Source organism: Vipera berus (assembly GCF_964194415.1).
Source record: "Vipera berus genome assembly, chromosome: 1".
NCBI lineage: Eukaryota > Metazoa > Chordata > Lepidosauria > Squamata > Viperidae > Vipera > Vipera berus.
Genome location: NC_138202.1, coordinates 119,907,927 through 119,965,912, shown reverse-complemented (window position 1 = coordinate 119,965,912; position 57,986 = coordinate 119,907,927). Strand labels below are relative to the sequence as shown.

Here is a 57,986-nt window from a genome sequence, read left to right as displayed (position 1 = left end):
TCCTTTTCAATGAAATTTAAGAGCACTTCATCTGGGTGTATTCCTGGCAAAAGGACAAAAACCTCTCTTTAACCTGTTTCAATATACTGAGTTCTGCTTCACCATCATCCACTCAATTTTCAAATAATTTCCGGTGCACATTAATGCCATTGTGGGTTTTGATTATTTCTTTCTCATTATGTGTATTTTAAAACATTTAGGGCTTCTGTCGAGGGCTGGCCAAGAACCAGCTTTTCATGCAGAATTACTGTTCCCTAGCACTGTTTTGCAGCTTGTATCCTATGATTGTCAGACATGTATGTTAAGTACTTTAGAGATGCAGTTTAATCCTTGTTTAGTAGGACTTTCTGTTTCCTTTTAAAGGAAAGCTGTATTCCAAAATAGCAAGGTAAGACTTGATTACACTACAGTAGACTACCATGGACCTTGGGTAAATTGGAAAATCTTTCCATATATTTATATAATTTTCATTTGAAAATGGTGCTTGAATGATGTAGATAATTTACAAAATGGATCAAATCAACACAATTCTAAATACTAAATTTTAGTTCCGATGCTAACCAATTATGAATGAATGAATATCATAAATGGTCTTGGCCTGGTTATTAGTTTTTGATCTGAATTGGTCAGGATTCTTTAGGTTTCCTGCACTTTATACAATAATCCTTTGATCTCGGTTGTATTTTGGCAATATCAGGAAAATACACTTACATTTTGTTCTTTAATGGGTCATTGTAAAATATATGAATATGAGAAATATGTGAATATGAGAAAGTTTTGAATATTTGTTAGTTTAGAGAAAATGGATGATGAATGGGCTTGAATTATGGGATATTTGTGCAAACATGGAGCTGAAAGCTAGTTGCAGAAGGTGGTTAAAAAAAATATGGAAGCACAGCATGTGGGAGAATAAAGGGAATATTTAATGAAGTATTCAGCATTTAGCCAGGAGAAAGATAAGGATAGGTAGTGTCCTTTTGGTTACTTCATGTATTAATGGATACTTACATAAGAACTGCATGAGGTGGTAGGAGCGAAAATTTTAAGATGTGCAAATTCTGTAGAAAGATAGTGGATTGCACATGCTGAAAAATGAATGTCAAATGAAAATGTTCATGTAGAAGAGTTTGCATTTGTCCATGTAAGAGCTCAACATAGCAGGATTAACATAACAGTTGAATGTAGCAGGAATAGGATACACAAGGAGTGTATGTGGTTAAAATAGTAAATATAATCAAGAATGGGGGAGTTAATGAGTGAAGCCCTTTGGCTGCAGAAATAGCTAACTAATACAGAAGTACATGGAGGTAATTCTGCCATACAGAGGGAAATAATGAAAAGTGAATTGAAATGCAAATATATAATGAAAGAACGAATAGGTTGAGAGTAGAGTGGTGAAAATACGTTGTGACTGAATGAAGTTGGCAAGGTTCTCCAAAAGACGTTTAAAAGGCAAAAGACAACTTGCAAGTAGTGTATGGACATAGTGGAAACAGAAAAATATGGAGCAAATACAATGGATGTGTTGGTATTAAATAAATTAAGCGGCATTTTTCTTGTTCAAAAAATTTCTTTAAATTTCTTTTGAGTTTGCTTAATATTTCCTAATGTTTCTTGCACTTTGCAAAGCATTTCTTGCCCTCAAAAGGAATTGTCTGAATGATACATATTTATATAAAGGTTTAAAATACCCAAAGAAATATTCTCTGCTGTTGTCCACTAGGGAGCTCTTCAACAACGGATCGACACAAGGTCCTTAGCCTTTTAAAGCAATATAATAAGGCATTGTTGGGTTTCCTACAACTCCATTTCTGGCTGTTTCCCTAGTCTGTCTTTTGATTTGTCATGGGTTTAACTTAGCCTGGATTTCCCCCCCCCCCCGTTTGTATGCTGCTTTGAGAAACTACAGGTTTTAAGACTCTCCCAGGAACTGAAAACATTTTGCTTTCTTCAGCTGTAGTAGCAGCCCGCTCTTCTTGGTTCTTGTCCCTTCAGCCACACGCTACATGCATCTTCCTATTCCTGCTTTAGCCAGTTTACTGGATCTCACTCTCTCTCATTTGTAGTAGAATTGGGAAGTCAGTGGAGGACGCCTCATGACAAATTCAATAGAACAATGGAGAGAGCCTGCTTATTAGGGGAGTGGTTTTGTTACATAACTTTACTAAAAGTTTTCAGAAACTAATACAAGCTAATATAGAGTAAGAAAGAAAAAAGAAGAGAGCTAAAAGTACAAGAAACAATAAAAAAAGAAAACAAGATACAAAGAAGCAGCTTCCAACCATCTTGACAGCTGTTATAAGAACATTGATAAATTTACCTCTTTATCTAAAGTTACGTCTGCTTTCTATAATCTATTGTATCAAATCAACAAAACAATAAATCATTAGTTCATCTTTTTCTGTTTTACACAGAAAGTTTGTAAGTCCATTGAGTAATAAACAGACATTCTCCTCTAATCAAACTAGTCAATATGGCCATCTCAGAAAGTTCTATCAACTTCATTGTAGTTATTGCCAAATCTTTCCAGCTTTGTACATACAGCTGTGGTTATTGTATTAAAAAACAGTTCTATGACTTTTCCACTGCTACAAAACTCAATCTCTTGTCTTCCTCCTGACAAAGTATGCTAGGATATCCCATGGAACATTTCAATATCTGCCTCTATGTCTTCATCCCATTTGAAAAAAAATAATAAGGCTTTAATAATACTTTCTATAATATGTTCACAAGAACCCTCTGGAATTTCCCTGGATAAAATTTAAATTCCAGTAATGCCAGTTTATCTAATTCACTTTTTAGGTCTCTTTTTTTATATATCTTCAGTTTTACTCTCCAGAATTTCCACTTGGTCATTAATTTGTTTTATATCTCCAGTGATTTGCTGTAGAGCAATTTCCATCTTCTCAACTTTTTCTTTCATTTCTTTTTTCATTTTTACAAGTCTTTTATGCATTTTTTTCCAAAAGATGTCCATTTAATATTAAGTGATTCAGATTATTCACTGCCTGATTTTGCAAACATTTTCTGAAGCAAGTCTGGTGTAATTTGTCTCTGCATGTTGCTTTAGCAATCCCATCTTCCCCTCTCTCTTTTTTTTTGGGGGGGTCACTTTTCTGGTGGGTCCTATTGTAATATTATAATGTAAAAGTATTTCAAATATAAGGGAAAGAGTAAAAGGCAGGCTTCCCTCTGTTTTTCCTGTTTTGTCTTTCTGTTCTCTTAATACTTTGTCTAAAATGGCACTCCGCAGTCGGTCACCATCACGGTGTGGCTCATATTATCTTTATCCTTTGTTTTATCAAATCCATTAATTGTCTGCACTGCTTAATAGTTAACAAATAATATCCTAGCATGGGTCCATTCTGTTTTCTTTTAAATTCCAATGCATTCCAAAGCACTTTTGCCAAAAATCAACATTTCAAAAATACTGTTGCCTTTATCACCTTTAAACTTTGCTGTACTCAATCCTTGTTAAGCCTTTTGCTAAAAGTTTAAATCCTTTGAAGCTTCCTTCCCCCCCCCCACTTTCCCCCGTTTTCTAGTCCAGAAAGAATGTTGATTTCACCAAGTGGATTTCTATTATCCTACTGCTGAGAAAATCTCTCTCTAGCTGTAAATAAATTGCATCTAAAACTGGTTGAGAAAGTACAGCTTTTGTGAACTTTGTGTCCATATAGGTGGCATTATGGCTGTGAGCTTGACTGAATTTTCTCAACCTTCAGCCACTGGGCTCATGAGCTAACTGCAAAAACCTCAGTTCCTATGGTCTCCTTGTCCAGAGCAGTTGTCCTGGTTGCAAGTGGACAATCTCATATTCTCTCTTTTTTTCTGGAGCGACTATGCTGGCCAGAATTTATCATCTAGCTACTGATCTCTGTTGCAATACCACCTCCATTCCTTCAGGGACATCTAGTCCAACATAGATCCTCTCCCAGAAGCAGAGACAGCAAAGAAGTACGTTGTTGTTGTTGTTGTTGTTGTTAGCTGTGAAGTCATGTCTGCCCCATCGCGACCCTATGGACAACATTCCTCCAGGCCTTCCTGTCCTCTACCATCTTCTGGAGTCCATTTAGGCTCATTCCTACTGCTTCAGTAACTCCATCCAGCCACCTCATTCTCTGTCGTCCCTCAACCTTTCCCAGCATTAGGCTCTTCTCCAGTGAGTCCTTCCTTCTCATTAGGTGGCCAAAGTATTTGAGTTTCAACTTCAGGATCTGGCCTTCTAAAGAGCAGTCAGGGTTGATCTCCTCTAGGACTGACCGGTTTGATCGCCTTGCAGTCCAAGGGACTCGCAGGAGTCTTCTCCAGCACCATAGTTCAAAGGCCTCAATTCTTTGGCGCTCAGCCTTTCTTATGGTCCAACTTTCACAGCCATACATTGCAAGAATTAAAAGTTACTGTTTTGCAAATCTTGTGCTTGCCAGTAGAGCTTTCCTAAGTAATGTCAGTATAAATTCTGACTGTTGTAAAAGTGATGTTCTGGCCTGCAACGTAAGTTGTGAAACACTTTGCAGATAAAATCACTTGGACTTGTTTTAAATTGGAGCCCAGTTTGATGTGCAACCCTTGGTGTATCTTTTAAAGGATGGCTACTAATCCTGGCTTGATTACATAGAGGTGGATTGTTTAAAGGACTGGCAGAAGCTTATAAATGCCTCATAGAAAACAGTCTTCAGGTCGCAATATCATGTTCAATTTATTGATATGCATCAAATATTGATATGTATCAAATAAAAACAAACAATTTGTTTTTTAGTCAAGAACTTCATGTGATCCTAATGGAACATGTTGCATAAACAAAGTTTGAGGTTCAACATGAATAGTCAGAAAGTAGAAAATATGTGTAGAATAAAAACTTCATTTTTCTTGACATCCCAACCACCTATTCCCTCCTCTAGTCACTACACTACTCCACTAGGTTCAATTTTAACAGAGGGAGGAGCTATACAAATAATTGTATGTGGCTGTACTGGATCATACATTGTGCCCCCATTATTTAATGAAATGGGTGGTGGCACATCAGGCTTTGAGAGGTACTGACATTAAAGCAGTAACTCCCAAAAAAATGGCTTGAAAGACTCTACCCCCTACCCCCAAAAATGGCAAGCTTACCTATCCCATCTTATTGTCCTGAACAAGGTTAAGTATGCAGCCCTACTCACCAAAATAAGACCATATATTTTTTATAAGATGATAGTTTAAAATGTCTATTTTAGGTTCTTTTGCCAGAAAACTATCAGATTATTTTTGATTTCCATAAGCAATACTCAGTGATGTTGCTAGATGTACAGTAGTATGTACTAGGCATATAAGAAAGACTTATTAGAATCCCTGTATATCATACATGTGTTGTGTGTCTCCTTTATTTTGTTTAACATCTACTTGAAACAGCCATCTGAGAGTAGCTATCTGACAATGTGATGACACCACTACATGACTGATGTCGGTCCTTAAAAGGCAGTGTGGCTCCAGAGAGACAGCAGAAGAGTTGATGATTCAACATCATAGTTAATGAGTGAGTAGACATGTGCTAGCAAGCAGTTTTGATCAGGAAGTTGAACAAGAACTGGTGACATGGACAATTGTGCTGTACAATACTCCTCACACTGATGATTTGAATTCACAGCCTGAGAGGTACAGTTGAACCATTGCTAGTTTTAGATGACCCATTGGTAGTTGCGGCTGATGGATCTTCAGACATCTGTGATCTTTCTGGAAAAATGAATCTGGTCCCCTTAGGCACTGTGAAAGAGAGAGTGTTGCACACAAATGCTTTCTTGGCATATGTGTTCTTCACATTAAAAGGAAAAGGCAGCTGGAGTAATATAGACCGTCAGAGACTGAGAGCAGGGTGTGGGTAGCAATCTTGCTTTGCTTTCTGGTAAATCAGTGCTTTGTGCCAAGCTGCGTAGTCCACAACAACCATTTTATAAATAGTACGGATCTGCAAAATAGCATGGCCTGCTTCCAGAATTTCTGTTTTCTTCCTGGAATGTGCTGACCTGAGCGTTCCAAGAGCAGCTCGTCCATTTCAAAAAGTAAATTTTGCAGAACAAGAAATGTTTATGGTGGTCCGCAGAAGGTCCACTTCTGAAATGGGCTTACTTTGTATTCCTGATTCACTTTAGGTCAAGCTGCCCTCAGAACCAGCTGCTTAGCATAAGAGAGCTCTAGCTGACAAAACATCCACCATCCAGCCACCATAAGAAAACAATTGTGTTTAAGACATCATTTACTGTATTTTAGGAGGTGATAAATTACTAAAATTGTTTATGCTTGTGATAATGGTGGAAATTATACATACATACATACATATATTTATTTTTATTTTTTCCTCATCTTTTTTCTGCGCTTTCTAATTTTTCTTTTTAATTTTTAAGCTTTCTATTATTTTGTTTCTTTTGAAATGTAACATCTAAAATTATTGTAAAAAAACAAAGTAGAACAACCTTCCAAAAAATAGAAGACTAATGGTGAAAACTGAAAAGAAAGCTCAAAGTGGGTCAATTTCCTGCACATTATTCCAGACTACAATAATAGAATCTCACTTCAAATATATACTGGCAAAGAACACCAGCATGGCTCCTATGTAGAGTCAAAACTTCTACTGAAGTCAAGAAGGAATTATTTGAAAAATGTAATTCATCAACAAATAAAAATAATATAAACACAAAAATAATAAAACTAAATGCAGCAATCAATGAAATATATTTCTCCTTAAAAGACTCAAGAATGCATGGCAAAATACATTAAAATAACAAAATCTTCAAATAGGGAACTTGGGCCATGGGCAATGGACGTCATTAAAGGTGTGATCCAAGAGGACTCATCCTCTGATCTTCATCTTACAAATGCACCAATAATCCTATTCTAGGAAAAAAAACTGGAACATTCCAGAAATAAACTGCATTATTTTTTATAAAACAGATAAATGGGCAGCCCTTTGTATGGCAATGTTTTGTGTGAATGGGGACAACATGTATCCAAAATTCCAAATGTATCAAAATGATGTTTAGAAAGTTATAAGAAATGATGTAAAAGGATCATGTCATAGCCACTCCTCATGATAAACCCCCTTCTAATGAAGGAACTTCTCTACCAGTCTGGTGAAAGCGCAGAGAGAATTTGTTGGTCATCTGTGACATTCAACGCCCAACAACATCCTGCTGTGGTTTGCAGACAAAAAGCATAGCACCCACTTTAATGCATCTGCATGCTGCAAGCATCATTAGAGCATTATTTTTTAAAGACATCCTCACGGGTGGGTGGCAGGTGCATTGCTCTTCCTGTCCTAGCTCAAGCTATTATGGGGGCAGCAGGAAGCTTGTGGCTGATGCTACTGAGCAGAGGCACCGAGGCTGCCTGAACCTGCGGAAATAGCAGAGTAGAGCAAATGCAAACAGGCGTGCAGTCTCCTTGCTCATGTCCTGTAGATTTTCACCAATTTATACACACACACACACACACACACACACACATTGCTGAAAGCATGGAATTTGGCTTTAAAATCTGGTGACATGCTGGCACTTAGAACAGCCAGAGCAAATCTGACAAGTGCTATAAAAGGTGCAAAGCAAGCCCATTGCCACAAAATTCAGAACTTTTTTTAGGACCCAACAAACACCAGGCGAATGTGGAAAGGAATCCAGACCATTACGGATGGCAAGGTGACTCCATCGAGATGCAAGGATGACACAGACTTCCTAAACAAACTGAATACTATTTTTTTGTAGATTTGAGGCATCAAATAGCACTCCTGCTAGGAAAGCTGTGCCCCATCCTGATGAGCAAGTGCTAAGCTTTGATGTCACCTCTGTCTGGAAAACACTGCAGAAAGTTAACATTTGGAAAGCAGCAGGCCCAGATAACATCCCTGGACGTGTCCTTGGAGATTGTGCAGATGAGCTGGCTTGTGTTCTCACAGATATTTTCAATCTCTCATTGCAGCAGGCAGTGGTCCCATCGTGTTTTAAGATGGCCATCATCTTGCCAGTGCCAAAAAAGTCCACAATTACAGGCCTCAATGATTACTGTCCGGTTGCACTGACATCCACCATTATGAAATGCTTTGAATAGCTGATAAAGGTCATTATTGTATCTAGCCTCCCGCCAGCATTAGGCCTGCTTCAGTTTGCCTACCAACTAAATTGCTCTATGAAGGATGCTATTTCTTCTGTTCTCCATCTGAGCTTCAAGCACTTAGAGGAAAGAAATACTCATGTCTGTTGTTTGTTGACTTCAGTTCGGCGTTTAACACAATCATTCCCCAGCATCTAGTAGACAAACGGCCTTTTAGGCTTAAACACCCCTTTCTGCAACTGGATTCTTGATTTTCTTACCAACAGGCTCCAATATGTGCAAGTTGGAACAAATACCTCTAATACCACTTTCTTGAGCACAGGTGCTCCTCAGGGCTGCGTCCTAAGTCTGCTGCTGTTCACCCTGTTGATCCACGACTGTTGTGCTAGCTTTGCCACCAACCATATTGTGAAGTTTGCAGATGCTACAACAGTAGTGGGGCTTATTTATGATGACAGTGTGGAAGCTTACCGTAAGAAAGTTGAGGGGTTGGTGAACTGGGAAACTAGGAAAACAGCCTAGTTTTAAATACTGGAAAAACCAAAGAGATCATTGTCAATTTCAGAAAAGGCAGGCACAGCCACACTTCTCTGTGAATTAATGATTCACCTGTGAAGATGGTTACCAGCATCAAATTCCTGGGTGTGCAGCTAACGAGTAGGCTGACTTGGTCGCTCAACAGTGAGACACTGTGAAGTGGGCATAGCAGCACCTGCATTTTCTGCGTCACATGAGAAAAGCACATCTTCGTTCCCCTGTTCTGACTGCTTTCTACAGGGGGACAGTCGAGAGCATCCTGTCATACAGTATCACAGTCTGGTTTGGAAGCATCACTGCTTCAGACAGGAAGCTGGTGCATAGAGTGGTGACGATGGCCGAAAAGATCATTGGCAGTTCCCTCCCTCCCATCCAGGACATGGCACAGAAGCATTGCTTAAGCAGGGTCCGTAAGATTGCCTGGGACACTACACATCCTCTTCACAACCTGTTTTCCTTGTTACCTTCTGGGAGGGGGCTTCGTGGTATCCACAGCAGAACATCCAGATTCAGCCATAGTTTCATTCCATACAGCATTAACCTTGTGAACTCTCAAGCTTCCTCCTTCTGTTATATATTCAAGATGGACAGTATTTAATCTTTATTTGTTATGTATATGTAGGGGTGTGGGTCTATATATACTGTATGTTGTATATAGTATGTTTAGGTGTGTGTCATGTATGTGTTTCACTTTGAGAGCGGGCAACTAAATTTCATTTTTTTATGTGTGCCGTTGTGCCCACAGTAAAAAAAATGACAATAAAGGTGATCTATCTTATCTGCTGTAAACCAAAGTCTCTCCCAATCCTGTATCCATCCATTTGATAATTTTCCATTCAGCACCTCATCGTCTGACATTTTGAGCTGCATTTCTTCTATTCCACCTTCTAGGTCATTTTTAATGTGTCTAGCAGCATGGACTGTGGATGTTCTGCGGCTCCCCCAATCATTGTGGAAAGTTTACCCAAGATAGGCAAGCTAGGCAGATCAGTCTAGCTTGCCTATCTTGGGTAAACTTTCCACAATGATTGCTTAGCAAATGTGTGCAGCAAAGCCCCATCTCAGGGTGAGGAACACAGGCAGGAAGCCCTCCCTAACCCTGTGCTTTGAAGAGTTTCATTTTTTCTCTCTTCAAGACTCCAGGCAGCTCAGCAGAAAGAGAACTGCATCGCTCTGGATGATGGTAAGGGAACCAATGGTCCAACGGGATAGAAAAAGGGAACGAATATGAAAGTGGTGCTTAGCTTAGTCGAGCAGAGGGATGTGTTAATAGCCCAGATTTCAAAAATAAAACTTATGTAAAACTACAATGTAACTGGAATCGGTTACTCCACTGGGCCAGAAATGGTGGTTAGTTAAGGTGCCGAGTTCTCTGTACTTTCTCAGAACAATCTGTTTCCAACTTACCGGTAGTTAATTTGCTTACCAGTAGCAAGTCCCAGATTTCTCTGGTTAAGAAAAGCCAATGTGGAACATAGAGTAGAAGAGTGGCTTTTTGCACAAGTTAGTTTTTAAAATATTGTATGGGTGGGGTGGAGAGAGGAAATGCTTGTCCCTCTCTAGCATGATGAAAAACTTTGTAGACAAGCCATAAACGCCACATTTTCTACATTCCTGCTTTTGAGACAACCAGAAACCGTCTACGTTCCATCACTTTTCCTTTGGCGTGGTTAACTTAGACATTGATGCTTTGGAATGGCTCCTGTTCCACCACTTAAAGAAGTCCATTGCAGATCATTTGTAAACCACAGAAAAAAGATGTTTTCTTCTTCAGAGTTAAAAGACGATTTTGTTTCTGCACCAAGTAACCAAGACTGTATGTATTAAGAAGACGGGTTAATTTTTTTCTTTTTACATGGCTCTTTGTGAGCTACGTTGTGTAGTTAGAAGATTTTTCTGAGTAACCATATCCACTTATTAAAAGCACAAGAGAACTGTTCTTTTACAACCACGATTTTCACCCCATTCTTTGTGTTTAGAAAATGTTGGGTCCTGTTGGTTCACTATCTCGAAATGCACAGGACTAGGTAATTTGGAGCATGCATATGTGATTTTTCAACTCCAATCAATATAACTAGCATGTGAAGTTGTAGTTCATCTAGAAGTCAAGAGGTGCCATTTGCTTCTGCTGTAGTAGTTCCTTTTGTTGACTTACTACTTTTTATAAAAGTGAGGAGGCAGCAATTTAACTATATGGGAAACTGATTACAAACAGAGTTGTCTTATATATCTGTCCCTTGAATTTCAAGACATTTCTTTCAAATAAGAGAGATTAAGATTGCATCCTAAGGGATCAGCTGGTACAGGTACTCTTCAACTTACAACCACAATTGAGCTCAAAATTTATGTTACTAAGTGATAAAATTGTTAAGTGAGTTTTATCCCATTTTACAACTTTTCTTCCCATGTTTGTTAAGTGAATCACTGCAGTTGTTAAATTAGTAACATGGTTGTTGAGTGAATCTGGCTTCACCATTGACTTTGCTTGTCAGTAGGTCACAGAAGGGGATTACATGACCCCAGGACACTGCAACCATCATAGATATGAACCACTTGTCAAGTGTCCAAATGTGAATCACATGACCATTGAGATGCTGCAAATGTCATGTGAAAAATAGTTATGTCACTTTTTTCAATGCCATTGTAACTTTAAATGGTCATTAAACAAACTGTTGTAAGTCAAGTACTACCTGTACTAGCCACACTCTATGCCAGAACAACACTCTCAGTTCAGCTAATAAATACTGCATGGTTATGTTGAAGGCTGATATTGAAAACTGACTTCTAACACTATACATGCAAATATCCCTCAAATATTTTAGCTGCTTAAGTGTGTTAAGGTATAAGTTTGTGCAACCTGAATTTTTGTGCAAATTGGAAACTTACTAAACTTACTAAAAGGGCTACACAAGCTGTGAGATTTTTCTCCCTGTATACCCTTCCTCACCTTATTTTCCTTTCATCAATGAGCTGCCATCATCATTATATAATTAAGGGGAAATCTTCTTAAGTATGTTGAGAAAAATGGGCACAAAAGCATGCCAACATTCCTGGGAATTAATTAAGATCAGATGTTCATTGATAAGACTGAATATCCATCCTTTTTAAAAATTAACTATGAATGGGAGGTTTAAGTCTGTCTCCTTACTGCTCAGATGATGTTGCTCCCATAGTCAGTCCTTGAAACAATATAGAGGACATAAGCACTTTTGCTGAACCAAGACTACCAAGATACTAAATACACAGCAACACACTGAACTCTTAATAACTAGAAAGTCAAGGGGTCAATCTACCTTCCCAACTTTGATAGTCAATCAAGGTGTATCAGATTGCCATAAGGCCCAGCAGCCAAGCTCATAAGAACTAGATTATTTCTGTAGTTTAGGTTTCCTCATCCACTTCAGTTGCTGGGCCATTGGCTTTTGTGGCTAAAAACATTAAATTAGTATAGGTTGCAAACAATGGAAAGTATGAGTATGGGTGGGATACTAAAATGAATGTATCATCCCTAGCCTTCTAATGCACAGGTGTCAAACTCGATCACATCATGTGACATATTGTGATGTATCACAATGTTTTTGCCTTTGCAGAGCTGGGGTGGGCCACCAGTTTGACATCCCTGCTCTAATAGATTAAGAATGGCCTTAGTCTTGTGTCCGAAGTACCAATCCACTCAAGGTGTGGCTGGGAGTAGAGAGGGGATTGGGCTAGAGAGCAAACTGAATCGCTAATAGAGAGATTAATCCACAATAGCAACAATTTGTCCTGGTGGTCCACCACTATACAAAATACCATATATTTGCTAATTAGAGAGCCAGTTTGATGTAGTGATTAAGGCATCAGACTAGAAACTGGAAGATTGGGAGTCCTAGTCCCATTTTAGGCATAAAGCCAGCTGGCTGACCTTGGGCCAGCCATTTTCTTTCAGCCTTAGGAAGCAGGCAATGAACTCAAAATCTAAGCTTTGCCAAGAAGAATTAATTTTGTATCAAAGGCTGAGGATCTTACAACAATTGGAATTTGTGTCTCATTTAATCTTCAATCAACATTTTGTTCCATTGGGATTTTTGCCCAAATACAATTCAGAGACGTCTAAGATGACCCACACTTTCTTTATCCACATGGGTGATGAACCTGTGAGCTTTATTGATAAATACCAGTACTCCAGCCAGCATAATCAGTGGTGAACAACAACTGTTCTATCTTCCTGGAAGGTTGTAAATTCTATTGTACAACAATATAGCTGATACGTATAGCAGCCAAACTTACACAAATAATTAAGAAGCTGTAACACGGTAATTTATTCTAATTATATTGTGATTTCATAAAAGTATGTTGAACAGTGGCTTGTTAGATCATAGTTTATTATGGATTTCTTAGGTTTTTCAGGTTAGTGGTCCTTTTGAAATTTTGAGTGTAAGAAATGAGTGCTGCATACAAATGATGGCAAAACCAGTAACTACTATTTACCAAACATCAAACTGGCGAGGCTAATAGGATCACACAATTGGAAGGGACTTGCAGTATTTATGCCATAAAATCCACCCTACTTCCCAATGCAGGAATCAAATTACAGCATCCCTTTTAAATGGCTAAGCCAGCATTTCTCAACCTTAGCAATGCCAAGATGTGTGGACTTCAACACATCTTAACGTTGCCAAGGTTGAGAAACACTGGTTTGATATATCCTTGGATGTAGTAAAGAAAGGGGAGTTCACTCCTCCTTGGTTGTTTGGTTCCTCTTATCATTGCTCTTAGCTTTTTTTCTGATAAGTCTGTCTTAACATTCCACTAACATCTACCTTTCTGCAAATGCTCAATCATTTGCTTTTGGAAAGTGTTGGAAGAAAAGTCTTCATCATGGTTCCTCCAAACGGGGAATAAACATGGCAACTGCTATGGAAAGAAGGTTGTAGTTTATTGCAGAGGAAAGCCAGACAGAAAGATGGATCCAACAGAAAAAAGAGGCTGACCACATTTGGGTAGTGAGTTTTTATAACCCTTGGATTCTATTGTCTGGAGTTATTTCCTGTTTCAAGCTTTGTATTTCCTTTGTCACGTATTCTGTCCTGAGCCTAGGTGTGCCCCTCTAGGATTCTTGCTGGTTGTATGTCCCAGCCCACCTCCCTGGGGCCGGGGTATGTAGATTTTAGATGTCTGAAGTCTTCTTAGCTTCAACCTTCCTGAATGGTTTCTATAGAGTTGGTTTCTGCTTGGGGGAGAGAGAGTTGGGGCTATTAAGAAAAACTGGGCATGCTTTTCTGCCTCTTTTTTTTTTAAGAAATGTATTTTTCCTGCCCTTTTAATATTTCCTTCTCTGGGGAGCTGACTTCCCACAAAAGCATTGTGCACAACTTCACCTCAAAGGTGGGAGAGAGTTGTAGACATCAACAACAGAACTGTCTTTATTCCTCCTGCTGCTTATTTCAACTCAAATTAATTCCAAATTAGCATCCTTGATTTTCTGTGCAAACACGGGCATTTTAACCTAAAATGCAAGTGAGCCTCCTTTTATTTTTTTTGTTTTGTTCCTTTTGAATAAATTCTATCGCACAGTTGTTGAAATCCAGTCAAAATATATCACTGCCCCTAAATTACATCTACTAAATCACATTGGTCTTTCTTTTAATATGAGTTAAACATCATTTTCTTTTCAATACTCTGTGCATTGACTCCCTTATGCAAGGAAGAGGGGGCCAATGTATTCCCCAAAGCACCTGAGGGCAGGACAAGAAGCAATGAACGGAAACTAATCAAGGAGAGAACCAGCCTAGGACTAAGGGGAAATTTCCTGGCAGTGAGAACAATTAATCAGTTGAATGAGTTGCCTCGACTAGTAGTGGGTGCTCTAGCACTGGAGATTTTTAAGAACCGTTTGGGCAGCCATTGGTCTGAAATGATATAGTTTCCTGCCTGAGCAGGGGGTTGGACTAGATGACCTCCAAGGTCCCTTACAAGTCTTGTTATTCTATTCATTAGTATATAGACAATGAATGCTGTGCATTTTATAAACTGATTCCTGATTTTCACGGGTGGGTTAATAAGCCCTTAAAGTTACTCTCTCACTTAATCTTATTCTGGGTTTCCTCCATCTTCCAGACTGAGTTTGATATTCTTTGGTCAAACACATTTTTCCCCCAGTCTTTCTAAAATGCAAATAGTTTCATGTCAACAGTTTATCATCTGCATTACACAAACCATATTCTCAGAAATCATGTTTTTCTGCTGCCATTTTCATTGCTGGCAATTCAAAGGGCAGAATACTTTCACTTTCCAGTTCTATGAATTGGGAGGATGGACGACACAGTCAGCAGTGGTCACACATTCTTCACTTTTCTTCCATAACTTCAAAGTCCAAGATAAATTAGCTATTCTTGATGGTATCAAGAGACAATGCCTGAATGGAGACCATACAGGGAGTGCAGAATTATTAGGCAAGTTGTATTTTTGAGGATTAATTTTATTATTGAACAACAACCATGTTCTCAATGAACCCAAAAAACTCATTAATATCAAAGCTGAATATTTTTGGAAGTAGTTTTAGTTTGTTTTTAGTTATAGCTATTTTAGGGGGATATCTGTGTGTGCAGGTGACTATTACTGTGCATAATTATTAGGCAACTTAACAAAAAACAAATATATACCCATTTCAATTATTTATTTTTACCAGTGAAACCAATATAACATCTCAACATTCACAAATATACATTTCTGACATTCAAAAACATAACAAAAACAAATCAGTGACCAATATAGCCACCTTTCTTTGCAAGGACACTCAAAAGCCTGCCATCCATGGATTCTGTCAGTGTTTTGATCTGTTCACCATCAACATTGCGTGCAGCAGCAACCACAGCCTCCCAGACACTGTTCAGAGAGGTGTACTGTTTTCCCTCCTTGTAAATCTCACATTTGATGATGGACCACAGGTTCTCAATGGGGTTCAGATCAGGTGAACAAGGAGGCCATGTCATTAGATTTCCTTCTTTTATACCCTTTCTTGCCAGCCACGCTGTGGAGTACTTGGACGCGTGTGATGGAGCATTGTCCTGCATGAAAATCATGTTTTTCTTGAAGGATGCAGACTTCTTCCTGTACCACTGCTTGAAGAAGGTGTCTTCCAGAAACTGGCAGTAGGACTGGGAGTTGAGCTTGACTCCATCCTCAACCCGAAAAGGCCCCACAAGCTCATCTTTGATGATACCAGCCCAAACCAGTACTCCACCTCCACCTTGCTGGCGTCTGAGTCGGACTGGAGCTCTCTGCCCTTTACCAATCCAGCCACGGGCCCATCCATCTGGCCCATCAAGACTCACTCTCATTTCATCAGTCCATAAAACCTTAGAAAAATCAGTCTTGAGATATTTCTTGGCCCAGTCTTGACGTTTCAGCTTGTGTGTCTTGTTCAGTGGTGGTCGTCTTTCAGCCTTTCTTACCTTGGCCATGTCTCTGAGTATTGCACACCTTGTGCTTTTGGGCACTCCAGTGATGTTGCAGCTCTGAAATATGGCCAAACTGGTGGCAAGTGGCATCTTGGCAGCTGCACGCTTGACTTTTCTCAGTTCATGGGCAGTTATTTTGCGCCTTGGTTTCTCCACACGCTTCTTGCGACCCTGTTGACTATTTTGAATTAAACGCTTGATTGTTCGATGATCACGCTTCAGAAGCTTTGCAATTTTAAGAGTGCTGCATCCCTCTGCAAGATATCTCACTATTTTTGACTTTTCTGAGCCTGTCAAGTCCTTCTTTTGACCCATTTTGCCAAAGGAAAGGAAGTTGCCTAATAATTATGCACACCTGATACAGGGTGTTGATGTCATTAGACCACACCCCTTCTCATTACAGAGATGCACATCACCTAATATGCTTAATTGGTAGTAGGCTTTCGAGCCTATACAGCTTGGAGTAAGACAACATGCATAAAGAGGATGATGTGGTCAAAATACTCATTTGCCTAATAATTCTGCACTCCCTGTATGCCAGCTGCTTTGTCACATTGATCAAGCACACATCTGAGAAACGGCACCCATTCTAAACCAGCAGATCTGATTGATACTTAGTGTGTATTCCTTTTAGCAGGGAACCACCAATTATTACAATTGTCTACTGAGCCTTCTACAGGCAGCAGTTGTGTCCTTTCTTCTTTACATGTCTCCTGACTTTCATCTCCTGTTTAACTTACAGTAAGTACTTGTCTCTTCCCTACAAACCCAGAGCTTTTTTTTTTATTGAAATCCTAGAAATTATTTTTAATGGTGGAAAATTTCTTCAGAAGATCCTTTCTGGCAAACACTCCCGTCCACTAGACTTTTGTTACTTATCTCTCTTCCTTGTGGAACACAGCAATTTGTATCCACTCTTAAGTCTAGTATTTCCTAGGTTTGGCTCAAGAAAACATCATTCTTTTATCAGCCAATAAAAGCTCCCGCTCTGATCCTTTTTCTCTCTCTCTTCAAGTAAATATGCCAAAAATATTGCAAATAAGAACTGCATAGCCAACTCCATCCAACAGCTCTTCTGTTCTTTGCTCGATTCACCAGATTTAATGATCTCCCACACCTGAACTTTACCACAAAACTCTTGCTAACCATCTTATTTACTTGCTCAATAAGCTCACTTTCTGAACATTTCCATTTTTTCCTACAGCTTCCTCCTCAAGGACCGGTCATTCTAAGCACCCAGAATAAACAGTGCTTCTCACTACACCACTCCTGCCCCCATCTCTTAGGTTGCTCCCTACTACGCAGTTAATTTTTTTTCTTCTGGGCAAAATAAAGTTCAGGACCACATTTTAGTTATTTATTTTTAAACTACCAAAGATCCTCCTTAGAAATAAAAACCATGCAGATGACATGATTGTGACGTTCCTATTCAAAACACAGATTCTTAATAAAAAAAAGGCTGGCAGAAGGGTTGGCAGAGATGAGGCCCAACACTGAGGATTCCAGGTTTATTGAACAGCACTCCAATTATCCTGAGTTCACACAACACACTAAACCATTATTTGCAATAGCCAATGAAAATGTTAACAGCTTAATACATTAAATCAGTTTAAACTCCTTCAGATTATGTCCTGTTTAGGTGAGGGGAAAAGTTTTTCTAAAAGTTTGTATGACAGGACTGCAGGTAGTCCTCGACTTACAACAATTCATTTAGTGACTGTTCAAGGTTACAATGGCACTGAAAAAAGTGACTTATGACCATTTTTCACGCTTACGACCTTCGTAGCATCCCCATGGTCATGTGTTCAAAATTCAGGCACTTGGCAACTGATTCATATTTACGATGGTTGCAGTGTCCTGGGGTCTTGTGAGCTCCTTTTATGACCTCCTGAGAAGCAAAGTCAATGGAGAAGCCAGATTCACTTAACCGTGTTACTAATTTAACAGCCACAGTGATTCACTTAACAACTGTGACAAGAAATGTCAAAAAATGGGGCAAAACTCACTTAACAATTGTCTCACTTAGCAACATAAACTTTGGACTCAATTGTGTCGTAAGTCAAGGACTACCTGCATTTGCAAAAAGCATCTTGCCCTCTTTTTAAGATATTATGTACTGAGAATCAGAATCAGCAATGCAGTTCCCTTTCAGTGTCTCATGTAGATGCTACAACAGGCTGCATGCATTCACAAACAGCTAGTAATGCAGTCCCACAAGAACTCCAAAATAAAGTTTGTTATTTACATACATTAACTATATTATATATTTCATACCGGGCCCAAGACAATTCCTCTTCATTCAATGTGGCCCAGGCAAGCCAAAACATTGGATGGACATGCCTATGCTACAACAGACGGATGTAAGACATAGTTCTTACCTTCTGAAACAAAGGTTGAGATTTCTGCTGATTTCCCATTTTTCCAGGTAGAAAAACCCATTCATTTTGATCACAAAACAAATTTCTGAGAATGTCAGCATTTATTTTTAAAGTAGCACACTGTTAGCAGACATTTAGTCAAAAGAGAGCAGGAAAAAACAAAGTATTTGGGCAATATTAGCGGGATTTACAAGAGCAAACCAGTAGCTGAAGATTGCCAGATATAAGACTTCAGAGGTCCTTACCTCCTAGTTCCTTAATTATACACTCCAGAATAAATTATCTAAAAATATCAGAAAGATGTGTAAAAAATAATACACATGCGCATTTCTTTCTAAAATCATAAAGTTTCTCTGGGTACATAATCTCCCTTTTTAAGTGCAGAGTATATTTGGCCCTGAGTATTATGTGGATGGGTCTTTTATTTTCAGAAATAACCACAAAGGTAGAACTTGTGCAAGGACAAAATCTTAATCTCTTTCTCTCTCTCATGCTGTTGTTATAGCAGGAAGCATTCATCTTATGAGTTATGAGACTGCAGCATTGCTGCAAAGTGCCTAACATCACAACTACCCTAGTATCTAACATAAGACTGCAAGAGATTAAACTCTTTGTACTATTTTTAAAATACAAGTCATCTGAGGTAGGGCAGTAGCTAAGTGGTTAACAGGTAAAGTTTAAATAGCTCCTGAGCAATGGTAAGAGGCTTCCAGTCCATCTTTGTCCGTGCTTTCCCTTACAAATTGTAGCTGAGGCCAATTATTGTGCAATTTAAATTTTTAGTATAGAATTCCAAGATTCCATAGCTACAGAATTGCTTCAGGGAGCAAAGGCTGTGCTGATCTGAGATTTGTGCTAGTCCTTTGGGTCCCCACCCCATGCGGGGGCTTATAGGCTTGGAAGGTGCAATGGAGGAAACACTGCCACAACAGTTGTGCACCATCTCCTCTGGATTTACGGGGCAGCCCATTTCCCATGGGTGGGATCTCCTACCTTATCCTGCCTACCATTTCTTGGGATTTCCCCCTTTCCCTCTACCCAACATGCCGTGGCGTATTTGCCACGTCATCTCATGCTTCCCAAGGAGAGGCATGGCTGCTCCTCACAAATAATGGCTGACTTTGGTTTCATGGCATGAGAAGAATGAGTGTGCACTGATCAGGCACCAATAGCTAGCTAGAAGGAGCACTGGGAGCCTCCCTAAGAAGACATGAGTCCAGCGCACGGATGCTCCTGTGGAAGAGTTGAGGGGCAAGTCAGGCAGCTGCACGGAAGCGTCCAAAGAATTTAGGATTGTGACTAATCCAGACTCCTTTTTTTTACAGAAACTGAGGCTCCCCCATATTCTCTTACTGTTGCTTCCTGGGAAAATTCAGGCAGAGATTCCAGAGAGTGGCAGGAGTAACAGTGGGGATGTCACAGTGAGTATCCTCATCTGCCTGTTGTTTGTGCTGCTGCTGCTGCTGTTCATAGCATGGCGCTGGTTGAACCGTGCAACGGAAGGAAGGTACCACCCTCGGCACCTGATGGGAAATCTGGCTTTTCGGTGGCAACAGTTCTGGAGGGAGACACTTTCTGAAGCCTTGCCTGAGGACTACCAGGATGAGAAACAGAGCGATGGAGAGCTTGAGGAAGAGCAACAACAGCATGTGGAGGAAGGAGAAGGTGGAGAGGAGGAGACGGAGACGGAGGAGGAGGAGGAAGAGGAGGAGGAGCAGCAGCAGCAGCAGTGCCTTCAGGAGGAAGAAGAGAAGCTGACTAAAGAAGCCAATCAAGAGGCAGCAGCGGAGGAGGCCTTGGAAGAAGGTGAAGCATCAAAGGCAGCCCAGAGCAGCGCAGAAGTTCTACTGAGTCATCTGCATTCCTTCTCTGGAACAGCATCCTGGGAAGATAGTGGCAAATCACTGAATGTCACTGCTCTCTAGGGAGCAGGGAAGGATGGACCTGTCACAAACAAGCTTGCCATGCTTGGTATCAGACCCACATATGGGAAACCCAAGACTGCTGTCACTCTGCTTTGTGTACTGCTTCCACTGGGGAGCAGCACTGTTTGTAAGGCTGCATTTGCTTCTTCTAACCTGTTCCAAAAAGCTTGTTGTCAAACAAACAAACAACAAACAAAAATGCATATTCCCTGTAACAATAAAACAGAGAACTGGTGGCTGTATCTCAATAGTTGATTTTGTAATTGGGCTGGCAAAAAAACAAAACACTTAGCTCTCTTTGCTTAGTATTTCTCTCTGCAGCAATTCCGACAACCAATTCATTTTTCTATGCAGCACAACACTCATTTTCTGAATACGAGCCAGGTATGTCACTCTGCCAACTGCGAAGGTTCATTTGTGGCTAAGGACACCAGTATTTCAGAGAAGATCAACAGCAGCCCTGGGTGAGCACTTCTCTTGCAACAACCACCACTGAGGGAGAAGTGGTCATTTTTGGCAAATGGATGCATGTTGGAAAAAGAAGACAGGAAAACAAGTTGCCCGGGACCTGAGACGGCTCCACCCAGAAGAAGCAGTCTGATCCTTCCTTCCACTTTCTCAAGAGTTGCTTTCTTTCCTTTACAGGTCCTGAGCCTTCAACTAGAGCAGCCGTGATGTAAGTCAGAGCATGTGCTTTTCCTCTGACTATCCTCTCTGCAAAATTCCAAGATGCACCCAGACAAATGTCCCCAGGGTGATAATAAGGCAGAATTCTGCTGCTCACAGCTCCTTTGTGCATCCCAAATTATTCTCTTCCCTCCAGGATTCATTGTAGATTGAACTAAAAGCACCGTGGCTGAGTTAGTCCTGACATCAAGGAAGCACCAACATCAGGTATCCCTTTCTCGCTGGGAGTGAAGGTGGCCCTGTGAAGGGAAAGGTAAAACGGGACTTCCAGGAGGGCCTGAAGTCCCATAGACACAATCTTGACCACCCATTGCCTCACCCCAGTGCTCCACCTGATGATGCATATCCAGAGATCTCCTTGCTGCCCACTTATCGTGCCCGTCCTCGGCCTTTCTTCTTTTTGGTGCCTGAAGGTGTTTTGATGGGCAATGGAGCCGTGACTTCCAGTACAGGCCCAAGAGGGGTTGCTGACAGCTCCATTAACTCTACCATTGTGCTTGGCTTGAAGGGCTCAAAGGGTGAGAACTTCAGTGGGCTGCAGAAACAAGCACAGGTTAGAGTTAAGTCATTTAAAGTCTTGTTTGTGGCTCTAGTACCTGGACAGAAGAGCAAACGGTACCCTTAAGAGACAGCATTCCTTCTGGGGAAGCAAGGACTCAGCAGGCACCGCCCTCTTCCTGCAGCCAGCCCCTTGAGAAGCATGTCCGGAAGATCTAGCCCAGGGGTAGGCAACCTCGGCTCTTTTATGACTCATGGACTTCAACTCCCAGAATTCCTGAGTCAGCATAGCTGACTCCATGAGTCACAAAAGAGCCGAGGTTGCCTACCCCTGATCTAGCCTTTCTCCCAACTCTCTTTCTCCAGATTTACCTGACAGGTGTGCGGGGGCTGCTGTTGAGACGCCGTGGAGATCGCAACTTGGGTTGGAAGGAAAACCCTTCTTTGATACTTTCCAGCACAGATGGAGCCACGTAGGTAAACCCCTAGAGGAAGGAACATCTGATCAGAGTCGCTACGGTCGTAATTTCATTTCAGGAACTGGGTTGAGTTATGTTCTTTCTTTCCTTTGATCAACAATGAGGAATTTGTGGTCTTCCCAATGTTGCAAACAACAGTTCTCAGTAACCCCTACTAATGTGGCCAATAAGGGTTGCTGAAAGTTATAGTTCAATAACCTGTGGAATGCCCTACGTTCCCTATTTAATTTCTACATCAAAAGTTAGAATCGCCTGCTGGATTCAGCTTAGGTTCCCTTCGACTCCCCTTGCGTGAAACATAGGCTTTAAAATGCTTTTTATTTTTGATCTGCCTGTTTGCTACAGAGGATTACCTTTACGACTGCAGTTGGCAAGGGTGGTTAAGAAGAGTTAACTCTCAAGCCAGCCGTCTATGGAGATTCTCAGTCACCCAGGTCAGCGTTGTCCCAAAGGTGCTTTTTTTCAAAAGGCAAATGGACTTTGTTTTCCCTGAAGATGCTTTACTTCCTGTCCAAGAAGCTTCTTCAGTTCTGAACTAGCTGCCTTTTGAAAAAGCACCTTTGGGATCTCAAGCCAGCTCTTTAAGAAAGCTTTCTTCCAAGTAGCAAGTCGTTGCTATCTTAAGACTTTTTTCAAAACGTTGGAGTCACCAGTGAATTTTTGCATTGGTCTTATCCACAGCTGGCATGGGGTCCCCAAAGGTTAGTCATAGGGAAAGGATGAAAGAGGCTCTCTCCACCGCTTCACTGATTTTGCCACTCCTGTTTCTTCTCACTATAGTTCCAGCTGTTTTTTCCTTACCAGAAAAGCCTGATTGGCACTCTCACTGAGAGAGCTGTCGTCAGGACTATCCACAGGTGTCTGGCGAGTGAAGCGGGTGTCAAATTGGCTGACATCATCCTCCGATTGCTGTGGATGGAAAAAGATGTTCTGGATAGCTCTTCCTACTATCATTTAGCCTTTTGGTTATGGGCGAATTCTAGTCCACGTTAGCATCTAGACAAATGGGTTTTCTTTTTCCAGAAATTTCACGGAGAAGTATGCATCGTTAGCACATGATGTAAAGGAGCTATACTGTGTAATAAGATTAGATATCATACAGTTGTACTTACCAAAGGGGGATTAAAAAAAATTCTACAGTGAGGTTAGAATTAAACAGGTTTAAAGTGAATGAAAATCTGCAGGGTGGTGTAAAATAGTCAAAGGAGCATGTGAAGTGGGCAGGTATTAGCGTGTTTGGCTTTAGCTTTGTACAATAAATAAATACAGCCACTGCAGTTTATTAGAAGGAAGCTACTCTACTCCAGTCCTGCAACTTTGTCATGGATCCATCCCAAGGCTATATTTCAGAAATCTGGAAACAAATTGTCAACTAAAAGCAATGCAATCCTAATTTTCACCACAAAAATGGTGGAGAAGAGCTGAAACAAAACAATATTAGCCCCTGGTACAAAAGGACCAGGCTTAACAATATATGAGAACTAGGCAAATTATACCTTTTTACACCAGAAAACCCCTCTATGTGAAATGATAATCTAGTAACTTTATGTGAAATTAAAATCCAATAAAAGCCTCATCCAATTTAGCAGTCCTTAACAATCTGTCATTAGATAAGCTACAAATCAAGATCAAGATTCTGGGAAGGCCTATTATGGTCAAGCACAAGACCATAAAGTAGAGAAAAGGGAATAATAGGAAGAACGAGGACTGAGGTGTGGTGTCTTTACCAAAAATGGCCGGAAGGGTGGATCAACTCTCCTGGCCAACAAGTCATCCCAGTTAATGTGTCGGAAGAATGGGTGTTTCTAAAAGAGAAAATAAAGAACTTAACACTATCTAAAATGCATGAATAATCCTCAAACACATAGTCCTCATATTCCAAAATCTCAAATTTCTATAAAACTGTGGTCCTTCTACACTTAAAAGATCCACTGATATTCACTTCTAATATCAAAAAATGTCTCTGTCTCCACCACCACCAGTTTGCAGCTGGAGACAGCAATAACTTTCATAGTTTTAAGCATTTAATTATAAGGTAGCACCTTAATTATGCAAGGTGCTGATGCCCTGCCTTTTTTTGCTGAGGTGATAGCCTCTTGCTTATAGTAGCCTCTTCAAAATCATCTTCAGATTTAACTTGCTCGTCAAAAGGGAAGGAAACTGCTCAAAATTCCAAATTCTTGGATATGTCAAGAGAAAACCTGCTCTCCCCCCCCCCATCCGCTTTACCTGCACATCTGCAGCATCACCTGGCCCACCCCCAATTCGTTGATTGGGGTTCCTTTTGAGAAACTAGGGAAGGAAAAGAAGCATATTTTAAGAAATACTGGTTTGGAAAATGCCCAAAGGAAAATCACTCATTGAGAACTCAGAACTCAGTCAAAAACTTTCCATTAGGACGGCCTCACAATAACCTCCATTTCATCCTTATTCAAGATGTTATTCACCACAGAACTGGCTTAACTGGATCTCTTTCCACACAGAAGTGCTCACCAAGCCCTGTCCTCGTGGTAAAGACCGCATTCCTATTCTGGCAAGAGATTCAAGTCATCAGCACCACTGCATTCCACTGAGATGGGGCTCCCATCCTTCTTTGTAGCCCACCTTGGAGCATCATTCAGTACAGTCCTCATTTTACGAACTCTTAATTGGGACTGGAAACTCCACACTACGTCACACAGTCATAAAGTGACATATATCACATGATCGCACTTGATTTAAGACGTCAGTTCTGGCTGTGGTCCTGAAGCAAATCAGCTGCGGCTATTAAACACAATGTCGCATGATTTCAGTTTCTGACTTCTTACCAATTTTCCCACTGACTTTACTTGTTGGGAGCCAGGCGTGAAGGTCGCAAACGGCAATCACATGACCACCGGAGCGGCACCGGTTTTAAAAGTGTGCCAGTTGCCAAGTGCTCAAATTGCGATCACCTGACTGCAGGGATAGCTGCAACTCTGAGGACTGGTCATACATTTCTTTTTCTCATTGAACAAGCAGTCAGTAGGCGAGGACTACCTGTAATCAAATGTGCTTTGCCACTGGGCTGCTACCTCTTTCTGTTCAGTCGGGGCCAAGTGGAGCAAGTAGGTGAACATAAGCTGAGCAGGGCTACTCTAATGCTGTAAATGGTTCCTTGTTGTGGTGATGAGCGAGAACGGGACTTCCTCCTCATTCTTAGCTGGTGGGGTAATAAAACAAACAGGTCACTAAAAGGCAAGAGCAGCTAACTATACTTTGATAGGAAAGAAGGAACCAGAAAACCATCTGGGCTTACTCTAAGTCCAGGAAAGGGTGATCAGCGCGTTCTGGGCACTTGCCTAACTACCCACCTTTAAGAAAAAGAATGGCAAATCATGCACTGAAAGGTGGGATAGGAAGGAAGCTGCTCAGATACACACGTACTCCGGAGAGCCCTTCTGAACTCCATTCTGTGAAGGGAGGCGTTTACCAATCATGCGTTAAGCTTCTCTTCCCTCTAAAATTCAATATAATGCCCAGTACATATCTTCTCTTTGTAGATGTCAATTCACCAAACATATTCCTAGGGATATATGAATGGAATGCCTTGAGCAGAGTTTTATCAGCCAGCCAACTTAGCTTTGAATGACAAAATTCATACTGATACTGTTAATCTACGGTTTTATTGACGAAATTATCTTTATTACATTTATTATGCTGCTAATTACTGAAACCTTCTTAAACCTGATGCCTTCCAAATACGCTGGATTTTTTATTCTTATCATCTGCAGTCACCATCGCCCCCAACTATGTTGGAAAAATAAACATTGGATTGGGAAGATGCTGGATAACAACAGTAAAATATCTGGGAGGAGAAGCCAGTTATTAATTTGATAAGTAAGGTTCAAAATTCCAATCAGTGTAGCCCAAACCTATGTGATAAACAGAGTTATACCTTCCTGAGCAGATCCCGAGCATCTGAAGTCAAGTAGGGTGGAAACATCAACTTGCCTTTCAGGATTTTGTCAATTGTCTTTTTGCGGTTTTCAGCGGTAAATGGAGGCTGCATTAACACAAAGGGCTTAAGATAAATGATCCTGAAAACTCAAGGAACAATAGGGAGTAGAGTAGGCAGATGTTGGGGGAGAAAGTAAAAGTAACAACAGGTAGATGAAGGAACTTGGCAGCAAATTCAAACAGAAATATAAGTCCCTTAAAAGCAAAGTCCAGCCAGTGGGGTTTTGCCTGGACCAACTAAAAGAGATAGCAAGACAGCAAAATATCAATAGCCCTGTTAATGGTTTAGTTGGCAGATCTAATAATGCTTGAACTGGTTATATTGCCTTTTGTCAGAAAATGTGCACTGTGCTGATTATGACAATAGGGCATTCTTCCTACTATCCTTTGTCAAAAGCCAGCTGACTTCAACATGAGAATCTCTGCAATAGTTTATCTATTATCCAGTGAGAACAACTGATCCACAATTCTTCCTTCACTCCCTCCCACCACTGCATCCTCTGCCACTTCCACCCTGCCTCCAAAAGCAGCGCAAGCGAGACTTGCCGATCCTGTGAGCATGTCATACATCAGGGTACCAAGGCTCCACCAATCAACAGCCCGATTGTGGCCACTGCGCATCAATATTTCTGGGGCCCTGGAATTTAGGGCAGACAAAGAAATCAGTGCATAACTATTAAACCAGTCAACCTCAAGCTAAATCCAATCCAGAACAGGTATCCTAAAGGTGCTCATGAGCCGTCATCACCTACATGTATTCTATAGTGCCACAAAAGGTGTGGGTGACAGCACCATCATGGATGGATTCCTTGCAAAGCCCAAAATCCGTCAGTTTAATGTGCCCTGCAGAAGTAATTGGAAAGTCAAAGTCCTGTTACAGCCCTGGTTGGGATCACAGAGTAGTACAGATGACATTCTGCATCCTCCCTCCCCTCCCTCTGTAAACAAGGATACTTTCCCTACCTTGGCTGTTTAGCATTATGTTCTCTGGCTTAAGATCCCGGTAAATGATGCCGTTAAAGTGGAGATGGCCGAGAGCCAGGATGATCTCACTCAGATAGAAACTGGCAGAACACAAAATGGAACCAATCAACAACATAACCACAGGCACTCCATACAGCTCAGAAGATGCTTCCTCATTTATCTGTGAGGGGGTCAATAACTCATAATGAAAGCTGGTGGTGAGAGTCTGATTTCACTGAAATGATTTTAGGAGAAAGGGCCATCTGCAACTTTGATCCATTTATAGAAATCGGGAACTCAGCTGACAGAAAAGGACCTTGAGATGAAACTTTGCACTTTCAAGCTCAGTTGAAAATATCTACTTTCTGCTTGGGAAAACAGGAAGGATCAAATGGCATCTGGTATTTTAAACAACAGAGCCTCACAATCCGAAAATCTTCTCTGAACATATTCCGCATGTTCAAGGAGATGGTTTTGAAGGAATTCATTATTTTAAGATCATCTGCACTTTATTTCCACCTATCTTCCCACTTCTAGGTCCAGTTAAAGGAGGAGGGCATTTACAGAAGAATCAGTAGGACGACACAAACTGCCACAAGCAATTATGAGACTTGGCAATCCGAGAAGGGAGGTGGAAATTTGTCCGTATATTTAAATACAATGACCTTCTTTCATCAGTCAACTCTCTCAGCCTTCCCCACTTGCCACTTGGGCACTGCTTTGGCCTGTGTTTTACATATCTGAAAACAACAGTTTGTACATTTCAAAATGCAGCAGAAATTATCTACATATTTACATTTATTTGGTATAATCTCCCTACCCGTAGCCACTTATAGCCAGGAATAGCAAGGAAGAGTTGAGCCTCCTCAGCATACCGATGATACCTTTCCATGAACTAAGAGATGGCCACTCCTTGTGGTTATGTATATATGCTGACTAACAAGACCCAGTTTTGTGGAACCTATCTTGGAGCAACATCCCACTTGTTGACTGAAACCATCCACTAGGTAGCAGCAAACCCATCAAACCCTTCAGGACAAGAGATGTAATAAGAGCAGGATGTTGTCATGAAGACCATCCACTAAAGCACCAACGTGGTTTACATCCCATATCTGGACCTGAAGCCTGACTTCAAGGGTTGCAGATAATCCACTTGTAGCTGATTTGCCAATACCACTCCACAACATTTTCCAAAAATGGAGACTCTGTAAGCATTGCCCAATACAGCTGGATCAAGAGATAGAATCTTAAAGTGTGCCTCATCAGACTGCTATAGCAGATGGCACTGCACCCTCTTTTAGAAAAGCATTAACTACTTCCCACATCCAGGTACATACACATCCCATCAGGCCACCTGAAGAGACCAGGTGGCAGAACTCTGCTTAAAAAGCACTAGAGCCACAACTTCTGGTTATATGAGCTCACAGGAATTCAGAAAATAGCACTAGATATCACCATTGCTGGGATCAATAGCACCCTGATCTAGCCAAATAAAATTGACTTTATCCGCAAAGCATCCTGCAAAAAATATCTGAAATGGCCTATGCCTCTCTTCCCATTCCTAGCTAAGGAGAACTGAATCACTCTGAATCGTGGATGTTTCAGAATGACTGCAAGGTACAGAGAGATTTACTCTCCTCTCCTCTTAAGATTTCCAGTTGCCTTTATTGTCACCTTACTTCTGACCATGGTAAGAAAGAGGAGACAAAGCCTTATGCACGGTGAACACCAATCTTCATGGCTATTCCAGTTCAGGCTTAGGTACCATTTTCACTAACCAGGCTGTGTCCTCCAGGAAGATGCCTTCCCGCTCCAGCTGCATGAAGAGTTCCCCTCCTATGAAACACAGCACAAAAAGATACCATCAGTCTTCTCCAGTATTGTCTGACCCAACCTCTAAAATCTACACAGAAGAAGAGTCAGGTCCCAGGTTTCTGGCCAAATCCACTGCAATTGTTTCCTTTCCACGGAGCTTCGTTTCCATACCACTGAGACATTCCAGGATGAGGTAGAGCTTGCCACCAGTCTGGAAAGCATAGATGAGGTCTACTATGAATGGGTGTTTGATGGCCTCCAGAATATTTCTCTCAGCCTTTGTGTGTGCTGTGTCCTTGGCATTGCAGGCAATCTTGGCCTGCAGGAGATATTCAAGAGAGAATTATGGTCTCATAAAGATGTTTAACGAGGCACACAGAGCTGTAGATGGACAGATACTTACTTTCTTTAAGACCTTCATGGCAAAGATTTTTCCAGAATTTGTGCCTTGTACCTTCCGGACCTGGAACACCTAAAACACAAATGGAAGCCGTAAGCAAAATCTTCCAAGTCAGCAATAGAGCTATCCAGCAGAGAAAAGACTGAGGAAACAAAACTGTCTTCTATATTAGGGAAATCAGATATCAATAACTCAAACACTGTTTTTCCATACTCCTTAATATTAATCTCCTGTGCACTCAGCCTCTTTAAAAAAAACCATATAAGAACAAGACCATTTAAACAGTATGGGGTAAAGGCAATCCAGACTACTATTTTCACACTCCTGATGAAAGAGCTTTAATATCTCTGCCTTCTGATTAAAGTCTTTTATGGATGTTTTTATCAGCTCTCCATTGACAATCAACGTGCTTTCTTACAATGCAATATCCTAGCTTACTGCTCCCAAGGAGACAAACCAGTCCAAACTGCACCATTTCAGACTCTGGACAGGAAGTCCCAAGATGAATGCTCCTTCATACAGAAACATGCATATGCACAAATATACATAGTTCCTAAGATTCTTGGCCACTGCAGCTATTTTGCCCCTCCTCTAGTAGAAATTATATTTTTCTCCTAGTTGGTGGAGGGCTGAACCCTCTGCCTCCAGATTCACTCTTTAGGAATTGCTCACCTTGCCATAACCACCCTTTCCCAAAACACGCAGTAGCTCAAAGCAGTGGGGCCCAATGCGTTCTGGGCCATTGTTGACACTGCTTTCAGAGATTTCAATTTCCTCATAATAACCTGGCACAAAACTGTGGAGAGAAGAAAGAAATTAATCTTATATCACTCTGCCTCCCCCCAAAATATTAATGTATAAATGACGGGCAACACAAAGATGTGAGGCTTTTCAGAAATGAGGAGGGTCCAATTTTTGAAAATAAAAAGAAGAGAAGATGAAGAGTTGGCAGCACAATGGCACTGTGCGTTTTATGAAAGCACAAGTCTGAACCTTAGGATAAATTAAAATTCAAAGAAAGGAAAGTTATCTATATCAGGTGTCCCCAACCCCCGGTCTGTGAACTGGTACTAGGGCGCGGCATGCCAGCAACCGGTCCGCACAAACAAGCAAAGCCTCATCCACGGGATGCAGGCAGCACACAAAACCATGTCCCCTCCGGTCCGCAGAAAAAGCTCTCTCCATGTAATGGGTCCCTGGTGCCCAAAAGGTTGGGGACCAATGTTCTATATCTCCTGCAGCCATTAGCACCCCATGAAGAGTTTCTTCAGAAAGCCAAAGACCCCATAATGTGATATGGATGTGCATAGTACTGGGAGATACTGGTATGGAAAACAACTTTCCTTCAATTAATTTAAATTAAGATCAAAGCCAAAAAGAAAAAAGGAATATTCATTATAGCAATGTGATATTCTAGAATTCTCCAGATACCTTTGTGCTAAATGTGACATTCCCATGGGGAATTATTGACATTAGTATGTATACCAAATGGATGTTAGTCCAAAAGTGCCAAGCAAATGGTGCTTGCTTTGTTCCAACATACAGAGCTATAAATGAACAGATAAAATATGAAAACATTAATTGAAGAGGAAAGTAATGGAGAATTGTATTAATTCAGAGGTCCACTACACTGATTAGAGGCACATTAAAGCAGGGGCTTCAAACTTGGCCCTTTTATGAATTGTGGACTTCAACTCCCAGAATTCATCAGCCAGGCATACTGGCTGAGGAATTCTGGGAGTTGAAGTCCACAAGTCATACAAGGACCAGGTTTGAAGACCCCTGCATTAAAGTAATGATTTTTCTTTAACACACAGCACTTCCCTTTGTACGCATTAAAGAGCATCAGAATCTACACTACCCATTTCAACCCTCTGCCACAGTTCAGTCCAGGAGCAACTTCAGAAAGATTTTAATTTTATTTATTTCACTATTAAATTTATATCCTGCCTTTGCCTATACAATTGAAGGCAGAATACATACTGCTCCTGCTTCTTGTTTTTCCTACTACAACCACCCTGTGAGGGTGACTGACAGGAAGCAACTCAGTTGGTTTTCATGCCTAAAGGAGGAGTAAAACTCAATTCTCCCAGTTTCTGTAATCACAGCACAAAACTGGCTTTCTGAGTGCTTAAGTGGAACCTGGATGGCTCAATTTGCATGAGAGTGTTTTTCATTAAGAATAAGCCATTTTTGCATACATTCACCATTTTATAACAGTCCTATAACAGACTGACTCTCCACAGACTGTGATTAACATTCTGTTCTCTATCTTACAATGGTGATGGTGATTGGTTCATGTGCCAAAAGGACAAATGCACAATAAAGACAGCTTCTAGGAATAGCATTTGTTGAAACAGCTAGAAATCCACTGTAAATGCAAAATGCTTATGCCATCATCACCCTGCTGTCATCTGAGCATCTCCCAGAGCCTCTGAACTAGACGAGAGTTTTAGGGAATAAACGCTGCGTGAGAGGGGTCTTAGTCTCTGAGTCAGCATGGCTATTATGACACTGTGATTTGTTCTGATAATTTTCAGTCAGGGAAGCAAAGGAATTCAGGGAAGCAAAGGAAGCAAAAGACTTTATTGTTAACATCAGGAATTTAACTGGGGCAATTTGTAGAGAAACAAGGACATTTCATGTCCCCTTGAAATGTTTCCATCTCCACTCTCAAAATGCTGACCTGTCATTTTGCTTATGCAGCACCTAGAAATCTCATCATATATTGACACAATTTGCATTTTGCAGTCTTTCCCTAGTGGATTCCCTCCAATCAAGTGCAGCTCCCATTGTCTCCATCCCTACAGAATTCTGTATGGGGATGATGGGAATTGTTGCTCTGCTCCCATGGTGAGCAAGAAGCCATTTTAAAAGAATGGAAGAAGTAGCTGCTGACACCATACTGAGCAGGGAGAAAGGATAACTTCCCCCTTTCTTGCCAGCCTATTTTTCAATGCTGCGTGAGTGCATACATCACCTAAGAGCCTAAGAAACCCAGGAGAATTCTGCCCAAAGGCAGACTGGAATGACGTCGAGGAGGAAAACAACCCAGAGCTGGCAATGTACTTACTCTGAGCTACTGCTACGAAAATCGGGGTCCACTTCCTAAAAGAGACAAGCAGGGTGGAGGGAGATAACAGAGCAGGTGATCAGCAGCAGCAGCAGCAACACAGGGGGAAATCGAGGTCTGCTCACACCAACCCTGTCCTACTTGGGAGTAACCCCCACAGAAGTCATTAGGAACTCTGCGCTGGGCTCTTGCGCCCTTACTCCTTTTCCCTTCTCCTCTGGCTGGACCCACCCCTTTATCATCTTCCATCCCGCCTCACCAAGGCCCCCAGTTCAGGCTCCTCCCCGTCGCTCCCTTCCTCCGTTTCCAGGTCGATGTCGAAGACGCCGGCCATATCGGGGGCTCCCCAAGTACCCCGTGGATTTCCGGGCCACGCCCCTTCGCTTTTCGTCACCCACGCTTTTCCCCGCCCAGCGCTGTAACAGCTCGTCACGCGTCGGGCGAGACCGTCGTTTTGGCGCAGCGAGCGAGAGTTAGAAGGCGGCGTAGTTGAACTCACGGGCGACCTCTAGCGGTCTGCCTGAGAGGAGAGGAGGACAGAAAACAAGCGTGGCCTTGCGGGTTAAGTGATGCTTAGGTGGAGTCGCGTATTAGCGTGGAACAGGTTGACCGGGACGAGCCTTCGCTGCAAACGGAGAGACAGGATTGTATATGCAAGAGTCAGTTGGTTCAGCTGGGTGGCTATAGAAGTGAATAATGAATTAATAAATTAATGAAATAATTGTGTGTGCATGTGTATGTATATATATTTATTAACTCATTTTTATAGCCATCCAACTGAACCAAGCAATGGTGTGTGTGTGTGTGTGTGTATACTATCCCATATAGTCAGCAACAAATAGAGTAAAATCCATGGGGACTCCTTTACCTTTTATATATATATATGTGTGTGTGTGTGAAATATATCTAGGCAGAACATAAAAGGACATCTAGTGGACACCAATACCATCCACTCTGTCTCCCTTAAAGTATCCTTCTTTCCATCACTTCCTTCCCTGCCTTTAGATCTCTAAATTTTTCATTTCCCTGCGAGTTTCCTCAATTCCATCCAGCCATGACTTCCCTTTCCTCTAGAGCAGTATTTTTCAAATGTGGTAACTTTAGGATGTGTGGATTTTAACACCCAGAATTCTCTAGCCACATCTTAAAAGTTGAAAAACTGCTGTAGACCCATTCACTCTATTTTCATATGTTTGTTCTGCAAGTTGGCCCTTATTCACACTGTATATCCAAACAATCTCAAAGTACTTTTCTACTAGTCACTGACTTTGGTGTTCAATCCACATTCACTCATGATTCTTTTTCTTCTTGCTTTATTTTGCACACTTCAACAAACCATTCCCCTGTGTTTCATGCTTCTTCTGGCATGCACAAAATACAGGCAGGAGAATGTACACTTACACAGCCATTTTATGCACAGCCATTTTCACCTTTCATCCAATATTCATTCCTTGCAAGAAAAACTACTATCTGAGCATTTCTAACAAGATCACAGATTCATCTATTTGCTCTCCTTGTTTATATTTCTATATAACATGCAGCATAATTCTGCCCAGTATTATTTTTATGGATTTATTACTTAGTCATTAGACTTCTATCCTGCCAGGAGTTGATGACAATGCACACTAAATGTATAGCTTTCATTTATTTCTCCCACAGCAGTTTGTTAGAAGACTTACTGGCCCAAGTTACTGGCTGAAGTTCTGTGGCTGAAGGTTCTCTTGAGCTTGCATCTTCCCAGACTTAGTAATAATACTTGGCTATATTGAAGAATGTTAACAATTTTTCTTTTTATGGTGGTAGTATTTTTTATGACACCATTAAAGACAGATTTGTCCCAGATGTAGATATCAAGTTGAAGACAATATGATACAATGGTTGTATTAAGTGTCTCCCAAAGCCATGTGTCTTGGGGGTTACAGTTGCCACACATCAGAAGGTGCTATTTTGGGGAAATAGCATAAACTGAAGGAATACAAATGGTGACCTCTTTGAACAGGATGTTTAAAAAATGTTCAGTTCAGCTACAAATGAGGAACCAAAACAATTTATATATTTGCATGTAGCTGTTGATTTACATAAATGCTTGGCAATCGAGGGAGAAGGAACTGTATATAAACCTCCATTCTAGTACTGTAGTCCCTTTTCACTTTTGACTCTGTAGTTAGTTATCAAATACATGAAATACGTTGACTTTCTATGTGGGTACTGAGTTTTGAATTCTAAATGTTTCTAAATATGTTAGGATGTTCTTTATGAAAATATTCAAGGATATGTTGGTGATGTTTAAAACATCATCTATCTGCCTCTCACCGAACTTGCTAGATAAGTGTAGGATTTCTAGATTTGTTTCTAGTATCAGCAAATACAGATAGTCTTCAACTTACAATCATTCATTTAGTGACTATTCGAATTTACAACAGCTCTGAAAAAAAAGACTTATCACCATTTTTATACATATGAACCATTGCAGCATCCCCACGGTCATATGATCAAAATTTGGACGCTTGACAACTGGTATGTATTTATGACGGTTGCAGTATCCTGGGATCATGTGATCACCTTTTATAACCTTCTGACAAGCAAAGTCAATGGGGAAGCCAAATTCAGTTAACAACCGTGTTACTAGCTTAACAGTTGCAGTGGTTCACTTAACAGTTATGACAAGAAAGGCTGTAAAATGGGACAAAATTCTCTTAATAACTGTCTCACTTAGCAACAGAGATTTTGAGCTCAATTGTGGTCATAAGCCAAGGACTACCTTTACCATTATCTTCTGAGAACCACTCATGAAATAACTCCAGTTGACTCCATAATAACTATTGAGAATCCTTTGTGATAGTGCAGTACATAAACTTTGAAAGATGTTGTGTGAAACAATTAAAAACAATTAAAAACCTTAGTAATGTTAGTATGCAATCCCATATTCTGAAATAAGTGGTAGTTTATATAAACAAAGTCAAGCAGTCACTTTTGTTTTCTTGGGACAGATATACAATAGTTGCATACTGGAATGGTAGAAAAGGCAACTGGTTCGATGACTTTATAGTTCTTTTATTATTCCTCTGGTTACCAGTTACTGAGATTCAGCACAACCTCAGCAACTGATAGGGTATTTTCATACATCTGGAAAAGAATTACTGTAGGAAACATACAGGACTCTAATCTTGTGTAGCAGACCCCAAAATAAAATTATCTTACTAATTATCCCTCCTTCCCTGACCCTGAAAGCAATTTAATTCCCAGTTGAAAATAAACTAATCAGAGAGAGGGATTTCCCCACCCCCTCTTCTCAATGTTAAGGGAAGGTTTTGGCCCAAACAAAATACAAAACAATCTAATAGTTGATTGTGTTAACTGTGTAGTGTAAACTATCCTACTCTTATTGCATCTGCAGATAGCCACCCAGTATTCTTATTTAAGCTGAACTAAGGGTAGAGTTGACTTAAAGAAGCAGGGGTGTCAAAGTCGCAATGTCACATGATGTGTCGTAACATATCAGGACTTTTTTTCCATTGTTGGCAATAGGGTGGACGCAGTTTCGCCATGACTCATCTGGCCCGTGGGCTAGCAGTTTGACACCCCTGACTTAGAGGTTCACCTGTAGGGTCCTGCAGAGAAGTATGGAGGGCACCTTTGGATACAATTGCTCAATTTTGTTTCCAGTTCGATACCAGCTTTGGTGCCAATCTGGTGGAGATATCTGGGGCATAGTCTTGCCATGTTATCTGGGAAGAATTCAAAGCTCCTGGACCTGAGAAAGTGGACAGGGTCCTTATAAGCTTGGTCACCAGCTTAGATCTGTGCCCTTCCTGTTCTATAAGGCCACCTTGGAGGTGACATGTGGCAGGGTTCTAGTGATGGTAAATTCTTCTTTGAGTGAAAGGGTTATTCTTCTGTCTCTTAATAAAGCATTAGTTCGCTTCTTCTTCAAGAAGCCATTATTACACCTATCCGTCCTGGAAATTTTAACTTAGTATCTAACCTTCCTTTTGGGGGAAGGTTGTCAAGAAGATGGTCACACAACAGCTTCAGCAGATTCTGATTTAAGTGGATTGACTTGATCCTTTTCAGTCAGGTTTCAAAGGAGCATGGGATTCAAATTGCATTGGCACCACTTTGGGATGATTCCCAGTGAGAGCGGGATGGAGGTAATATATCCATCCTCACTCTACTTGACCTCTTGGCAGTCTACAGTACTACTGACTTTGGTATACTTCTGGATTAACTGTGGAGGTTAGGACTGGGCAGCCCTGTATTATGCTGATTTTCCTCTGTGGTAGGTTCCAGATGGTGTTGATTGGGAGTGAGAAGTCCCACCCTTGGCCCTGATTATGTGGGATTCTGCAGGGTTCAGTTGTCTCCTGTTTAACATCTACATGAAGCCTCTGGATGAGGTTATTCGCTCCATGAGATGAGGTACCATCAGTACTCTGATTGATACCCAGCAGTACATCTTTGCCACAGATGAACTGCAATGCTGTTGAGGTCCTGACTCAGTGTTTGAAGGCTGTAGCGATTTGGGTGGGGAACAAGAAGCTTTGGCTCAACCCTGGCAAGACTGAGTGGTTTTGTGATTTAGGGATGTTTGGAATCTGGGCATTTACCATTTTTGGTTCTGGATGGGTGGCTGTCCTCCAAATATATTCTGTGCACAATCTGGGGATTCTTCTGAACTGACAACTCCTACTTTGAGGAGCAGGTAATAGTTGTGACTAGGAGGGGCCTTTGTGCAACTTCAGATACTGTTAGTGCACTAGTTATGTCTATTCTTGGATTGAGAGGTTCTACTTTGTCACTCACACCCTGGTCATCTCCCAATGGATTACTGTAATGTATTGTACATGGGGCTACCCTTGAAGAACATTAGATTGTGGGGGGCAATATGCTGACTTTGTGATTCTTAGAGAGGGCTGTAAGGCCCTATGAAATAGTATATAAATCTAAGTGCTATTGTGACTTCCAGTTTGCCGCACGGCTGCCATGGATGCCTGGAAGACGAGTTCAGTCTTCCTCATCCAGTTTCACATTGCTGGGGGGCCCTGAAAAGGGTTGAAAGTCTCCCTGTAGAGGCAGCCAGCAAGGAGGGACCCTTGCTGGATCGCGGGAGAGTGGTAGCTCTCTCGCTAGAGCTGGCGAAATCCTCCAAACCAGCGGATGAAAGACCGGCCTTAGAAATATGGCTCATCACTAGGCTGCAGACAGCCGAAGTCACACCTACCATCTGGCAACTTTAAAGCAGCGTAGAAGAGACTGGGTGAGATTTACCTCTCTTAAATCCTAACTATTTTTTGTACCTGCATAAGCTACTAAAGTATTTTTTTCCCCTGTCCAAAGGGAAGGGAGATCTTAGCCCTCCCTCTAGAAACAGTGGCGACTGACTACCCAGGGGAGTTTAAAACATTGAAAAAATAACTGGATCCTAATTGGAATTCTATTTCCTAAAATTTGTGGACTAAAAGACTCTATTTTTTATTTTTTACTTTCTATTTTTATTGAAGATCTGGGTTTTCCCTTTTAAAATTGAAGCAAAACTGAAAAGATCAAAATAACTCTGGGGCGACATCTTGTGGCTAAATTTGATACTTCAGCCTGCTATTGTTTAAAAGAGACTTGGCTGACAGCCCAGAAAATAGATAAGATATATGCAACCTTGAAACTTCAGTTGTGAAAAGCCCAGCTGTACTTCCTATTTAGTGGATTTCCTGACTGTAAAGCTCTTAGTCTAATACACCAGTATGGAAGAAAACCAGCAACAGATTTTTTTTAATGGAAGAAGAGCAGGAACAAACTCTGGTTATGTTGAAAGTAATTCTTCAAAATCTCCTTACAGCTGATGAAGAAATAAGACGCTACAGAAAAAACCAAGAAGGCAGCCCGGATATGCAAACTCAAACTATGACTATAACTAAAGAATCATCTATACATAATACAATGGAAAAAGTGGAACAATTAAAGGCAATGATAGAAGATTTAACTGCTCAACAAATATAGGCAATAGAAAATCCAGAAAAGAAACCGACAATATGGAAAAAGGAAGAGACTTTCTATACAAATCAGAAGCAACCTGAGGATCAAAACGAAAAACAGATGGAAGAAAAGATAAACAGTTTAAGATAACCACGGTGAGACAGAAAAACAAAGAGACAACCTGCTGGATCTACCAGTCTTCTCAAAAAAATGGCAACTGGATGGTTTGCTCAACGTCAAATAATAAATATAACAATACAAGGAGATTCACTTGATATCTCAAAAGCATGGACATAGAAGACGATTTGGCAAAGAAAGCAAGCTAGAATAAGACTGAAGAAGAATGGGGTTTTGATCTACTTATAGGCATTAAAATAAAATACATTTAAATAGATAAGTTGTGTATTTTGAATATAAGATATTGTTATGAATTGAGATAAAGAAAATTTTGGACATGTAAAATTTAGAAGTATAATTATAACAGTTCAATTTGAATATTGATTTGTGTGTAAAGGTCACGTAAAGGTGATTAAGATATATATAAGCTAAAATCTTATTGATGAATGTAATAAATATGTTTATATGTAGCGGTAAGAATAAAAAATATTAGTTTAAATAATGAGATAGTAGATACAAAGAGGAAGAGAGAGGAAGTATTAAACATTGAAATAAAAAATGGTTATTAAATTTAAGATATTTGAAAATTGGTAGAAAATAAGAATATTATATTATATGATTGATTTGTTGACAGAGATGGTGAGAATTTATATAGATAAGATGTGTATCCTGAATGCTAGATCTACTGAAGAATTGTGATAAAGGAATTGGGGTCATTTAAAATTTGGAAATGATAAACACTAAATTTAAATTTTAATGAGAAATTAAAATTGGAAACATTTATTAGGTCATTGATTGTCTAAAAGACTGTTAAAGCAATTAAGACATATATAAATTAAAAACTATTGATAAATGTCAGAAAGTTATCTTTTATTTGATTGATAGAATAAGAATTGTATTAATTTAAATATGAGACAGTATATATTAAGGGGGAAAGAGAGGGAATATTTATTTATTTATTTTATTTTATTTTATTTTATTTTATTTTATTTATATACTGCCCTTCTCCCGAAGGACTCAGAGCGGTGTACAGGGCAATGCAATAAAATACAATGTACAAAAATTAAAAATATTAAATACTACAGCCCTATTCAATAAATTAATACAAAACTATAAAATACCCCTAAACCTATCAGACCAGGCCGGCTTGTTCAAATAAATGTGTTTTTAGGTCCCGTCGGAAGGAGCAAAGGTCGGGAGCCATCCGGAGCTCAACCGGTAGACGGTTCCAAAGGTCTGGCGCGCCCACAGAGAACGCCCTCCCCCTGGGGGCCGCCAGTCGACACTCTTTGACCGACAGCACCCTAAGGAGGTGCCGTCGGTCAAAGAGTGTAATAGTTTGAGATCTGCATTAATGCTATCGGTATGTAATTGAATTGTTGTAACTCAGCCACCACATTGCTTTTCAAATATATAGATGTAATATTAGAAAATCAATAAAAACTTATAAAAAAAATCTAAGTGCTATTGTGGAAACTACAGCTGGTACAAAATGCAGTGGCACAGGCAGTTATATGTGTTCCAAGATCAATGCACATTACAGCTCTGTTCTGTGGGTTGGATTGATTGTCAGTTCAATTCAAAGTGCTGGTTATGATCTATGAAACTCTGCATGGCATGATGCTGGATTATTTGAGGTGCTGCCTCTTCCCTTTACATCTATCCCATCAGATGTGTCAGAAGGAACATGTTCATGACATTATCATGACATTTTTTTGCCTTTGTAGAGCCAGGGTGGGCATGACCTGCATTTGGAACCACAGGCTGCCAGTTTGACAACCTGCAGTGTTGCCACAGATTCTTGAATGGAAAAAAATCACCTTGATCCCACAACATACACAATCATTCAAAGAAAGTTGTATTCAGCTGAAAGTGTAATTATTACCAGGGAAACCAATTCCTTTTGTTTCTGTGAAAAAGCCTATTCTTGCTGAAAAGATAACCTGGTGCTTTTCACAACAGCTTTTATCATGGTTGTAGGTGGCAACACAAAGTGACACAACAAAACACAAAGTATGAGAGGCAGAAGAAGAAGAGAATAATGGTTCACTTGAGTCCAGAAGTTGAGAAGCAGGGCATGTTGTTTATATAAGCATGAAAAATCAATTTGAACAATTCCATTTTAAAGGATCGAGAAACTGATTAAAAAAAACTGATTTAAAGGTTATGCCCAAGGTCAGTGATAAGGTTGCTTGAATTCCAAGAGACATAATGAAACGAGCAAAGCCAGCAGAAACTCTAACTGTCCATGAGCCCTACCTGCCCCCACCCCAGAAAAGTCCAATTTTGCTCTAGTGATGCAGAACTGAAAAGCATTGACCAATCTTCAGAATGAGTTAATATCATAGCTGCCAACCAATCAGCAATGATACAGCACACAGTGTCGATGTGTCTGTTAATTTAGATCTGCAACTTTTGCACTGGATTTTATGTATTATGGAGGTAGAAATAGTAAGGATTGGTTGGTTGACTTGCTAGGATGGAAGAATCTAACTTGCTCCTGTGGGAAGTCAGCTCCTCCCCCCTGAGAAAGAAATATTTTGGGGAATATTAAAAAGGCAGAATATATTTCTCCAAAAGAATAATGGAGAAGATCTTTTTTTAAAAAAGGCAGAAACTTCTCCCTCCCCCCCAGCCAAAAACTCAGCAGAAACCAGGTCTGTAGAAATGCAAATTCAATAATCCTTTCAGAAAGGTTGGAGCCAGGAAGCTACAAACTGATGAGATTAGAAAGACAAAGATCCCTAGAATCAACAACCCCTCACCCAAGAAATGCAACACAGGAGGTAAGCCATCAGCCACCACCCCAGAGAAGCAGGATATGATCTTTTGTACATAATAGGATTAACTCACCACTCAGAATACCAGAAAGGCACACTGAACCTCAGGTCAAAGTTCATGCCACAGGAACAGGAGACAACCTCAAAAGCCCAAGAAGGTATAAAAACCCACCACTCCCTGCTACATGTGGTCAGCTTTCCCAGAGCCCTCTGTCTGGTTCTGCTCTTCAATAAACTACAACCTTCTTTCTAAAGCAGCCTCCATTTTGTTTATTCCTGGCTTGGACTGGACCCTGAGGAAGATTTTTCTTTCAACACTCCCAAGGCTTATTAGAAGTGTAATATGGTGCAATTAGGATGTGGGGTTTTTTGTGGTTTTTTTTTTTGGAGAAGCTCTTTACTGCATCTTAAACATCTGTCACAGTAAAAAAAATACCAAGAATTGCTACAGGCAGTCTTCAGTTAATAGCCTCTCATTCAGTGACAGTTCAAAGTTACAATAGTGCTGAACAAGGGGTACTTACAATGAGTCCTCAAAGTTTGGCTGTCCATTGCCCTATAGTCAGGTGATTCCAGTCTAGGTGCTTGGCAACCAGCTTGCATTTATGACAGTTGCAGCATCCTGTGCTTACATAGTCATCATTTGCAATCTTTCCTGCTGGCTTCCCACAAGTAAAGCCAATGGGCATGAAGGGGTACAAATCACTCTAATAAGTCTCTGCAACTCGGCAGCTACCATCACTGGCTTTGCTGTGCTCATGCTGCATCTCACCTCACTGCATTGCTCAGTGATGGAAATTCCCATCCCAATTACTATTGTTAAGTGAGGAGTATTTGCAATCCTAACAGGGCCACATAATGACCATTACAGATACTGTAAGAATAATAAGAGATAGAAAGAATTCTTAAAATTGATGTTTAGATCAGAAGTATAGTTTATTGTCCAACCTACCTAAGCCAAAAAAGATGTAAGATAATATAAAGCACTGTTCCTGAATCATTTTTGTCCCCTTGTCCCTCTGGCCTCACAGCTGTAGCTTTGCCCTTTAATTCCTCTCTCCCCTTTTGGTAAGGATATTTAGAGTAATACAACAGCAAAAAAATTCTGATGGCTAAATTACCGGTAATAAAAAAAATCAGGGATGGTGAAAAGCAACAGAACTTGGGGAATGGGGATAACACTAGGAAAAGCATAAGAGTAATGTTGACTCCCATGGATTTTGTTCTTTAAATAGAGGCAAATGTTTGAGCAACTCAATGCAAATCCTGAACCAAATTATTATCTCAACAGGAGGGGATGTTTTTTTAGCATGCAAAATTATACTACAGGTCGTTCTTGTTTAGAAGCTCCTTTGAACAGTGACTGTCAGTTAATTTGGCATCACGTATAATCTGCTCTTATTTTCACTTGCTTATTTACCCCACACCAAAATGTTTTCAAAGAGCAAGAGACAGAATCCCGGTTCAGCTGAAGGAAATAGCAAGAAGCAAAGGAAAACTGAAGTAAAACTGCAAACACAATTGTGGTCACATTATCTACACTTACACTTAGGACTAACGGTACATGTTTAGAAATAGGGAAGAAACAGAATTAAACCAGAACCCTCTCAATTACATTGTGATACATATTCATTTAGTAGTAGTAGTAGTAGTAGTAGTAGTAGTAGTAGTAGTAGTAGCAGAAGAAATTATTTTCTTTTCCTCTCAATTTAAATAAAGTCAAGAAATGAATAGTTGGTTAAAACAAACCTGAAAAACATTTTCATGAGACCTTTTTACTATTATTATTATTATTTTGGTGTTTAAGAGTGCTTTTGTAATAAATGTTTTTTTCCGGAATAGCCATGCTTTATTCAGGAGCTTTTTACAGGGCACACACATGGTCTATGATCCAGACTTTATTTTCTTATATCTTTTCAGTTCTGCTTTCCTTTTCTCAAGCTATACAAAATCCTATTTTATTAAAAAAATGGTGCTTGGGTATCTGTGTGGTGGTAATATAATATGGTCTTCACTAGATAGATTATGCTCCCAGTTTTTTTGAAAGGGCATGGCTTTGGTATGTGCAATACTGTAACATTTTGAATGGAAGAATTAACACAATGTACAGTATCTTATTTTGGCACAGGGTCCTTAGTATCTTTTTCCAGTGCCATAAAATACTTTTTAAAGTTTGTAAGTGCACATTTGTGCATATTTGTGCACATTTAGCAATTGATTAAAATATGAGAAAATGGTTTTCATATGACATACTTATGAATTTTCCCCTTTCTTATGACATACATACTACTTTACCTAATCAAACAGAAAATGACCCAAACCATAGTTACAATTGATGGGGTAATGCTTGAAACTGCTAACTCTGGAAGGACCTAGGTCTTCTTGAATTTAATAGAATTTACTCTTTAGTTATAGGGTCTTTTTTAAAAAAATCTGGATAGGGGTTTCATTATTTTCCCCCCGAAGCCTTAAAGCTCCTTTGTTACACAAGCAAACAAAAATTCCCATTCCAGAACTTCTGATCAAGAGATGTGGACCTTTTGAATGTCAGCAGACAAGCCCCACCCTTTCTACTGTATTTTAAAGAAACCTTTTTTTTCTCAGTCTTTTGCAGAAAAGGGGGTGGGATTTCCTTTAGCCCATGGAACCTTGAAAAGTTCTAGTTCCAATTTCTGGTTTCATAGAACCCAGTTTGAAAAATCCTAGTCTAGTAGCTCTTATAGAAAGAATTCGGTATTCCTACAGGCTTCAGTTTACCAAATGATCGTTGCTTGGGGGCTTCTAAATTATGAACCAAGAATAACTATTTATTCAGAATGTTCCCTTGCAGAATCACCAGAGGGAAAGTGTTATGTATTGGGCTCAATGGTAAGACCACGTGGGTTGCTGGAGCAGCTAACGGCTCTCCAGCAACCCAGACTCCAGGTCTCCAGTGCTGTTATTGGCTGTCCCTAGGCGGCAATGGTTGCTTCAAACCTATTGGCTGCTGCCTAGGGGCTAGACTATATATTGCAGCTAGTTACAGCCCAATTTTCAGTTCAGATCTTGCAAGCAATAAACCATGAGTTTTCCTGAACTCACTTGCCTCGTCTTCATTCCTGCGCCAAAGAACCCGCTACACAACACTGGCGATGAGGATGGGATCCTGCTTCCCTGAAAAAGAGCTGAAGTCTTAGAGGGGAAGGCAGCGCATGCAGGAGGGAAAGGCATCTTCCCCCCACCTCAAGGTCAGCTAGCAAGCTATGCTAGCGACCTCGTGCTCAGTGGACTCATTCCCTGAGCCTGGGAAGCAGGATCAGAAGAATTCGCAGGAACCAGCAAGAAACAGAATGCCGAAGGTCGGAAGACTTCGAGAAATTGATGTGAAGCATCCAGAAGAATGGCCATATTATTTATCCCAGATAGAAAACTACCTCCAGGCAAACCAAATTGTGGAAGAAGGCCTCAAGGCTGCAACGCTACTCTGCCTCTGCGGCCCAGCAACCTTTGATTTGGCCGAGAACCTCTTTGCTCCGAGGCCAATAGAATCAGTCTCTTACGCGGACCTCAAGAAGAAGTTAACTGAACATTTCCAGCCCAAGATGTCTGAAATGGCCTGGCGTTTCAAGTTTGACCAGAGAGTGCAGCAGCCTGGTGAATCAGCTTCAGAATTTATCGCAGGCCTGAGGCAGGCCGCACGCCTTTGCAAATTTTCAAACTTAGAAGAGAGACTACAAGATCGGCTCGTTTGCGGCCTACGGAACCAAACGCTTCAACAAAGACTCTTTGCCAGACCGAATTTAACATTTTCAGAAGCACAAGATGAAGCTTTGGCCGACGAAGCCATCGGGGGTGCAGTTGAAGCAGTCCAGCCCGCCAAAACGACAAAGCATGAAGAAATGGACTTCCGGGTGGCGAGGCGACGCCGAAGACAGCCATCTCCAGGCTGTCCGCTCCGCGGCTTTGTAGAACCGCCGAAAACAGCACCGATCAGCTGTTTTGGTGGTTCGGAAGCCCCCTCCTCGGGAGAAGAGGAGGGGGTGAGTACCCAGGTAGGGGTTGAGCTCTCCGGGGCCGCCTGAGCTTAAAGTTCGGGCGGCTGAAGGATTGAGCCCCCCCGAAGCCTGGGTTGCTCCGGGCTGCGCAGCGCTTCTGCTCCGTGTTTTTGGGAGCAGAACAAGGCGTTAGCAACCATCCCTGCCAGCAGGAAAGGATTTTGGATTGCGAGGATGCAGGCAGAGCGATACAGGAGATCAAGGTGAAAGTGGACTTTTGTTCTTTAGCTCAAAGGACTTTGTAGACTTTGAAAGTGAAAGTGCCTAGCAAGTAATAGTGGGGGAAAATGGCGGCTAAATCTTCCAAAGTTCTCAGGAGCGCGGGGGCTTCCCCAGTGCAGCAATCTTCGTTGCAAGCTTTATTGCCCCCTGCACCTGCACCTACTCCTGCACTGACAGTTAAAGATTTGCAAGATGCTTTGGAAAAGCACTCACAGCAAATAGCTGAAATTATAGATGAAAAGCTGGATGAGAAACTGACAGAAAAGTTAGTTGAAGTTATGGATGAAAAGCTGGATGAGAAGTTAACAGAAATAAGGGCGGACATCTTGCTTGCATTTCAAGGCATGGCTATATGTATTGAACGTTTGGACGAAAGAGTGGAAGATCTTAGTCAAAACAATTTCAGATTAGAAGCAAAAGTGTCAGAGACTGAAAATGTGGTGGATAAAATTGACAGCGACTTGACCTTGGTCCAGTACCATGAGATGGAGTTTGCTATCAGGATCAGGGGCTTAAAAGAGAATCCTAAAGAAGATCTGAAGGAAATAGTCTCTGAGGCGGTGGAAGGGGTGCTGGGACGGCCAGCAGCTGAAATTGTGGGAGATATAGATAAAATCTTTCGTGTTAATTCGTGGATCGCAAGACAAAGGAAATTACCTAGAGATGTGGTTGTTTATTTTACAAAGAGAGCAATCAGGAATGAAGTCATCCAAACTTCTTACAATACTAAGCTTGTAGCTGCTGAGCAAGAAGTCCTGGTTTTAAAAGAGATCCCTCCGAGAATTTTAAGGAGAAGAAAGGACTTTGCTTTTTTAGCACAAGAGCTCAGGAGACATGATATTAAGTTTAGATGGGAGATACCAGTGGGTATGGTGGTGATGTATGAAGGCATGAGACATCGTCTTATTACAGTGACGCAGGCACGTGATTTTTACAGTAATGTTTTAAAAGCAACCCCCTTACCACTTTTGGAATCTACAAAGAAGAATGGCGAGGGAAAGCCTCAAGGGGCTGAAGGAACAACACAGACAGATGAGAAAGTTACAGGAGTGGATCAAATTACAGCTTCATCGGAAGATGCCAGAGACCAGAGGATGACGCGTGCTGCTTTGAGACGAATGAGACGAGAGCAAGAACAGGACCAGCAGAAAGTCATGGAACCTCCAAAGCGTACCTATAGCGAAGCTATGGGAGGGGTGCGGCCTAAGAACGTCGAAGGGATTCTGGAAGACACGCTCCAAAAGCTTCGGGTCGCTAAGGATGGCGACTAAGTTTTTAACCTGGAATGTTAATGGTTTAAATTCACCACAGAAGAGAAAGAAAATCTTTCAATATTTAAAACAATTTAAGACTGATGTTATTTGCTTACAAGAAACACATATTAGGGCTATGGACCAAAAGTACTTATTGAACTCTAGACTGGGTACACAATTTATTGCCTCTGCAATGAATAAGAAGAATGGAGTGGTTATTTATGTCAAGAATACTATGACAGCGGAGTTAATAGAAGCAGATAAACAAGGAAGATATGTTATAATAGATTTGCTGATAGAAGGCAAAAAAACGCTTTTGGTTGGACTATACGCTCCTAATCAACAACAAGCAGATTTTTATAGTTTATTACACAGCAAGATCAATCAGTTGGATTATAAATCTTTTATTTTTATGGGAGACTGGAATGGCGTCTTGGATGTACAAATGGACAAGAGTAGTTCTTTTAGGAGTACTCCAAGTCATGCTAGATTGCCTAAATCCTTTTTTGAGATGAAGGATGATTTGGAGTTGCGAGACATCTGGCGAGAAAGAAATTCACAAGAAAAGGATTATACTTTTTTTTCTGATAGACATCAATCTTTTTCCAGGATTGACTTTATATTAATTACCAATGACTTTTTTTCTAGGATTAAGAAGATAAAGATTTGTCCAAGAACTATGTCTGACCATAGTCCAGTCTGGTTAGAGATCGATAAGGACAACAGAGATAGGCGCTCCTGGCGTCTAAATGAGAACCTGTTTAGAAATCAGGAAAATGTGGAAGAATGTAAAAAACAGATGAAGGTCTTTTTTGAAACTAATATGAATAAGGGTACTTCTATGGATATGGTTTGGGATGCTAGTAAGGCTTATATGAGAGGGGTGTTAATATATATGAATAATAAATACAGACGTAATTTGGAACTTAGGAGGAAAGAATTAGAGAACGAAATTAGGGAAAAAGAAAAGGCCCTAATTTTGAATCCATCGGATGCGAAGATTAAAGAGGTTATTAACTTATTAAGAGGACAGTTTGATAAGTTGATGGCTGATCAGGTGGCAGCTAACTTACGGTTTGCTAGACATAATACTTTTTGTAATGCCAATAAACCAGGTAGATGGTTAGCTTATATGTTAAGGAAGAAGCAAAGGGCTTCTAATATAGACAAAATAGAACATAAGGGTAAGGTTGTGTATCAACAGAACCTTATTAAGGAAGCTTTTGTTGATTTTTATTCTAAATTATATGCCAGAGATAAGATTAATGAAGCAGATATTGATGCATATTTGAGGAATGCTAAAATTCCGGTTCTTACGCAAGAGCAAAAGGAAGAGATGAATCAATTGATAACTGAGGAAGAAATTCTTTTGGCAATTAAACAATTGAAAGTGGGCAAAGCGCCAGGCACGGATGGATTGACTGCGGTGTATTATAAAAATTTACAGTCGGAGATGATAAAGCCTTTAAGGGAATTGTTTCAGATAATTCAAAGGGGGGGAGGGGTGCCTCCATCTTGGAAAACTGCTTTTATTTCTTTGATCCCGAAGGAAGATCAGGATGTCACTCAAGCAAGAAATTATAGACCAATATCACTTTTGAATACGGACTACAAGATATTTGCTAAGGTTTTAGCTAACAGATTAATGAGGGTACTGCAACAGATAATTCATGGTGATCAAACTGGGTTTATTAGTGGTAGACAAATGAAAAATAACGTGAGGCATATAGTTGACTTGTTGGAATTTTTGGAAAGGAACAACCAGATCCCTGCAGCGCTGATCTTTCTGGACGCTGAAAAAGCCTTTGACCAATTGGATTGGCAATTCTTGATGAAAGTATTAGATAAAATGAATTTTGGGGATAAATTTTTACAACCAATTAGGGCATTATATCAAAAGCAAACAGCCCGTATAATAGTAAATAATAGTTTGACTGAAGTATGTAATATTGAAAAGGGCACAAGGCAAGGGTGTCCGTTATCACCTCTATTATTTGTTTTAACATTGGAGGTATTATTGATTAAAATACGGAATTCGGAAAAAATTAAGGGAATTCAAATAAGAGATCAGGATTATAGATTGAGGGCGTTTGCAGATGATCTGGTTGTTACGGTGACCCAGCCAGAAAATTCTGTTGTGGACCTGATGGAGATAATAATGCAATATGGGAAAGTTTCTGGATTTAAGGTTAACATACAAAAAACTAAAATATTGGCTAAAAACATGACAGTATTACAAAAGGCTGTTTTAGAAGGGTCAACTGGATTTGAAATTGTCAAAAGGGTTAAATATTTGGGGGTTTATTTGTCACCCTCAAATGCAAAGTTATATAAAAATAATTATCAAAAGTTATGGGGTAAAGTTCAAAAAGAATTGGACAGCTGGAAAAAGTTACAATTGTCATTACTGGGAAGAATCGCAGCAGTGAAAATGAATGTTTTGCCGAAATTTCTGTTCTTATTTCAAATGATACCCATTCTTAAAAAGGACTCAAACTTGGAGGAATGGCAAAAGGGTATCAGTAAATTTGTATGGGCAGGGAAAAGGCCACGAGTTAAATTTAAGATTATGCAGGATACGCGTGAAAGAGGTGGTCTTAAAATGCCCAACTTTAAACTATACTATGAAGCTGCTGCGTTGTCAGCGATAAGTGATTGGATTAATTTAACACAAGGGAGATTATTAAATCTTGAAGGCCATGACTTGTTATTTGGCTGGCATGCATATTTATTGTATGATAAGAAGGTAGATAATGTGTTTAAGGTGCATATTTTAAGACATGCTTTGTTGCGAGTTTGGAAAAAGTATAGACATAAGTTAAATTACAAGATACCTTTATGGGCAATACCGAAACATGCAATAGAAAATATAAATGTTGGGTTCAAACATGATGTTACTACATATAAGGAAATCTTAAGTTTGGAGAGGAATGTATGGTGTTTGAAGCCGTATAACTTTTTAAGAGAAGAGAAGATTGTTCAAACCTGGTTTCAATATGGGCAACTACAGGCCAGGTGGAAAGAAGATCAGAAAATTGGTTTTTCAATGACTGATGAAAATCTGGTAAAGCAAATTAGAAATCAGGGTCCCGCACATATCAAACGGATATATCTTGCATTGATAGAAATTGACTCAGAAACAGAACTTGTTAAAGATTGCATGATAAAATGGGCTCAGAATATTCAAGAAGTTATTACAATGGATACTTGGGAAAAGATCTGGGTGAGAAACGTAAAATTTACGCAAGCTCAAAATTTAAGAGAGAACTTTTATAAAATGTTTTATAGGTGGCATTTAGATCCCAAAAAGCTTGCAAGTATGTATCCGAACTATCAGCCTAAATGTTGGAGGTGTGGTGGCGAAGACGCAATGTATTTTCATATATGGTGGACCTGTAAAAAGGTTAAAGCATTTTGGATTAAAATCTGGTGGAACATGCAGAAGATATTTAAGAAAAGGATAAAGTTTTGTCCGCAATTGTTTTTACTGGGCATAATTACTGATACTACTGTTGTGGACACTAAGTTGATGTTGAACTTAATTACGGCAGCAAGACTTTTAGTAGGTCAATATTGGAAGAAGGAGGAACTGCCGACTATAGAAGAATGGACTTTAAAAGTGTCTAACCTGGCGGAAATGGCAAAGATCTCGGTGTATTTGAAAGACCATTCGCAACAACGTTATATTACGGAGTGGAAAAAATGGATTGATTATATCCAGAATAAATATGGGACTAAAAAGTTTCATTTAGCATTTGAATAAGTATTGATGTGATATTTGTATTGCTTGTAGTCTCTCTTTAAGAGCTAAAGTGCGATAGATTTAATAGTTCATTGTTGTTAGCATATGGTTGTTTATGATTGTTTTTACTTTTATACCTTGTATTTAGCTCTGGGAAGTCGGGGACGGGGAGGGGGGAAGGGGAGGGGGGAGGGTGGGGTAGGGTTGGGAAGGGGGTGGGTGGGGAGGGGTTGTTAAAGATAAAATGTATTGAAAAACTTTTCAATAAAAAAAAGAAATGGTCCACCACGAGGATGCCAAATGCCCCGAAGAGTCCTCCGAGGAGGAAGAACCAGAAATCAACAAACTTCAAAAGCAGCCCAATGCGCAACACCGCAACAGCCAGCAGAAAGAGAACACTTACAAAGCAGTTCTCTTACCTAGATATAAAGGGTGCGGCGGCAGCCATTTTCATGCCGATTGCAGATTCCGGTCAGCCACGTGCAGAGCCTGCGGCCAGACAGGGACATGGCAGCGGTTTGCAGAGCCCACCAGAGGGACCAGCCACCCAAACACCAGTCAGAAGAACCAACTAGGAGAGGTACTGGGGCCCAGGGTCCGGTTAGTGTGGGGTTTTTCAGAAGCCGTAGAAGCATGTGCCGCACTGGGGCCCAACGCCCCCTCAAACCCAAACTCAGACTCCTGGTAGAGCTACAAGGAGTTCCTGGTAAAATGGAATTTGGACTCTGGCTCTGCAGTCTCCATTATTTCTTAAGACTCTTTTAATTTCATGTGTAGGCGCAGTAACAGTTGGGCCAAACTGAGGCCCTCAGACATAATTCTAACTGACTTTCAAAATGCTCAAGTTAAAGTTAAGGGAGAAGCCACCTTGACTGTAAAATTTAAGGGGTTTTATGGGCACCTGGATGTCATAGTAGTAGAGGGCCAGAGAACGAGTCTCATTGGACTCGATTGGTTTGATGCCTTAGGTATTCAGATTACTGGTATCAACCGGACACAAACTGCAAACCTCTTGTCAGTATGTGAGGACTATGCTGACATTTTGGATTCTGCCCTAGGAACATACACAGGCCCGCCTATCTCATTCAAGCTAGACCCCAACGTAGTTCCAATTAGGGTTAAGCCTCGAAGGGTCCCCTTTGCTTTAAAACATAAAATTGATTCTGAACTTGACAAGCTTGTAGAACAGGGCGTTTTACAGCCAGTTGATGGGGGGAGTGGGAAACTCCTATAGTCACCCCACTTAAAGCCAATGGGGAAATTCACATTTGTGCTGATTATAAATGCACTCTAAATAAAGCCCTCAAGCAACACGCGTTCCCAGTGCCAGTGGTCAACAACATTTTAGCCTCTTTGCAAGGGGGTACTATTTTTGCTAAACTTGATTTAGCACAGGCCTATCAGCAATTGCCAGTTGATGAGGGCACAGCTGCAGCTCAGACTCACAGGGGGGCTTTCAAAGTAAAACACTTACAGTTTGGAGTCAGTGTTGCCCCAGGCATTTTCCAGGGAATAATGGAACACACACTTAAGGGCATTCAGGGCGTCTGCCCTTATTTTGATGATGTTCTTATTGCTGGGGAATCCCCAGAAGTGTTAGCCAGCAGGCTCAGAGCTGTTTTACAGAGGCTTCGTGAAGCAGGCCTCAAATTAAAAAAGAGCGAGTGTAGTATTGGGGTTCCTTCAACAGAATTCTTGGGATTCAGAATTGATGCTAACGGCATTCACCCTGCTGAATCTAAAGTGAAGGCCATTAAAATGGCTCCTAGGCCCAAATCCAAAGGTGAGCTACAAGCATTCTTGGGTCTCCTTAACTTCTATCACACCTTTCTATCTCATAAGGCAGCATTAGCAGAGCCTCTGCATAGGCTTTTAGATAAGAAAGCTCCATGGAAATGGACTAATTTACATGAAAAAAGTTTCCAGGACTTAAAAGCACTATTGTCAGAAAGGTCCACTGTAACTCATTACAAAGAGTCTAAACCAGTATGTCTTGCATGTGATGCATCTCCCTATGGGGTGGGGGCAGTTTTAACTCACTTAGAAAAGAATGGAACACAGGTTCCTATAGCATTCTACTCAAGGACGTTGTCCTCTGCTGAGTGCAACTATGCTCAGATTGACAAAGAGGCCCTAGCCATTGTTGCTGGAATTAAAAAATTCCATGACTATTTATATGGCAGGGACTTCACGGTCTTTACAGACCACAAGCCACTGTTGGGACTTTTCACAACAGACAAACAAACCCCTCACATACTGTCCCCAATAATGTTGAGATGGTCTACTTTTCTTTCTGCATACAATTTTAAATTGATTCACAAACCGGGCAAAGAAATGGGCCATGCTGATGGCCTCAGCAGACTACCACTGCCACTAATGGAACCAGATCCAGCTCCTGCTGCCAGAATTCTGTCCATACAGGACCTGCCTGAATTTCCTCTCCATGCTGGGGACATTGCTGCTGAAACAGCTACAGATAGAATAGTTGGTAGAGTACTTTCATGGGTATACACGGGGTGGTTGGATAAAAGCCCAGGTTCTGAATTTCAGAATTATTTTGTCAGAAGACATGAGCTTTCTGCCCACAAAGGGTGCATTTTATGGGGAAACAGAGTCATAATTCCCTCTTCCCTAAGAGACAGGGTCTTACAATCATTACATGAAGGCCATCCAGGCTTTGTCAGAATGAAAGCTTTAGCAAGAAGTTACCTTTGGTGGCCTGGCCTTGACAAGGACATTGAGGCACAAGTCCATGGTTGTTATACATGCCAGCAATCTAGGCCTGAAATGCCACAGGCTCCAGTTCACAGGTGGGAGGAAACGCATACTCCCTGGTCTAGAATTCACATAGACTACACTGGGCCCTTTCAGGGCCAGCTCTTTCTCATAGTGGTGGACAGCCACTCCAAATGGCTGGAAGTAATTCCAGTCCCTAACATGACTACTGCTAGGACCATCCAGGTGCTGAGAAAACTCTTTGCCACACATGGGTTGCCAGATGTCTTAGTTTCAGACAATGGGGCCCAATTCACTGCTGCTGAATTTCAGGCCTTCCTAAGAGCAAATCTCATCAGACATGCAACGTCTGCGCCCTTTCATCCATCTTCTAATGGTCAAGCTGAATGCATGGTGAGGACAACGAAGGAATCACTCAAGTGCATTGTAACAGGTGACTGGCATCACAGATTGGCAGATTTTCTACTCTGCCAGCATTCCACGCCCTGCACTGCTACAGGGAAAAGTCCTGCAGAACTGCGTTGGGAGAGGCGATTGATCACTAAACTGGACAGGTTGCATCCAGATAGAGTGGCAGCAGAAGCCTCTCGACCAAAATCCCCTAGGGGGCTGCAAATGGGCGATTGGGTTTGGTCCGGGAACTATGGTCATGGGAATCTGTGGGTTCCTGGTAAAATTACCAAAGCATCTGGGCCCCTATCTTATGAAGTAGGGCTGGAGGGAGGGCGAGTTGTCAGATGCCACATTGATCAACTCAGAAAACGGTTTCCAAAATGGCCACTAAGTGAGGACTGCATCATAAGTCCCTCCCAAGGTCGTCAAACTTGTGGCCAAGCTAGTCCTCACTTGGACTCTCAGGACTTTTCCTTCATAACCGATGAGGAACCAGATGGAGAAGTGGGGAGTCCAGGAATGCAACATGGATCCCCTGAAGGAGCAAGCCAACCGGACTTCAGCAACCGCTGTGCCTACTCTGCTGATCAGTTTGACTCTGGGGTGGGCCAACCTGGAGAGGCCAGCCAGAGAGCATCTAATCCCCTTGACTCAGGAGCAACAAGGGACATGGGTCTACCCAACCCACGGGGTAAGCTGGTAGACCACAAAGTGACTGGAACTCCGAGACGTTCCACTAGGGCACACAAGCCTCCTTCATATCTTGCTGATTACGTTGTAAAATAAAGATCTATAATGTTGTTGTATTGCAACTTGCCACTGTACTACAGAAACTGGGAGTTATGATGTTAACTGTCTAGTGTGCTGTCAATGAAGGCCTATTCATTCAGATGCTATGATGTTAACTGTCTAGTGTGCTGTCAAGATGCTGTAAGTTAACCTTGTAACCTATATGGGTTTATTTTCTATTACTATTATTTAGGATTGTTTTGATAATGAATCTTGATAATTGTATTAAGCCTAAATTGTGTTACAATATTGTCTGATCTAAGAGGGGAGGGGTGTTATGTATTGGGCTCAATGGTAATACCACGTGGGTTGCTGGAGCAGCTAATGGCTCTCCAGCAACCCAGACTACAAGTCTCCAGTGCTGCTATTGGCTGTCCCTAGGCGGCAATGGTTGCTTCAAACCTATTGGCTGCCGCCTAGGGGCTAGACTATATATTGTGGCTAGTAACAGCCCAATTCTCAGTTCAGATCTTGCAAGCAATAAACCAAGAGTTTTCCTGAACTCACTCGCCTCGTCTTCATTCCTGCGCCAAAGAACCCGCTACACAACAGAAAGTATCAAGATCACATGAAGTGATAATCTTAGAAAGAGTACAGGGAGAAACAATAAATAAGGGGCTGAAGGCTAATTTGTATGATGAATGGTTGACAGAATGGTTGATAGAATAGTCTAATGAAGAGAAGGACTAGGGGTAACATGATAGTGGTCTTCTAGTACTTGAAGGACTCTCACAGAGAAGAGGGGTTTGACCTATTCTCCAAAACATCTAAGGGCAGGAGAAGAAGTAATGGGTAGAACATCATTAAAGAGAGATACAACCTAGAACTAGGGAGAAATTTCCTGACAGTGAGAACAATTAATCAGTGGAATGGTTTGTCTTCAGAAATTGTGGGCGCTCCACCAGTGGAGGTTTTCAAGAAGATATTGCACAACCATTTGTCTGGAATGGTAAGGTCTCCTGCTCAAGCAGGGGATTCGAGAAGACCTTCAAGGCCTCTTCTTTTTTATATAAATTTTATTAGTTTTTATAGGGTTAGGGATAAAATGGGGTCGGGATTAGGATTGGGGTTTGGATTAGGGTTGGGGTTAGGATTGGGACTGGGGATAGGGTTTCCCCAGCTAACATTTTCAATATTTAGCAAACCGCATATTGTCTGGGTACATGTATTTAACTGACAGTAATAGATAGTTAATTATCATAAACAATGTTGATTAATCACTCAGTCACCTTCTTACTAATATATATTCAAAATTACATATCACATTCATTTCTCTCTGACTCATTTTTCTAGCCATTGGTAAAAGTTATCCCATGTTCTAAAGTATAGTGTGTTCTTTCTCTTTAATCTCTAAAGTCAATCTATTCATTTCTGCGCACTCTAGAATTGTCTTAATTAGTACTTCTTCAGTTGGTAAGTTTTCATTTTTCCAATATTGGGCAAATACAATTCTTGCTGCTGTTAAAACATGTAAATAATAATAATAAAGTTGGAAGGGACCTTGGAGGTCATCTAGTCCAACCCCCTGATCAGGCAGGAAACCCTATACCATTTCAGACAAATGGCTGACCAGTCTCCTCTTAAAAACTTCCAGTGTTGGAGCATTCACAGCTTCTGGAGGCAGGTTGTTCTACTGGTTAATTGTTCTAGCTGTCAGGAAGTTTCTCCTTAGTTCTAGGTTGCTTCTCTCCTTGATTAGTTTCCATCCATTGCTTCTTGTCCTGCCTTCAGGCACTTTAGAAAATAGATTGACTCCCTCTTCTTTGTGTCAGCCCCTGAGATATTGGAACACTGCTATCATGTCCTCCCTCGTCCTTCTCTTCATTAAACTACTAGACATACCCAATTCCAGCAGCTGTTCCTTATATGTTTTAGCCTCCAGTCCCCTAATCATCTTTGTTGCTCTTCTGTGTACTCCTTCTAGAGTCTCAACATCTTTTTTTACATCATGGTGACCAAAACTGGATGCAGTATTCCAAGTGTGGCCTTACCAAGGCATTGTAAAGTAGTATTAATACTTCACGTGATCTTGATTCTATCCTTCTGTTAATGCAGCCTAGCACTATGTTGGCTTTTTTGAGAGCTGCAGCACACTGCTGGCTCATATTTAAGTGATTGTCTGCTAGGACTCCGAGATCCCTCTCACAGTTACTACTATTGAGCGAGGTAGCCCCTATACTATACCTGTACATTTGGTTTTTCTTGCCTAAATGTAGAACCTTACTTTTTTCACCATTGAATTTCATTTTGTTAGATAGCACTCAGTGTTCAAGTCTGTCCAGATCTTCCTGTATCTTAAGCGTGCCTTCTGGATTGTTAGCTATTCCTGCCATCTTGGTGTCGTCTGCAAATTTGATGAGTTCCCCATCTATCCCCTCGTCCAAATTGTTGATGAAGATGTTGAAGAGCACTGGGCCCAGAACAGAGCCCTGGGGCACCCCACTGCACACTTCCCTCCATCTAGATGCGGTTCCATTGAGGACCACATGCTGAGTACGGCCAGTCAGCCAGCTACGAATCCATCTAGTGGTTTATGCTGTCTAACCCAAGTATTAGATATCTACAATCTTTCTCGTACTTGGCTCTTATTATTCCTAACACAAACAATTCTGGTTTAAAATCTATTTGTTTTTTAGTTATCTTCTCCAGCCATAGATGTATTTTAGCCCAAACCCTTTTTGCTTTAGGGCATGTCCACCAGATGTGGTAATAAGCAGCTGGTCTTTGTTTACATTTCCAACAATTGTTTGAAGTATTTTTAAACTTTTTCGCTAGTCTCACTGGTGTCATATGCCATCTGTAAAACATTTTGTATAAGTTTTCTTTATATGACACTGTTTTAGTTAATTTAATATTTCTTTCCCATAATTTTTGCCACTCTTCTAATATCCAAAATTCTTTGCTCATATTATCATTGTTTCTTTTATTTGTTCTTCTTCCATCTTTAAGTTTAACAGAAATCTAGAGTTTCTTGATCAACTTTTCATCTGTTTTTAACAGTATCTGATCAATTCTGTCTGTTCTTTATAAAATCCCGTTGTTTTCGCATCTTTTTCATATCTTGTTTGAATTTGCAAATATGGCCACCATGCTAAGTCAATAACTTGTTCTTGTAAGTCTTGTCTGTCTTTCAATTTTCCTTCATTATCCAAGATATCTTTATAAGTCACAAGTTTATCATAGTTAATTAAATTCAGGTAAGCAAAAGCTTCCATTGTTGAAAGTCTTTCAGATATCTTAACATAATTTTTTTCTTTTATTTTTTTCCCATTCTGAAAGAAGTGTATTCCTTATAAAATGGTTTGGAAAGTACCTATGTATTTTATTCTTTCCATACCACAGAAAAGCATGCCAACCAATTTGTAGGTCATGCCCCTCTAGGTACAATAGTCTTTTATCTTTAAGCATTATCCATTCTTTTTAAGCCATGTTAAAATAGTTGCTTGGTAGGACCAGAAAGCTGGCTTTTCGATGACTGATGAAAATTTGGTAAAACAAATTAGAGATCAAGGTCAAGCACATATTAAAAGGATATATAATGCATTGATAGAAATTGACTCAGAAATGGAACTTGTTAAAGATTGTATGATAAAGTGGGCCCAGAATTTTCAAGAAGTTATAACAATGGATACTTGGGAAAAGATTTGAGTTAGAAATGTTAAATTTACACAGGCCCAAAACCTAAGAGAGAAT

General features: G+C 40.6%; 2 protein-coding genes across 4 annotated transcripts; one reads left to right on the top strand and one right to left on the bottom strand.

The window, feature by feature from the left end:
- The first annotated feature begins 9,757 nt into the window (after window positions 1-9,757).
- On the top strand, window positions 9,758-21,402 carry PTPRCAP (protein tyrosine phosphatase receptor type C associated protein). The gene is made up of 2 exons (XM_081314618.1): window positions 9,758-9,802; window positions 19,765-21,402. The coding sequence occupies exons 1-2, from the start codon at window positions 9,797-9,799 to the stop codon at window positions 20,362-20,364; spliced, it is 606 nt and encodes a 201-aa protein (XP_081170744.1). The 5' UTR covers window positions 9,758-9,796; the 3' UTR covers window positions 20,365-21,402.
- RPS6KB2 (ribosomal protein S6 kinase B2) lies at window positions 20,603-32,626 on the bottom strand. 3 transcript variants are annotated; one of them, XM_081314617.1, is made up of 16 exons: window positions 32,517-32,626; window positions 32,258-32,292; window positions 29,857-29,980; window positions 29,188-29,256; window positions 28,956-29,103; window positions 28,748-28,805; window positions 26,970-27,070; window positions 26,759-26,849; window positions 26,553-26,643; window positions 25,945-26,052; window positions 25,082-25,209; window positions 24,258-24,320; window positions 23,756-23,833; window positions 22,830-22,937; window positions 21,922-22,034; window positions 20,603-21,586 (listed from the first exon to the last, which is right to left on the bottom strand). In XM_081314617.1, exons 1-16 carry the CDS (start codon window positions 32,589-32,591, stop codon window positions 21,579-21,581), a joined length of 1,398 nt encoding a protein of 465 aa, XP_081170743.1. In that variant the 5' UTR covers window positions 32,592-32,626; the 3' UTR covers window positions 20,603-21,578. The 3 variants fall into 3 exon arrangements, with proteins under 3 accessions (XP_081170743.1, XP_081170742.1, XP_081170741.1); XM_081314616.1 differs by lacking the exon at window positions 25,082-25,209 and having other exon boundaries at window positions 20,603-21,290; window positions 21,384-21,586; XM_081314615.1 differs by lacking the exon at window positions 25,082-25,209.
- Window positions 32,627-57,986: the final 25,360 nt, after the last annotated feature.

Coding starts and splice junctions, on each gene's coding strand:
- RPS6KB2 (XM_081314615.1), bottom strand. CDS start 32,591: ATGGCCGGCGTCTTCGACATCGACCTGGAAACGGAGGAAGGGAGCGAC. Junction 26,644..26,758: donor TGTGGCACTATAGAATACAT/GTAGGTGATGAC, acceptor CCTAAATTCCAG/GGCCCCAGAAATATTGATGC. Junction 22,035..22,829: donor GTGCCAATCAGGCTTTTCTG/GTAAGGAAAAAA, acceptor TCCTTCCTCTAG/GGGTTTACCTACGTGGCTCC.